The sequence below is a fragment of the Dermacentor andersoni genome, chromosome 6 (genome assembly GCF_023375885.2).
Source record: "Dermacentor andersoni chromosome 6, qqDerAnde1_hic_scaffold, whole genome shotgun sequence".
Lineage (NCBI taxonomy): Eukaryota > Metazoa > Arthropoda > Arachnida > Ixodida > Ixodidae > Dermacentor > Dermacentor andersoni.
This window is the reverse complement of record NC_092819.1, coordinates 9,030,198-9,091,145: the sequence shown is the minus strand read 5'-3', so window position 1 is coordinate 9,091,145 and position 60,948 is coordinate 9,030,198. Positions and strand designations below refer to the sequence as shown.

At 48.4% G+C, this 60,948-nt stretch overlaps 3 protein-coding genes across 3 annotated transcripts in view; 2 read left to right on the top strand and 1 right to left on the bottom strand.

Moving 5' to 3' along the window:
- The first annotated feature begins 214 nt into the window (after positions 1 to 214).
- On the top strand, positions 215 to 40,500 carry LOC126521670 (plasminogen activator inhibitor 1-like). Its single transcript, XM_050170394.2, has 5 exons — positions 215 to 258; positions 4,298 to 4,344; positions 9,881 to 9,967; positions 13,428 to 14,585; positions 39,770 to 40,500. Exons 3-5 carry the CDS (start codon positions 9,926 to 9,928, stop codon positions 40,256 to 40,258), a joined length of 1,689 nt encoding a protein of 562 aa, XP_050026351.1. The 5' UTR covers positions 215 to 258; positions 4,298 to 4,344; positions 9,881 to 9,925; the 3' UTR covers positions 40,259 to 40,500.
- On the top strand, positions 36,164 to 38,059 carry LOC129382222 (uncharacterized). The gene has a single exon (XM_055065800.2). The coding sequence runs from the start codon at positions 36,342 to 36,344 to the stop codon at positions 37,959 to 37,961; it is 1,620 nt and encodes a 539-aa protein (XP_054921775.1). The 5' UTR covers positions 36,164 to 36,341; the 3' UTR covers positions 37,962 to 38,059.
- Positions 40,501 to 59,749: 19,249 nt separating the features above from the next.
- The window catches only part of LOC126521521 (uncharacterized), a 2,984-nt gene continuing 1,785 nt past the window's right edge, over positions 59,750 to 60,948 (bottom strand). The window contains exon 2 of the mRNA XM_050170227.3: positions 59,750 to 60,706. Within this exon, the coding sequence (XP_050026184.1) occupies positions 60,180 to 60,706 (527 nt within the window). The 3' untranslated portion in view covers positions 59,750 to 60,179. The remainder of the gene's footprint in view (positions 60,707 to 60,948) is intronic.

The following is a 60,948-nucleotide window of genomic DNA, read 5'->3' as shown; positions in this document are numbered from 1 at the left end:
TTTTATTTATTATCGGCTCCTTTGTCATCTTAGATTAATAATTTATTTTCCATTGTGTATTTTTTAAATCATATTACTACCAAATTCGTGGCGTATCCCGCACAATGAGCGTGTGCCATTAAAATGGGGCATCATGATCATCATGTCACGACAACCCGCTAAGATCGTCGCGTGCAAAGTAAGTATTCGAACAAGATATGCGGCCGTTAGAAGAAAAAGAGGGCGAGGAAGGCGGTTCCCGGTGGAGGTCCCTAAACTGTAAGTGACGACGCCTGCACGGCCTTCATTAAGTTCTTTGATCGACTGGCTCCCACCCGAGATCCGATAGCTGCGCGGTGGTTTGGCCGAGTTTTGGATGGATGCGACCTCCTTCACCTTACACACTTTGTTTCTGTAGGACTTAGCTAGTGATTGAAGCAGCACTGATGCCCAAAAACTCTCCTGGGCAAGGGCACAGCCCTTGGTCAGCCTCCCTTTCGCCTTTGGAATGTTTCTTTCGCAGCTGCGTTGTCCCTGTCGCGCTGGTGCCTTCGAGCGGGGGATTCAGCCGACTGAACAACCCACAGGCTGTGCAGGCCTAGCTCCTGGCCACGACATGCCTCTTCCAGATCATAAGTGATGCCCGACAATTTGGAAGAGGTGGGATAGTTCGTAGGCCACCAGATCCGACCTCTGTTGTAGACCTCCTAAAGAACAATACTTTTGCATCTGTTCCGGTGAATGCGTTCATTCCGCCGCGTCTAGCATGCACTAAAGGCATTGTCAGAACTGTAGACTCTCGATTAAGCATGCACTAAAGGCATTGTCCGAACTGTAGACTCTCGATTAAGCCCTACTGAGACTCAGGAGAAGCTGTCTGATGCTGGAGTCCTAGCTGTATACCGATGTAACCGACTTGTAAACGGGGAACAAGTTGCCGCTGAATCGATTATTGCTACATTTACTGGTATGTCCTGTCCATGTGAACTAAAAGTGTGACCACTTATTTTTAGAGTGGAACCTCTCGTTTCCCGTCCACTTCAGTGTCGGAGCTGTTGGCGTTTTCCCAGTACTCCCAGTAATACGCATTCCAATTCCTCGAAAATTAGGCTCGATGACATTTTCACAAACCACGCGAAACTGCTGCCTTACGGCATCTTAAACGGCATATTGTCACGTGGTGGTGACGTTGAAGAACACAGTAGCAATACTGTGAAGGACAAAACTAACTTTTATTGGTTGAATCTGTGCCCACAAAAACAGGCTGCACTTATAGCACAACGATAGCGGCGAACACGGTCGGCGATCGTCGAAAATCTGATCAGCGGGTCCAGCGCGTCGGCTTTTATACAGTAGTCATCGAATGTTCCAGACTAATCGTTGGGACCCGCGTGCCTTCCACAAAATTCTACACCACTCGCGTCACGCGATGAAATCAGATAACACAAGGTTCGGCGACAACAGACAGCGGATAGAAGCATCGATAACTTTCCAGAAACTTCGGATACATGCAGGCGCGCCCCGCGCTGTGCGATAAGATTTGTTAGGCGGCGAAACGTGGTCGCCCGATAAATATAAGTACACGTGTCAATATTATTAGACTGTCTAGGCACTCTAGCAACAAACATTATCAGTGCGAGAAAAGAACTGGCATTGGAATATTTTGTCCTGTAGTCGACTAGCTTTTACTTTTAAGCCTGATTTTGTGCCTATTTTTATGGCTGAGTTTATAGCAGCCATTTAAGTTTTACGTAAGTTAGACCAAACGACTACAGCAGCTGCTATTCTAACCGACTTACTATCTGTGTGCTCTTCCCTTACCGATACTAGTGATTCGCCCATGCTAAAGCTCTTTCACTCGCTCGTTCCTGCCCATCTGCAATGTATTCATTTGATTAGGTTACCCGGTCATAAAGGTTTGTTCTCTAATGAAACTGCCGATTCACTGACAAAGACTTTTCGGCCCAGTCCTTCCTCTTCTAGCAGTGACAGCGCACGTCACAGCGGCTAGATTTCGGATGCGATCGAATATAAAAGCCTTATCACACCTAGTTCTGACTGCCTTTCCAGATTATAAGCACCTGACATATTCCTGGCGTAGCGAGTCCTGTAACACAAAGATGCTTGAGGACTCTCTTACAATTTACGTTGCCGCATTTCCTCCCTGAGTTTCTACCTACACAGGTCGGGTTTGGTTCCCAACCCTCTCTTCTCGCTTTGTATTGAGGAAGAAACAATCCATCACTACCTTCTATCTTGTCGCCGCTTTACTGCGGCAAGAAAAAGAATATTGATAACACCTTTTCGAAGACTTGGCCTGGACTTAACAGAACCTGTTAGTCTTTAGTTTCGGACCTGTAATTTGGTATTCAGCCATAGGAACGCTCGCTCCGCTGTTCAAAAATTTTGTGCAGAATCCAATCGAATGCCCTGCAAAATTCTATCTTTCACCTTTTTGTGTACTTTTAAAGTAAGGATTATTCAGTCAATCTCATTGTACCGATATAATTTTAACCTAATTCTACGTTATACAGTGCTAAGTCCATAGATATTCGGAAATTTGTACATTATAAATTGGAATGATCCATCCATTTCTTGGCCAATCCTCTATAGTGGGTAGTAGCTACATACGTGATGAGAAACAAGAAAAGATTCACCGACGATTACGATACTCCCTAATGCGAATTTCGAGCGGTTTAGGTGTTTTTATTTACCGATATAGTGTGGCTAAGAAATTGAAAAAAAAATTTAAATTGTGGGGTCTTACGTGCCAAAACCCCTTTCTGAATATGAGGCACGCCGTAGTGGGGGACTCCATAAAGAACCCCAGGTGCGCCTGGGGTTCTTTATGGCAAAGAATTTGATTCTGAACGGCAGTGTCTCCTTGGCGCTGCGTCTCTGCTCGTTTAGAAGCTGCGGTAGATGAGGCACTTCCCTCTTTTATGGCGCTCATTGTTTAGAAAGAGCTGGCTGACACTATTTTGTATTACGATTATATTTTCACGTGGTAGTGACAGTGAAGAACGACACAGTGTCGAAACTGTGAGTTACAAATTTAACTCTTTACTGAGCGAACTTTTGCCCAACAAAACAAGCAACACTCAAACACGATAGCGGCGAGCAGAGTCGAAGTTCGACTACGCGTGTATTATCCGGTATACCTACACAAAATGTAACGTAAGGAAGCTAGAGCGAATCCAAAGACAGGCGATCTGGTTTGTTTATAACAACTTTTCGACATTCGACTCTCCAACTGAACTAATGATGTCTAATAGTATTCCTACATTTGAATCGCGTCGAAAAAAATTGCGGCTCGACTTTCTTTCTTAGTTACTTAATAACAAACTGGCACTCCACCCGGCAATACTAATAACGAGACCTCTCGCCAATATCACCAAAATTCTCTAACCCCCTATTTTGCCCGAACCAACCTGTTTAAGCACTCTTTCTTTCCACGCACCATTAATGACTAGAATGACTTGACTTTACAAAAGTTGTATCAGCATTGTTTACTGTATTGCTGCAGCATTTTATTGTATTAGCATTGTTTTACTTCTGGTGACCTAATATTGTACTTTATCCACCCTGCGTAGACTTCTTATCCGCAGTATGTATGAAATAAATAAATAAAACCACGATATTATCATGAGGCACGCCATAGTGGGGGACTCCGGATTAATTTAGATCACGTGGGGTTATTTAACCTGCACCCATGTAATGCACGGTAAGCGTTATATGGGCGTTCTTGCATTTCACCTCCGTCGAAATGCGGCCGCCGCGGCCGGGATTAGATCCCGCGCCCTCGGGCTTAGCAGTGCAACGCCAAGGCCACCAAGGAACCACTTCATTTCATTCTGCAATCCTAGGCTGCAAAGCAAAAACGCCTTCCGCATGCCTTCTCCCACCGGGCTTCCACACTTTCACATGGGGAAGTTCACTCATTTTCTTCTGGTGGGTATTCCGTTTAACAATGGACCCACTTGTAGCTGTGCTGGTCGAGTGTGTCGCCAATTGCCCTCATGAGGAATGAACCTAGCGACACTGCTCTTATGCCAAATATGCTTAAAGGGAAGCTGTACTGTCGGTACAACCCTTTCTTTTGCTCTCGCAATACTAGTATCCACTCAAAAAATAGAGCTGAAAACGTGTGCTCGCATGTTTGGGTAGTCGGAATAATATGGAGAAACTAGAATTCCAGGTGCCCGAGCACCACAGGGCCGCAAAAGACACCTGATGCTTCAATCTGGCTATCCTTGTCTGGTGCTTTGCGAGTCTTCCTTTCCTTGACGCCTTTGTCTTCTCCCATCTTCGTGCTTAGCATGACAACCGGAGCAGTGGACCAGGTGCAGCCGATCTGCGATATCGGTGAGCGAATCGCTTCTTGTGCCGTTCCAGATTTAAAAGCCGTTCACTTATGATGTGCTTCCCTTCGCGTGCTGACAGCGCTCCGTTCTTTAACCAGCCATTCAGAAAGCGGGTTCGAGCAACGCCATAGGGTATCCGAAGACATCTTATGCTGCTTCGGTGTTGCATTAAAGACAGCTACGCCGACGGACACAAGATCTAGGACGTGGTTCTGAAGACTAAAGAACGAAGCTGCGGTGACACGGGTGATTAAGCAAACTTTCAAAACGACAAAGGCTTTCCGCCAAACCGCCCAGCCCTTTCCAATTAAAGTCACAGTAAGGGAGTTAAATAGGCATCCATGCCACTCACTGAAGTGTACAGAGTGAAATATATTTGCTGTTTATCGCCGTCACATCATGTCCTGCTGTAAGCAGACGGAGTACAAGCAGACAGAACAATAACAACTACGCTCGCACGTTATCTCTTGAAGTTGTCTTTGCGCAAGTAAGCACAGAAGCTATCTAGGGACGAGGTCGCCCAATTTATTCATCACTGTCCCAATTTCTGTATCTGTCCACAAACTAAATCACGCGTCTATGTGCTACTGTTTAGCACCAGCAAGCGTTAACACGTATACGAAAGCCAGTTACCATGACCGCTATCTGATGACCTCATTATATTGTGTTGTAAATACTGCAGCTTGACACACGTTAAAGGGCCCCGCACCAAGTCTGGCCATATCGACCTGACAAGTGCAGAGCATACATTGCGCGATCCCGATCGTGTCTGCAAAGTATTACGTAGCTACGCGCCGTGGAAAGATCTAAACTTTCAAACTGAGCTCCGTTTTTCCTTCTCCTCACGGCCGCCGCGCTCCAAGCCGGATGGTGACGTAGTCGTGCCGTGCGCCTACGTGGTCGTGTCCGCAGTGTGACGTCGCTCGTGGTGACACGTGACTTCGAGAATTCAAGAACGAAGCTGCAGTGAGAATTCAAGAGAAGATCTGTTATCTGTGCGATCTGTTGCTTGAATTGACGAATTGAAGTTAAGAGAAATAATAAAACACACAAACGGAATGTCTGCATGTTTTTTGTTTTACTTCGCACCGAAGAAAGAAAGATGGGTACTTCCGCTTCGTCTGCTTGTTTCCACGGTCGTGCGGACACGTGCGCAGGTACCGAAACTATGTCAGTTTCTACCGTGTTCCAGCGCGTAATCATGCTCTGCGATCCGCTTGTTCTGCCTCGGTATTCGTGTAGCACTGAATGATACCGCAGGCCATGTTGTACATAGCGCGCAAAATCGTGCGCTGCGCGAACGAGACAACAGGCTCGCGCGCGACGCCGTTAGCGGAAGTGCGCAGCAGCTCCGCCTACGCAAAAAAAGAAAAAAAAAAAGAAGAAGAAATGAACGCGGGAACTGTGACGAATGCGTCACGCGATCCTCGAGGACCGGTATCGGAGAACGCAGGGAAGGAATTTCGCTTGCGTAAGTTAGACGGGGTGAGTGGAGAGAGCGTCTTGCTTGGCAGTGGAGCCCGCCTGCTGAAATCATGGGTCCACGGCGCTGAAACATTTCTATCTCGGCTATTAATGAGCCGATTTGTAAACTTTTTGCGGCAGAACGCTCCCTACGGGACACGTAGCAACTTTCATCGTATAACCATAATTTGCTATGGGGCCTGGTGAGGGGCCTTTTAAGCGACTGTGAAGATCTCGCAATACTTCCGCTTTGAGACTCGTGTGACTCGCACTCCAGAGCTATGTCGGTATAATGTAAGGATTCTATTACAATGTTATTCCTTTCCGCGCTTCAAAAGTGGAACGAGCGGCGCTCCGCCTTCGTTAACACCGCGACCGGCCAGTCGTGAGCGGTGCATGCTAAGGAATAGATTCGAGCGAAATGAATGCTTACAATATACCGTGTTGTTATTCTGGAAACGTTTATTTAAATCGAAAAATAAAGAAACTTTCCATGCGCTGGAAGTGAACCTATTAGTGCGTGCGAAGAAAAAAAAGAGGAGGCCGATTGAAAAAAGATGCCGCCCATGTTTGTGTGGCCTCAGGAGGACGGCGCCAGTCGTCCAAGACCAGAAATCGAGGGGGGTCAGCCTTCTCTAGCACCGCCATAGATAACGAGAATAATCCAGCAGCTGGCTGAAGGCGCATCGTGCATGGTGTGAACGCTAGGTGTCCATGACGACGCGCCGCAGTCGCGTGGCTTCTGCACGGGCGAACCTCCCAGGCAGAGACGTAGGATCCTCCGGAAGAAGGTTCTGGAGCGCGGCAGCCGCCTCCGCCAGGACAGTGTCGATGGGGTTGCCCGGTACGTGCGGCCGAGTGTCTGAGGGGCCGTAAACACGGTCCTGTGCCAAAGTCAGCGACCCCTGCGGGACTTGGCATTCATGCGAGACGGACAGTATGGCCAGCTTCGTCGGCGATTCGTATCGCGTGGTGTGCGGAGTACACAGCACCGTGCCGCTAGTTCAGCCAGACGCAGGCTTTAATGGAGGCCTGCAAATTCATGCAAATAGTGTGCTCAACGAAGGCAGTAAAATGAGGCTAGTGGACGGCATCGCATGCAGGCTGATATCGCAGCTAGTTCGACCGTTAACGGACCGTTAAAGGCTGAGCGGTAGGAGGAGTGGGCCGGAGTGCTATAAAGCTTCAACTAGGACGCTGTGGCTGAAGCTTCCTCACTCTGGGCGGCGTTGGTGTCGACAGCGTGATGTGGGGACAAGCGCAGTAAGATGCTGCTTCATGCCACCTTTCGTTGGACAATTGCCACTCTGTATGGTCGGCGTTCAAGTTTCGGGGAATAGGCCAAGTCCTTCGTCAGGGACGTTCTCGTGTATCGGGGAAAGAGGCCAGAACCGTTGTAAGGAGTGGTTTATGAAGAAGCGAGAGGATCGATGCTGCGACCGGATGTCGAGGTTCGTAGTCGGAGCTGACGCGAATGTTTCATAGCCTCGGGTTTTGCATCGATCGAGTTTGTCTGGACCATTCGGGCGAGGCAGTCCAAGGGTGTGAAACGCGGAAGCCGGGTGAGAACCCTCATGGCTTCATGGTTGAGCGATTGAAGCTTTTTTTTTTCATTGCTTTTGGGTCACATCGTAGAAGTTAGAGTCGTACACAACATGCGAGTTCAGTAGAGCAGTCGCGAAATGGTGGACAGTTCGCTCTTCATTATCGCCCCATTTCTTGGACGCCATCTGCCAAGTTACGTGGAGTATGTCGGTACCAGGCCCGAGTGATGTTGCGAAGCCATGTTGTGGCATCCGCATCTGCATCGATGTAGATGCTTAGAGCTGGAACACTCTTTAGATGGACCGTCTGCTCGCCATCGAAGGTGAACAGGAATTCGAAGCAGAATGGACTGCTTTCGCGCCCAGGGCTACTTGGTTTCTTTACCGAAAGGAGCGAGTCCGACCTTCTTTAGAAATGTGGCTATGGTGTAGAGCCTAACTTGAATGACATCGGATTGGTTCATATTGTGACGTCGGCCGCATACACGGTGAAGTTTATTTATTACTGCTAGGCGTAACAGAGTGGTGCCATATTGCCAGAATGGATAATCGGGAAAGCCTCGTGGCACCACTTGTGATTTCCTAGTGGCTGTCAGTCAAGCGGCAATTAATTGGAGTCACAGAGGAGGCCGCGTATGTATGCCCAGAGTTTGCCTGCGACACCAAAGCCAGCTGCGGAAGCTAGGATCACGGGCTGAGAGACGAAGCCTTGCGTATGTGCACCATAGCCAGTAGCTTCTCTTTCAAGTGATATGTCGGGTGCGTCATGCGAGAGTACTTTCCAAACTATATTGTGTGCTGTGTCGATGTAGGAAACCAGTTCAGTAGGCATGGAGGATGTTGTTGCTTTCGACTACCAGTGAAGGCGAGTCAGAGCCATTTTAATGCGATTCTCAGCCTACTCCGCCCACTTTTCATCTAGCTGCTGAAACGTCTCTCTCGCTTGCAAAACGAAACGGGTCCGACTGATAAAAGTTAGAGCACGCGCTCTTCTAGCTGACAATAAAAAGTTATGTTTTACGCCTGAAAAAAGTCTGTGCAATCGCGCAGTAGTTCATTCCCAGTCAGATATGCTGAACCCAAATTCTACAATGCCCGGCAAGACAAAACTGGCTGCGGCTAGGAGGCCGAGTTTAGTGGATCTTTCTTTCTTGCGTCCGGAAGGGTGCGCGCTGCGTTGGCGCTGTATTAATGCGACGAGCTGTCTCAGCCTACTTCCGTCGCTATGCAGATTGTACATAAAGATGTCTTCCGCAGTACGGTGTGTCGCTACAGTGCTTGAATGCTAATCGCATTAACGTCGACAGCCATCGTGGAATGGGTTCTCTCTGTTTTTAGGGGCTTTCCGACGTGAGAGGTCAGTAATATAGGTCAAGGGTTGCTCAGAACTGAAGGTGAGGTTTTGGAATGCACCAAGCTCGGACTGCCTTACATACGACACCACGCCTCGCAACCTTGTCGACCTTCGACGAACTTGTTGCTCTCTTTAACCAGGTCTGGGGCAGTTGGAAGCTGCCTGATTCATGTAAGCTATTCGCGGTCATTATACCGCAAATGTGCAAAAGAAACTAGCAAAAAAGAAAGAAGTAAGGAAAGAAAGACAAAAGTAGAATAAGGAATAGATGTGATTGAAAGGAATCTATAGATTAATACAGCCGAGGATGTGTAGGCATTCACTAGTGACACCCCAAGAAAGCCAGACATATTGTCGTCTGTCTGAACGCTAAAAAAAAAAAAAAAAAATGCACGTAAGATTTGCAACCTTCTTTTCTGAGCATGCAATGCGCTTCATAGCATACAGTTAGCTTATAAGTTAAACATTCAATGCTTCGAGATCGACTTAACTAAAGAAAAGATACTGATGAGGAACCGTAATATAAAGATTAGATGCCGCTGCTTTGTACAAAGTGGTTGTACACTTTTGATTCCGCGGATATTAAAAAGGGTGTACAAAGTGGTTGCAGTGTGTCGATATTCTTTGCACAAATTACATGCGTGCCATGTGCACGTCGCATAAAGTGCCAAGATAGCCAAACCGCCGTCGACAAATCGCCTTATAAAAGTGGCCCGCTGTTGGAACCTCGCTGTCTCACGGGAGTCGTGAACGTCTCAATGTTGACATCATCGTATACCATGGTGAGAATTCGTACAGTCATGAGAAATATAAAGGGGAGTACTGCATTCGTTTTCGAGCAACGATTGCTCGTGATATCTGTATTTGAATGTGACGCGTTAATAAGCGGGTAACTCTCCCGTCTAACATGTACTGGCATTGAGCACATTTATGCATGGCAACTGTACTTAGCCTTTGCAACCTTTTGAAAGCAACTTCGCTGTTCTCATACAGATTATTCAAGGAGATACATATATGTTCAAACCTACTGTTTGCGCTTTGATAGCATTTCAGGATGTAACGCTAGTAGCGTACACTGAACTGCGTCGGTCCTGAACGATTAATTCTCGAGAGCTTGTAAGTAACTATAGCTAGGCGCGTTTTTAACCGGTTCGTTCGCTCTTCTTTTTTTTCAGACGGAAGAAAGAGAAAGAAGCTGATAGAAGTACGCGCATTCTATAATGAAACGTAGCAAGGGCAACAAGCAGGACAATGAAAGCGAGGTCAGTCTACCAAATAAGAACGGTTCTTCGCATTTGAAAGCTAATTTTGAAACTGCAGCGCACCAACAACGAACTAATGGAGTTTACACAGAAGCAGCAGGCGTATGCGGCTTAGCTAGTTGTGAATTAGGGTGATCTATCCGGAATCCTAGTAGGATTGCCAGACGCTCCAGATTCCAGTCGGAGGAAGCGCGTGCCACACAAACGGCGGATCGCTTTCCGGAGCAGTAAGAGCGAAGACAGAGGGGGAGCTTCCGGTGGTACTCGACTGAATGCTGTCGCGTCACATAGCATCACGGTGCGCGAGGCAGACAAAAAAGCTACTAAAGCGACCACTACAGCGGCCGTCGCTTCCAAGACAGCCCTACGCGAGCAGGGGTGCTATTCTCGACACGCATGGCGGCTGCACGGCCGCCATTATCCGCCATGTTTACTCTCTGATTGGCTGTCGAGAGGTCACGTATTTTGAAATTTGTGCCGGGAAGCGGAAGTATTGCAAAATGCAATTTTGCGTTTTCATCAAGATGACGAAACGTGACGTGGAGCTGCAAATTTCATGGACTAATACATTTTTTTGGTCCTTGGCAGATATATTGGGATGTTAGCGCTTCAAAAAGAATGTGAGCGGTAGCGCGCAGAAGCCAGTGCAATGCATCTGCAATTGCGCGAATATGTGGTGGCGATCCAAGATATGCGCCATGCCAGCTTGCTGATTGGCTGAAGGAATATCTCATGAGGAGCGTCACAGGAAGGACTGTTTCGTAAACGTCATTTTGACGATGCGTGACGTTGCGCTGGGCCGCCATTGCTGAGATTTTCCGCCATAATTTTTGCTGCGACGAGCCGCGCGAATTATGCTAATGAGCAGCCATATGCAATGGCAGCCGAGAGGAATGCGTATCGCCACATTTTCCCCGTCGTTTGGCGCCACGAAAATCTTTTGTTCATAACGCGTGCTCATAGTATTTGCATCGCTCTCGGGTGGTGTTGGCATTTGTGTTTGGGGCCATCATTTTTTAAAAGAACGCGTTTATACGAAATAATATTGGTTGAACATAGCAAACTTTCGGCAATGTTGTCCACTTTTCACTGCTGCATTTGTATTGTAATCAAGATTAATGCTTTTTCGCACAATCAAAAGTTATCACAACGGCCTCTTTCTAATTTATAAAAAGAAATGTACGCAAGGCGGCGCCTTGAAGTTTCCTCCCCCGCTGCGAGTAACCAGCGAAATGAACAAGAGATGGCAGCGCCGGCGCTTGCGTGGATATCTCTGGCGCGCGCAACGCTATCGGTGACATTCGGCCGTTTCTCAGCCAGCCGAGTCGGGCTGAGTCACTTGCGTTTCACGAGATAGCGATAACGTGGCCTAGAACGTGCGCGCATCACCACTGGTAGGTCGCGTATGTTGTCTCAAGCAAGAAAACAAGCGCGTTGGCGCCAACATGCGATGATTCATTCCATTTTCCGGGGACACGCATCCTAGCTATTGAAGCAGACGACGGAAGCGAGAAGCCTTTTCGACGGAATAATCATATGCTTTCAGATAGCTGCTTTACTTTTACTGCGGAGGAAAACTGTTTTGCTTTACTGATAACGCTACATTCAGTGCCTTCATTTCAGTTTCTTAGGCAAAACGTCAAGTTGGCGTCACGTTACGTAAGCAAAACTTGGCCACCAGCGCCATTTTGTTTGCGTCGCGCCTACGTCACGCACCGAAAAAAATGGCGGAATGTCCAGAATAGCGCCCCAGAGCAAGTTTGCAGCACCATGACAAAGCTGCTGTCACTGCTTGTATTTTGACTCGAAAGAACTCAACGGGCCGCAAACGAAATTAAGCAAACGTTGTCGCTTCGTCATCATCGTTGTGAGTCCACAAAGCACGATCGCGAAACCGAATGGCAGCTGCAAGCTGCACAGCGCTCACGTCGTCGGTAAGAGCTTTTGGGTGCGCTCCCATGTGGGGCTTCATCGATCTGAAAGAACCAACTGAATGTAGCCGTAGCGCCCTTATTCGACCACTAGCACTATATTCATGATTTGTCTATAGCGCTCCGAAACGACCACTCAAAGATGCCACATGAAACAGCGTATGCGAGACTGCGTATGCGTACAACTCGAACTTGCGTAGGCTACATTGCACTCGATCGTTTGTGTTCTTTGGAGCACAGAGCTGACACCGTCCGCCAACTTAGGGTGTCATATTTCTAAAGTTAACCCTATAGTGGCTTAGGGAACACAGAGTAAAGAAAGAAGTATGGGCGCTAACACCCGTCCTTAAGGTTTCATACGAATGCCACATTAATGTGCTAGTATTGTTCGCAGTTCTGATACTGCATTGTTTACAAATGCAATCAAGGTTCTTTACTAAAACTGTACCACGTGGATATTGTAAAGTGTTTTTCTTTCCTTTTTTCTCTTTTTCCTTTTTTTCTGTTTGTGTGCGTGCGGCAGCTGATTGAACATTTGAATACATGTCTTATAGTCTGTATATCGTATCTTGTATTGTATCCGTAGGACACTGTAGTGCATGTGCATATTTCTTTTGTATCTGGCTGTCTTGTACGAACGTATATGTAACATCCCTCCCTGTTATGACCCTTAACTGAGGGTTGACAGTATTTCTAAATAAAAAATAAAATAAAAATATTCCCGACACACAAACCAACTACAGAGACACACAAACCAACTACAGAGTTCTCTTGAAGCCCTGGTGACACTTTTCATTTGAGGGCGAAGAGAACATTAAGGGGTTGCACTTTTGGAATGACAGAGAAGGCTTGGTAATTAGGCCAGTAAAAACGCGAGAAGGAAACACTGGCGGCGACACCTTCCATATACGTGCCGTCGCTGTGACGTCGTGGATTTTGTTTATAAACAAAGAAACACAGTACACCGTATAACCTGGTACAACAAAAACAGCCTAGCAAGTTACGATAACCTTTTTTTCGTCAAAACAACTGAAATACAAAAAAGAAAGATTTAATTAAGTGCCGGCACGCTCAAGTGCCGCCGCTGAGGCTACGATGCGAAATTAGAAGAAGGGATGCTTGTAATGGCTCGGTGGCACTCTATCACGCACCGAACAATCACTCCGCGATGCACAATGCGATTCGGTGCAGTCGGGTCACATCATGCCCGCTCCCCGCGAAATGTGTCGGCGATGCGGCCCGTCGTGCAAGTCCCCCCAAGGAATCGCGAAGCTATGCCACAAACGCGCTTTGAACTACGGCTTGAAAATTACGCATTAGGCACTGGAGCAATCAAGGTTTCATACCGCGGCTACCAGGTCGACAGCTGCTTAATAAAGCAAAAACTCGAGACAAAGTATTGCGTCAGCAGTTCTTTAAGACGCGCCTGCCTCGCTGTGGAAACTTTTGTTGCTACTATGAAAGTGTCGGGGCTATCCCTTCTGAGCCTCATCAGGCTGCCGCGACAACGGATGTTGTCTATTTTGCAGGACGAGATCTTGGACGATGACGACGATGGCAGTCGACCGCCGCCCATAAAGGTCAAGAACATCCGAGTAGGTGTGGATATCCCGAGAAGGAAAGTGGTAGAGACACCACCAAAGCTGGCATCGGTGCAAGTCCGGACGCCCAACGTCGAAATCCTAGTCCAGAAGCCGCCTTCTATATGGTCAAGATTGCGGGATATTTACTCGGCAGCGGAGCCTGCCGATGTCAAGGCGCGCGACGAAACCCCGGTAGACCCGAAGGTCCCTCTTGCGGAAGTGGGGCAAGAGTCACCGCTGCTAAGAGCCGGGGCCACTAACGATGCCCGCCCTGCTGCAGAGCAACAAAGGCCGCAGGCTCTTGCGAGCCGTGCCGATAGTGAAGTCGAAACGAGCAGCTCTGAATCGGGCACAGAAGAGCTTTCCGACGAAAGGCACACGGTTTCCGCAACAGAAGATTCGTTGAATGGCTACCAACCAGCATCTTCAGCCAGCAGATCCCCGAAAATAAGCATGCACGCCGTCGAGTCCGGGAGACATCGCCGTGAAGCCACGATTAGAGCGCAAACAGATGCAGACAGCACAGCCGCTGTGCGCATTGTTGTCAATTCCGACAAGCACCTGAACTGCCGCTCTTATGGTACGTGCAGGAGACTCAAGGATGAGAGCAATTATCTCGGCCTGAGCATCTTCAACGCTCTGCCAGAAGACCAAAATGTGTGTCTCTCCATTTACGGAATCTCATTCCTCGTTTCTCTCATCGATCTTCATGCTATCGACTCAAAAGCCAGTTTCAGGGAAACGTTGAAGTTCGGTGCTCTAGTGCCCAAGGAAGGCGGCCGTTTGGCTTGCTCTTGCAAGGAGGTGGTAACGACACTGAGACGAAGGGCTGCAGCAGACACAGGTGAAGTAACTGTGAACACCGAAACGTACTTCCGCCCATTCGCCACGATTAACCAGCAGGATAGAGGGAAACCTTCAACAGAGAACGCCATAAGCCACATCATGACTGCGGAAATCTTTAGCACCTTCACCGAAGATCCGGCCTGCACAGTCTGCAATGACGTGCTCTTTAACACAGCCTGCTTTGAAAACTTGTGGAAATGCCCCTTCAGCAAGAAATCCACATACACAGGCAGCTTCTTCAATAAATGGACGGACAAGGTAAGCCCCAAGCAGTGAGCGAGCGAAGAAAGGAAAGAAAAATGGGTGATATGGCAGCTCCACTGTTACGGGGATGGCGGTTCCGGAATGCTGTCTCTCTTCTCTGTAACAGCCTTGAATATATTTAATGAATGAGGAGAGAGAGAGAACCGAAAGGCTCGATTTTTGTTAATGACAGCTATATGAAGTCAAGGAAAGCGCAGATGCTATTAGATCAGGGTTTTTAATTGAAATGTAAAAACAAAAAGGAAGCTGGACATAAACATTAACGCAAGAAAAGAAAAAAAAAAAAACGCGAGATCTCAAGCCCCCTGGGAATCGTTGTTATGCGAAGCAGTGTGCGGGGAGCCTACCAAGTTAACGAAACGACCATGAGAGTACCAAAACGTAGGCGACTGTTTCATGAACTAAATGACACGCATGTCATGGCATTCATGCCATGACCGATCATTTATGTTCCTCATACATTTTCGTCATACTATGCCAATTTTGGTACGTACCAATCTAACGAAACGATCATGAGAGCACCAAAACGTTAGCGGCTAGATCGATGGATAAATACTGTCAAAGTGGCAAATGTTCGACAAGGAATTATTTGCATTTAAAAAAAACCTACCGCCGGTGGGAGCCGAACTCGCATCTGGCCCTGGCAGTGCTAGTCAGAGCCACTCGACGCCCGAGCGGCGCTGGCTAACAGTGTCAGTGCCAGATCCATAGTACACATACACAAGTACGGAGCAAGTGAACACGAGGGCGGCCGCCCGCGTAGCTCAACTGGCAGAGCATCTCACGCGTTATGCTAATGCTCGGAAGATGTGGGTTCGTCTCCCACCAGCGGCAGGTTGACCGCTAAATGCGAAGCAATTCTTGGCGAACATTTGACACTTGACAGTATCTATATATCTGTCTAGCTATCTAGCCGCCTACGTCTTGGTGCTCTCATGGTCGTTTCGTTAACTTGGCGTGTAACAACATCGGCACAGTATGACAAGAGTGTGTGATAAACATAAATGATTTGCCATAACATGAATATCATGATATGCGTGTCATGTAGGTCATGAAACAACCACCTACGTCTTGGTGCTCTCATGGTTGTTTCGTTACGCGGTAGGTACCAAAATTGGTATAGCGCGACAAGAGTGTATGACGAACATAAATTATAGGTCATGACATGAATATCATGTGTGTCATGTAGGTCATGAAACAGCCGCCTACTTCTTGGTGCTCTCATGGCCATTTAGTTAACTTGGTATGTAGCAGAATTGTCATAGTATGACAAGAGTGCATGACGAACGTAAATGATAGGTCATGACGTGCGTATCATGTAGGTCATGAACCAGTCGCCTACGTCTTGGTGCTCTCATGGTCGTTTCGTTAACTTGGTAGGCTCCCCGCACACATAACATCGATTCGCATAACCCACAGGGCGTGGGATCTGCCGGCTTTTTTGCGATAACAATTATGTGAACACTCCAGGCGCATTTTTGCCATCGCCGCGATGTTCGGCATGAAGTACGAGGGCGATAACACCGTCGCCGCGCGTCGTATGCTGTATGTGCAAGTGAAAGCTTGCGAGGGTCAGCCGACGATCGCGGCTCAATCGCGCGCGCGCAGAAGCAGAAAGCAGGGAGGAAGCGCACCGTATTCCGTCGCGCGCGAGGCACCGGGGAGGGCAAGGAGGGATGGGGGCGTTCTACTCCGGCGGCTGCTGCGTAACGGCGCGCGGGCGCCCGTATATTGAAGGCGACTCGCGATGTGTACAAAGTGCGCCGAGTGCTGGCTTCGTATGCGCTGCGCTTTCGACGCTTCGTTCGCGTTGAAGCGAGACGCAGCACGAAGGCCAATTCGCTCGATGCTGCTGCCGCGCTTCTTCACTTCAGCGTTTTGACAGCGAGTTTCCGCGGTCATCGAGCGGGATGTGTTCATGTTTACCTGTGCGCACGTGGCGCCGTGCTTTTTACCGTGTTAGCGAATGTTTACAAGTTTACACAGCCGATAAATATACTATCATTACTTCATGTAGCTGTCTACTAATTTGCTATCGCAATCGATGCTTCGCCTTCCGAGCCAAACTGCGACGTTCTTGTTCGTTTTTCTTACTATTTCTACACTTCAATTAAAGATTTTCGTTTATTTGTTTCCAGTAGCTCAAAGGCCTCTGATTAGTGGCTGTAGGTGAGGGCCGTGGGCAACAGTTTGGTAGAGCAGAAGATGTATAATGCCTTCCTTGAAGTGGTTGGAGCTCGAGTGGTACATGGCGTTGTCAGGAAGACTATTCCAGTCTTTCGAGGTGTGCACGAAAAAAGAAAAAAGCTGGATGAGTAGCGCTCCGGGCTTGGGGCGGGTCTACGGCTTTATCGTAGTTGAGCCGGCTACAATGGCGATGAGCTGGGGTAATTGCAGACTGACGAGGAGATGTGTGATGAAAGTTATGAGAGAGAGAGTCAGTCGAGCGACTTTGCGACGAAGTGCAAGCTTGTTGAGAAGAATACAATAAGGGGCTTTAGATTTGTCATTTTGCTATTGTATGAGTAGTTGGAGAGGATAAACGTAGGAGGTTCTTGAAGAAATTCTAGTGTATTTATCAGCTCAAATTAATTAGGTCCCATGTCACTGAACAAATTCCTTTTGGTTGGTTAGAAAACTTTGGATCCAGTTTAGAACGAGTGGGTGAAAGGTAAGACGCGAAAGTTTTATGAGGAGTTTATGTCATAACAAACAACGCCTTGCACCTAGCAAGAAAGGCCTTTCGGAAATCGTGTTGGTTTTGGTGGGGATAGCTGACAAAAAGAAGTTTTGCTACGTGTGAGTAAAATATATGTTCCATTAGTTTACAACACACGCAGGTGAGTGAGATGGGTCGGTAACTATTGGAGGAAGAAGAAATTACTTTCTTTTTAGGGTGGGGGGAATAGGAATGATCTTTCCCAAATGTAAACATCATTCCCCATGACACCACTCCAGTTGACAAGGACTGCTGGAAAATGTGTTGTAGGATGACACTACATACGTGTTTCGTGCTTTTCAGTATGTTGCAGTTTACATTGCCGACTGCGGCAGATGAAGATAATTTCAGATGTACAATAGCCTTCGCAATACCATTGGCATCCATTATAAATTTTGACATGGAGGGATGATCAAAAAATGGAGTGTAGGGCAGGGTATCGCCAGGTTCATCGGTGAGAACGGAACAAAAGGGTGTGTTAGCACTTCGGATACATTTTTGCTTATGTTTTTCTTGGGCTCATTGTCTGTTGGCTTCGTATAGTTGAACAGATTTAGCGGTTATGAATAACCAGAAGGGCCCGGAAATGTCTCACACTTGTGCGCGCATCCCGAATTTTCACGATGCACACTACTTTCGGAATAACATCGGCATTCGCTCTAACTTTAATTTTCCCGTAACGACAGTGTTCTTCCTCTAACTGATTGCCTGAGACTGATTGCTTTCTGTTCATTGATTTAGCACCTTGTAAAATAGCACGAAAACCTTGGATGACCGCTCGGCGTACCCGTCTTAGAACAAAAAAAAAAAAAAAAAAAACTATTTGCAAAATTGATCAACTCTAAAAAAAACAATACTTCTTGCCAATTTCAAATATCTAAGGAACAAAATAAACACTGATATCTGGTCTGCTGGGAATGCTAACGATGATTTACTTAACGCAGCACTTTAATGTAAACTAAAAGATAAATGAAGATATACCCGAATCAACTACTAAATGTAAATACTAGCTTGAGAATATCAGTCTTAACCATAGAAGGATAAGAACTAAGCGATCCCAGTTAAGCCGCTCTGTCAATAAATTATCTTGCCAGGTCAGTGACAGCCTTTACATTCCTGTAATTGTTTTGTTTTCCGCCAATTACAAGTTTTAAGTTTTAATTATTTGCTGTAGGGCACATGTGGCAATTGTTAAAGTTAGGCTGAACAGCAGTGATATCATGTCTGCCTGGCAGGAGTCCCAGCGGCACTTTCGTGTCATGCGTTCCAAAGCGTGTTTAAAAGTACATTAGCCTTGCAGTTACAATGCTTGACGCACGCTTTCGGGAAACGACGGTGTAGTGCTTCGTAGCGCCCTTTACTCAATGCTGGATATCTCGTAAGTTGCGATCGATCTCTGCTAAGTAAACATAACTTCACTGCTGCTCGATTTCAATACAGCTGATGCGCTAAAGAGACTGATCAGAACGTTAATTAGAAAATATATTTAGTTAGCTACCTGGACGTTCAATTACACGCGCACGTCATTCCTGCCTCTTAAATGCATCTGCAAAGGCAGAACAACTTCATCTGCGCAAGTGTTGAAGCTCGGACGAGCTGGTAACGCTTAATTTCGGTGGTGTTCACAGCGAAGACATACTACTAAGGAAATTAGAAAGCTCCCTGGCTTCTAGAAACGAGGTGCACACCTTTGGCGACAACGTATTTCATGACAACGCGACAGACATACAAAGCCTTGAACCCGATTTTGTAGTCAGCACTCTTCCTCTCCGACTATCACTTATTTCCTTAAGTGTGTGCTTCTGTCACAGGCGATTTTCCAAAAATATTTTCCAACTTTTAATATATGGAGGTGTTTGTCGCAAGTCTTCCCTTATCGAAATTCCCTGTTTGAGGGCCAAGCTTAAATCTGCTTGCCGAACATGCAATACGTGGCCTTCCTACAAAAAAGACAAAGGCAATAATCACTCGCTTTCGCTAATCAGGCATTAGGCTGTGCTTCGCAGCTCGACCACTCCTGTCGCTGACTTAAGTACAAGGGCATTAATCTGCCGAGCTGGGATGGGCGGGACTGCACGAGTATGCGAACTTAAAGCACAAAATGCTTTTAGCTCCCGTTGTCAGCAACCTTCAAGAGACCTTGAGCTAAAATCCAGAGCCGTTATTAGGTCACTCAAGGCGAGAATGGGACGAGAATTTGGCGAGAACATCCGGGCATCGTTGGGAGACCAAAACGAGATCATCCGTTCATTCACTCATTATTGTATTCAAGGTCTTCAACTAGAATTATGAGAAACCCCCCCTAGGGGAGGGTATCGGAACTCGCGACCTTATGCTTTTCAGTAGAACGGTGTAGCCAGCCACTGATCCACCACGACGGATAAATAACATTGTATAGGAATAAACCAGGTGAAGCTTACTGCAAGAAGAAAGTAAAACTAGTTGACTTGTTTTTTTGAGTTGGCTACTCAGGTGCGGTAGGAAAAGAATGTTTTAAATCTTCTTTGGGTAGGAATGATGATCGGTGGCAGCTAAGCAACCTCTTGCAGGACACTGTTTGATTAACGAGCGCGCACACTGGTTCCCATCGGCATTTATTAGACAGCTATGGCGTCAATGGACGGTACCATGCCACTGGACGAGGGTGCCCTTAGAAAGGTAACCCGGCAGTCCTTCAGAAGTCATCGGCATAGCGTCTGTTTCGAGCTTATGGGACTCTTGCATTGCGCAGGGGGCGCTGCGAAAATGGTGCTAAAAAGCGCCCTCCATCCTGAACTGGGTAGTACCAAGCACAGTCGTCTGCTTCGGAAAGCACGTTTACAATATGGCCCGCCACTTACGGTTTTGTTGTACCACGGCTTGCAGCGAATATCGGGCGCCGAAGATTTTTTCAGGGGTCGCACGCTGCTCAAAGGCGATAAATTATGCAACGCCGAATACGTGTACGCCGTTCAAGAAATAAGCGGCGAAGTTTTAGCGCTGTCAATCGCAACTGAAGCGAGTCGCGTATGAAGTTGAACTTCTGGTAAGGTGTGCACGCTGCTAGATTCAGGCACACAAACGCGAGGAAATGCTTGCTATAAATGAATTGGTAACACTGAGCTTAATGTCACACATTACTCGCTCCCCTCCTCTGGCTTCTGGATTGGATTGGCGCGGCTCGCTACGTGCTTGCGCGTGCTTTTCCGAGCGCAGATTGCTGTGCGCCTGGTTTCTGCACTAGGCTCTTATACAGTTGCTTTTTCGAGCGCAGATCTGTGTGCGTCTGGTTTTTGCACTAGGCTTTTATACGATCGCTTGTCGCTGCTTTCCATTCGGCGCGGCTTGGTGCAGGCGCACAGACTTGGTGCGCGCCTGCAGGGGGGGGGGGGGGGGGGGAGTAATGTGTGACACTAAGCTCAGTGTTACCTATGAATTCACAGCAGCGATAAGCAGACATCATGTGTACGGAACTGCTCGAGCGCACGATCGTATGCGCCGCGACAGCAGCGGCCTTTCGATATGCCGCGAAACGGCGGGCCTCCTGCAATCTTTGTTGACTGCATGCCGCTAGACAAGTAGTTATGCCTGCACTGTAGTAGCTGCCATCTGTCCCTTTAGCAACTGATAAATAACTGGTGCAATGCATATGAGCTCGCAGTAACGTACGTGCGAATCGCGCTGCAGCGCGAGCTCGTGCGCTGCTCGCTTGATGTAGCTTTTAATGACAGCGCTCGAACATCGACGTGCTGCGATCAATACTACCTTGCTGCGCTGCCTCAACGTGCTGGCTTGAGGTCAAGGATGAGCACATTTACCTCTCTAACCTGTGCTGCTCGTAGTGGGGTAGTAAACTGTCACCGAATCAGCCCGACCATTTGTGCTCATTTGCACACACCTGGTCACTTCACCACTTCGCACCGGTCGAATTGTTAGTTGTCGCTGTGGTCGGGTCTCGAATCGTGAATCACCAGCCATGCCTGCTGCTATGTCGGTCTGCCGTCGGAACTGTAGGTGCAAAAGACCGAATTTTAGAACGCAGATAATCAAGCAAGCTTCAAGGTAGGTGAAGCAGTCAGCATGGCGCGAAGTTTCACTTGCCCAGCGCGACGAACTGCAGCTATCCAGCGCGCCCGACACTCCGCTTCGTGAAGCCTTGAAGGAAAACGGTAGAATCTGATGTTGGGATTCAGGCCTTCTTGTTCATGGCAGACCACGACGCAGAAGTAACGACGGTGAAGCTTTTTCGAGGCTGAGCTAGGTCTCTCCGGATCGGCGTCGCCGATTCCTTCTCCTTCCAGCATTACGTCTCACGGAGAGTCTGTTTTCGTTAAACTATAGGCTGCGGCTAGCTCGCACCGTGGTCGGCGTGGTCTGTGAGAAGTGACGAGCCTTTTCGCACTCGCAACAGCGCAGAAAAAAGTGCGAATCGACGCAAAAGTCGGGCTAGAAACGTGTTTCGCCACAGCCAGGGTTCAATACTACCCAAGCTGTTACTACCCAGATAACGTTTCGCGCGCCGCCACCAGGCGCCGCTACTATACCTCAAGCTCCAGCGCAAGACGCCCATTCGCTCACACTGCAGCGAAACATTTCCGTTTATGTGCACTCGTCTGTACGAATAACGTCTTCAGCACCAGAATGCTTTTAGAGGTCGGAGTCCTTGCAACTGGGCCAACACGTGGGGCACACAACAAATAGGATACATTTTGCTCTATACAGAAGCATCACTGTCACGTACTGCACAGGGAGATATGTACAGAGCTCAAAAATTGAAACTCCAATAGGAACAAACACGTGCAAGTCGCCTTTTACACGTATAATTACGTGTAAGTGCGAATTGTAATCGCTCTATGGCCGGTTTCTCAGCATGGAGTAGTCCTAAGTGTACGTTTTGGATTGTGAATTAGGCCGCTATTACAAATACAGGTGAATCTGAAAACTAAACGCATTGTAAAACTTTCAAAATTGTTCGCGTTTTGAGCAATGTACAGAAACGGAGCAGCAAAACGCACATTGCGCCAACAATGTTTAGACGGTGGTAATGGTAATCGACCCTTGGTTGTATGCTAGGGAATGCTGGTACATGATGACTTCGGATAGGCGATGTCCTCGGAGAACCTGGGCGGAATCTTATAACGGTTAGGAATGGGAACCGTTCACTTTATTGATCGAAATTTTGCTTGCGTCAGAGGCCGTTAGAGACAGCGGGGTGGTATCGCATATTATGATCCCGTCACGCATCTGTAAATCATTTTCAAAGCGAACCCGTCGTTGGCTAAGAGCGGAAACGGCGAAGAGGTAGTCCGCATTGGGTTCCGTTGCTGTGGCTTGGCTGCTGGCTTGCGACCCTGACTGCGCGCGGTGGTCGCGCGACCCCGGAACCCCGGAGACACGTGGGAGTCGCGCGCGCGTGCATTGGTTGCTTCGGAGGCTATCACTTGTCCTTGTCGTCTGCTTGGCATTGCTCTCTTTCGTTGTCGACCACTGCTGGAAGTGCGATACGCGTTCGAAGAGATGACGGATAATTATTTGCACTGCCCCTGCCGGCTTTCTAAGCAGACCTTTTGCAGGCTACGCTACGAACTGGACGAGACTCGGGTCCAAGCGTAGCAATGGTCATTCCACGCAGAGGAAGAAATTGCGCGCTGCGGTTCATCGCGACCGGCCTGCAGCTCCCAGAGATTGGTCGGAAGCGAAGCACTGATCGGAATGGCAGATCTCTCCTGCCGACACTGTCCACGAAGTTACTCTCGCAATTACTGTGTTGGCCGATAGAAGGGCTGGGTCAGCTTTCCCGTGACCTCCGCTTCAAAGCCAATGCTAAGGAGATATTTGCATGGTGAGATGGAATTCCTAGCGCTATCGCCAGCGTGAATAGCTCGCAGATCGCCATTCATCAATCAGAAGGGTTCAAACCAGGCTGGTCCAACGCTTCCTTCGTTCAGCCGATAAAGCTATGTAGACAGGACGGGAATATATTGTGGGGATCTCTTATTTGGCTGCCCTTTTTGCTCTATTTCAGCAGTGCCGCACTTTCGTCCTCGATTTCACGGCACAGCGCGCACGGTCAGCACCACGCTCGTCGATTTTACTTCGCGCAAGCAGTGCATGGCCCGTATATCGTAATGTTCGATTTCAATTTCCAATGCTTCTACCACGCGACGCGCCGTGAGGCAGATCGCAGCAATAGAGGCAGCGCGGCGGCGATCGAGTCATGTCCGAGCCGATGACGATGGGCGAAAAAAAATAAAAATAAAATTGACATAGTCCGTTAGTAAAGGTGGCCCTAGGAACCAGTTCACGGTTTTGTTGTGCTCGCTACTTAGGAAGTGCTGGCAGTGCATTCCTGGTGCGGGCATCGAGGAAGCTCCTGGTAACAGACGACATAGCGCTGCACTCTGCCAACTCAATTACGATTCCGATACCGCCTGTCGACTGAGAATGAAAAAGAATGACATTAATACATTACTTCAAACATTGCGTAAACACCCGACATCGAACGTTTATACTTTGGAACTTGCCGTATAGTATTTAATTTATATTTTATATTTAATTAGCACGCAGAAACATTCTGCGGTTCCTCGACGAGCTCGTCATATGAGGACGTACATTTGAGAGGCGGCACCCTCTCGTCTATTGGTCGCGTCCTCCCCTTACACCTCCGGCTTGGGAGTGGCCTATTTAGTGACGTAAGCGGCGAAGTCAACCGTTAGGATTCCGCCCCAGACAGCTTGAAGATGCGCCTGGCTAGCACCGTTCCGTCTCTCACATTACTCATTTCCTGCTAAAACAGCACGGAAAGAACCTGTTTTGTGTAATTATGAGGATTTGTGACTAGATGTACAAATACGTACAAATGGATGTACAAATATGAAACGTAAAAAGAACCAGCGGGCCAGGGGCGTAGCCAGGGGGGGGGGGGCTTATGGGGCTTGAGCCCCCCCCGAAATTTTTTCGCGTTGTCATGCGCCGCCGACCGAAACAACTCCCGGGGCCGGAAATCATGCTCGGTTTTGTCTAGAATGTCCTTTTCACGCTCGGAAAGACATTTCAGCGCGAACATTGCGAAATCGGGCTGGCTTTCGCGGGAATGCCCATGCATCAGGAGTCACATATCGTAACGCAAGAAACCCCATCCGAGCACAAAGTTTCGAGGGCGTTTTGATGTCGAGCGGGCTCGTCTCGGCATCTCACGGAGGCCGCAGAATCTACGGAGCGCTTGGATTTCAATTCTGAAACTTTATGGGTATAAAGTTCTCATAACCTTCTCATGCGAAAGGTGCATTGACGTCTCCAAAGTCGTGCTTTAGATTTTCAGTTCCGAAACTTTGTGGGTTTAATGCTGTTATAAACATTTGATGCCCAAAGTGCATTGAATTTTCTAAAGTCGTGCATTGGACCATACAACGAGACAAGCCAAATCAACACATTATTAGAGAAGTTGACAAAGCACGCAACGAGGTTCGAGGTTCGATGAGACGAAGCGTTGTGGTGGTTCATTTGTGCCGTCATGTCATAAAAGAATATCAACATTTTTTTTTCACCTGCGCCAAAGCATTCATGTCAAGACGCTAAAGCCAGCAAAGGTAACTAAGTTCTTATTTATTTTTCTACTTGGACTTTTGTTTGCGAGGACACATTGAGCCTCCTTTTCTTCTTTTTTTTTTTGTTGTTCTCAATACCCGCAGTCTGCCGATCCAGACAGAGCGCATGCGTTTTCCTCTTGCTGCATCGACCACCACGCGGCGCACTTCGATGCGCGTTCGTTTTTCTCTGGCCGACTGGATTTTCACCTGGCAGAGTTTTGGGCACTTTCTGGTTAGCAGACGAGAAAAAGAAACAATGCATAGTCGCTCGCCACCAGCACTGCGGGGACTCGACGGATTGCAATGCGTTCGCTTGAGCGCAACCTCTGGAAAATTTTGTCTCGCCGGTGTAGGATACCCAGCATTATGCGTAATGTTCTCTGTGGACCAAGCGTCTCACGTTTTCTTCGATATTCCTTCGGTAGCCACACTAGGTGCCCAAAGTAGGCAGTCAATTGTAGCCAACATGCTTTCCTTTGCGCTATTTCATTTCGGTGCCCCCTTCTCCACAAAAGGAAAAAAAAAAAAGACTGTTTCGGCGCAGCGAATTGTCGCATGGTGAAAGTTCTATTTTGTTACTTCTTTTGCGGAAAGTAATGGGCCACGGGACGCTTCAGTTGCCGAATACTCTTATTATAATGTTGCGATAGCAGCTATATGGCGACTCCAGGAACATTCCTGCCGTCGCCGTCGCCCTCATGTTTTGTATAATTAAAGTCCAAGGGCGATAACATCGTGACCGCGCGCCGCATGCTGTATTTGCGTGAGGGCAGGGGAGGGGCGACATGGGTGAGCCGATGATGGTGGCTCAGTCTTGTGTGCGCAAGGGAGAAAAGCGGGGAGGAAGCGCGCCACCTTCCGTCGCACGCGATACAATGGGAGATTGGAGGGGGGGGCTGTAATCTGTGAATCTGTGGTTGCGCAACATGTTTATTTGCATTGTTTGACGCATCATATATAGTGATTTTTCTTACTACGTAGATTTATTGAAGACTTATACGTATATTTAAATATGTTGTTGCGAGGTTTTGTGTATATGCGCAGTGAACTTTGTTTCCAGTGGCACTTTTTTGCCCTTTATCAAGCTATGTCTTCACATTTGTATATTCCATTGTAACTTCGCATTTCTAACGTACGAGGGCTAGTCAGATGAAAGAGCGCCAACTCACTCCGCGCAATAATGGTTCCTTTCATTATTTGCGAGGCATGCCCATAGCACATAGGCATCTCATTTACAAAAGGGACATGCAGGGGTGAGGATAAATGTTCTTTAATGCTCTCATACACTGGGTTGAACATGGTTGCGTGACATATGGACGCTCCAAAAGTTGAATAGCGTGGTGTCCTGAGGTTTTTGACAGATGAACATGTCTCCTAAAAAGAAATTAGGCGCCGTATGGCTGCCGTGTGTGTTGAACATTGCGTTTCATTGGCCACTGTGAAGCGTTGGAGCAAACGGTTCAAAGAAGGACGTGAAAGTTGCAAAGACGATCAATGACCGGGCCAAAGCCGCCGTGCAATCACGCCCAACACAATTGCGAAGGCTGATTAGACAAGAACGGAGGATAAGCATCGATGTCAATTGGCAGGGCGTGTGAACATCAGTCACGGTTCGGGTCACACCATAATTCATGAACATCTCGGTTATCGGCTCTTGTGTGGGCAATGAACGCCCAAGACTTTGAGCCATCGCCAGAACACGGAGAAGTTCAGCGCTGCCTTGACTCATCTAATCCCGTATCACGATGAGGGTGACGACGTTTTGTCTGCAATTGGGACCGGCGACGAATCATGGTGCCGCTACTACTAGCGTGAAGCACTACGGCAAAGCTTACAGCTGCGCGTCGCAATCAAGGACAAGCGACGTGGAAAATTGAGCAATGGGATCATCTTGCTCCACAACATTGACCGTCGCCACGTCGCTGATGTGGTTAATACAAAATTGGCAAAGTTCAAGGGGGAAACGCCGCAACATCCGCCATACAGCCCAGACCTGTCGCCTTGCGACTTCCACAGTTGGGAGCATTTGAAAAAACTGCTCAAGGGAACGAACCAGATTCGTGTCGGACGATGACGTAGAGTCAGTTACAGATTTTTGAAGCGACACAAGGAGTTTTATGAGACGGGCATTACGCGACTCGTTAGTCAGTGGAACAAATGTCTAAATGCTCATGGAGACTACTTTTAAATAATGTACCCCGTTTGTCACATATTCGCATTGGCTCCCTTTCATTTGACTCGCCTTCTTATATTTAGCAGAACTCCTGCTTTTTATATGTGCTCTCTGTTTTGACTATAGCTTCAGTGCAATTACTCACAATACATGACCGATGACAGCTGCTGCTGCGCAATGCATTGGAACAAAGGACAGCGTCATTGAGATTTTTCCCTGGCTGTTGCATATATACAAAAATGTAAACAAGGTTCTTGAATGACATGGAGAGAAAGAGAGATAGAGAGAGAGATGCAAATGCCAGAAATGCCGGGAGGCTAACAAATTTTCATTCAAATATTTGCCCTCAACTTGTACATTTCATGGCCTTTACATTTTTCATATCAGCGGCATGCCCTACTTTGCTGGTTTCAAACCGATATAGTTCTAAAGTTCGTCTGACATTTGCATTACTTATTAAATATACAGAAAACATGATATAAGATATTTCGGGCATAATTTTGAGACGTACGATTATATTCTTTTATGAAAAAATACACATTTTACATGTCTTGACAGTGCGTAGCGTTCAAGAATTCGTTTGCAGCATCTTTGGCAATGGCAACGCAGTTATTATTAATGTTTAATGCATTTGATCCATCGACTCTTTCTATGAGGAGGAGGCCGAGCTGCAAAGTGAGCCCCCCCCGAACGAAATTTCTGGCTACGCCACTGCAGCGGGCCACTAAAGTTGGGGGACAGACGAAAGGCTTGAGCTCGCTTTGGAGCTCTTCGTCGTATGTTCTTTCTTCTCTTCGCTTGATTATGCATTGTGGGTGAGTAAACTTCATTGAAAGATGTAATATAGGTAAGCGAAAACCTTTTATGAACATCTTATTTTAAAAATGCATTATCTGCTCAGCTATATCCACGTTTTAGACGAAGTCTCATACAACACCAGCCAACACAAGCCTCGCACACCCATATACCAGCTGTGTTGCAATATTCGCCGTATAGACGGCAAAATAAATGGCTAAGCGGACAGCGGCCATCTTAAGACTCGTTCCAATTCTCACGAAGACGTCAAAGTAGAACGTTTCGCGAAGACAGCATCAAAGTCAAAAACGATGCAGGCCAAACAAGATGACGACATAGCAGGACGCTTCGAAAGCCGACGGGAAGGTCGTCTGCGCACAAGAAAACGTAGACACGCTTTTCTATGCATCCATTAGACCACTCTTTGAGTGATCTAATGGATGCCGTTTGCAGAACGGCAATATTTGTTCTTCATGCAGAGCTATGAATTTTTAAACTTCGTGCGTCGATTTTTTTCAAACAACCAAATTATTTAAAATAGTTTTAAGACAATTCAAGGCCCTAAATGGAAATTCCGCTTCCAACAGTCACTATAATTTGACCTTTTCTCTCAAATGCAACAAGTTTCGTTAATATCGGTCCAGGGGTTATCTCAGAAAAACGTTTTTGCCTTTTACATGTATTTGAATAGGCCGCATCGCAGTTGGGCACGAGCTAAAGCTTCCTCTTAAGTACAGAATCCTTTCACTGCAATACCATGGGCGCCGCCGTGTTCGGTCACGTGGTGACGCGTCCGCTGCTTGCCCCAACTGCCTCCGTGTTCACGATGGATGTGCATATGATGCCGGTGCGGCTCAGTAAACCTCTGTTTCGGCGTATGCCGTACATGGTGACTGGGTGGATGACACAAAGCTTTGGTCACAGCTTCAGAGGACATGTAAGCGCTTTCGAAGCTCATTATTACGCCTCGTCGAAACGGCGCAAGCAGCGTATACGGTGCCTCTACTAAAAGCGGGGCTAGAAATGCATTCCGAGTTGTCCAAGCTTTCCGCCTGCGAACTATATTAGGGTCAGTGTCTTTAGCTCTTCGTTCTTTATTTGGCCAACACCCTGAAGCTCACCAGCTTGTCATGCTTCTGACTCAGTAAAGTTCCTCAGCCAACATGGGAGGGCTAAGAGGCGGCCTTGTCCAGGTCGGATCTCGAGGAGCAACAAGCACTTGTCGAAAGAGCACGGGCAGCGGCTTGTGCCAACGGTGTCCCGGCCTAGGGACTTGACCAGCTTTCCCGTAACCCAAGTGCTTTTTTCGTTTTCAATAAAAGCCTCTATCATCATCAGCGCGGTCATTATGGGATTGCTTATTTCCTGCATAAACGCTCGCGGGTGTGCTCCGTTGCGATATATTTGTTCTTGCTGCGCGCAAGGTACTTGGATCTTCTGTACTTTTTAACAGCTTGTAGCAAAGACGTATTATCGCTAGTGACTCAATTACCCTGTGGATCGTCACGTTCAGCTCCGAACATTTGTGTGTTGTCGGTGTAGCAGCAGTCAACCAACTCAGGCTTCGGCTCAGTGGTTCAAGTGTGCGCCCATTCACTTATTCCTAATACGTTGGCGATAGCGTGGACGTGAGTTTGATGTGTGAGTAGGGGTGTGTAGAAACTTACTATGCCAGACAGCGGCGCGTAATGATCCTTACTCACTTCATGCCGGCGATGCGGGGCTTAGAACGGATAAAAAACAAGCGGAGACCCACGAGAGAAAGAGACAGGCTAGCTGGACTTCATTTAGTCTCTCGTGTGCTTCCGTTGGCTTTTTATCCGTTTTACAATGTACCAACTAGCCAGGTTCACAGATTTGCTAAACCGGGGTTTAAGTTTTTTTTTTCTTTGAAAGTTAGCGATACAACGCTGGCGGATGAGCGCTTCTTTTATCCACTAGAAAAGCCTTGCATCGTGAAGAGCCGGGAACATACAGTCCTTATGTATAGCAGCGGTCATTGGACATGGTCACACATGCTCATTCCATTCTTTAATGTACCAGACACCTGCTTCACCTTTGCCGCGGGTGGGCCCGGCATTGCACTATCTTCGGGATCGGCCTACGTATGGGGAGTGCTTAACGCCTGCCTCACCTTTGCCGCGGGTCAGCCCAGCATTGCACTATCTTCGGAATCGGGCCACGTATGGGGAGTGCTTAACGCCTGCTTCACCTTTGCCGCGGATCGGCCCGATATTTCACTATCTTCGGGATCGGCCAACGTATGCAAAATTTCTGTTGCCGAACACCGAAAAAACTATGGAAGGTTAGTCATTAGCGACATTTAGCGTGTCCGCTATCCAGGCAAACGGGGGCAGTTTGGGCGGATTACCGGATGGTCGGGAGCCTAAACGAGAGCGGCCGGAGCGGCGCAGCCGCCTGGTGTTGTAGAACTCAACCAGAAAAACAGAGCTAAAATTGCAGTAACCTACTTCATTCTGCTTCGCTGCTGGTGCAAATTTTCGGCGGCGGCGTAATTGTGTTCACAATCACGCCGCTGTTGAAATCATCGTCATCATCATCATAATCATCAGCAGCAGCCTGGTTACGCCCACTGCAGTGCAAAGGCCTCTCCCATACTTCTCCAACTACCCCGGTCATGTACTAATTGTGGCCATGTTGTCCATGCAAACTTCCTCATCTCATCCGCCCACCTAACTTTCTGCCGCCCCCTGCTAGCTTCCCTTCCCTTGGAATCCTGTCCGAACCCTTAATGAACATCGGTTATCTTCCCTCCTCATTACATGTCCTGCCCATGCCCATTTTTTTTTCTTGATTTCAACTAAAATGTCATTAACTCGCGTTTGTTCCCTCACCCAATCTGCTCTTTTCTTATCCCTTAACGTTACACCCATCGTTCTTCTTTCCATAGCTCGTTGCGTCGTCCTCAATTTAAGTAGAGCACTTTTCGTAAGCCTCCAGGTTTCTGCCCCGTCTGTTTTCTCTTGAGGGATAATGGCAACCTGCTGTTCATGATCTGATGATGCCTGCCAAACGCACCACAGCCCACTCTTATTCTTCTGATTATTTCAGTCTCGTGATCCGGATCCGCGGTCACTACCTGACCTAAGTAGATGTATTTTCTTACCACTTCCACTGCCTCGCTACCTTACAAAAACTTACACCCCAGCTAAAAAGAATATAGTAATTGGCTCTGTGTTTGTGTGGTTGAGCTCGCACCACCAGCTGGCGCCACCATTCTCGCCGCTCACGTTTACGGCCCAGCTCATCCGGCAAACCGCCCACACATGCCGGAATATCGGACGCACAAAAATTCTCTATATACAGCTTTAGCTGTAAAAGCACGTTGCTACTGCTGAACCGTTTTTCTCATCATCGCGATGCGGCGAGCGCTTGAGTCAGGCGGCGGTAGCAGCTCGCGCAGGTGCTCGAGGGGCGGGATCTTGAACGGCGTCGTCTGCTACGGCGGCGCGCGCTGGCCGCATTGTCGGGAAATCTTCTACTGTCAGTTGCAGGGCGCCGATCTCATCGTTACTGCGTGAAATGAGCCGGTATTCTTTACTAAGCGTTGTGCGGCGCCCACTGATACGCCTCGAAGGCAAGTTCATCGCTGCAGGGCAGTCATAGACGACGTATTGATTCCATACATTCTTGACGGCCCGTTTCTGGAAGGCGACTATATATTCTAACGCGATAGGTCGCCGATCCGCACTGCTCGTGTTGTGCAAGAACTGCTGGAAGAGCGCGCAGTCACTCTCTTGGAGTGGTCGCCGCAATCCCCGGGCGCCAACATCATTTAAAATGTCTGGGGCTCGTTGAAAGTATCGCTGCCGCACCATCCCCTCTATCAGTCGCCCGAGGATAGGCTTCGATCCACCATCGTCAGCGACTGAGACGTGCTGCGGATGAACACATCCCTGATCAAGTCATTCTACACTTCACTGCATTCCAGGATGAGCGCTGTCATCGCTGCCGCTGGGGACATGACGAGATACTAACTGAAGTTCCGAGCGTGACGTGTCCAATTCCCCGCCGGCGGGCAGGGTCTGTCTGGTGTAGTGAATGATTGTCGAGAAAAATCACTTCCAGCTCATTGTCTTAACCTAAAACTTTCCTTTAATCGTATCCGTTTGTATCATCGTGTTCGACCCCCATAGTTATCATTGTTGAGTGCTTTGTTTTCCTTTCGAGTCAAACAGACTGAGCACGTTGCGCGCACATCTTGGTGCTTTTTGTCGCTGCTTATTACGGTAGCACACAGTGAAGAAATATACGTGCACGCGCTCAGTAGCCCGGCCTTTCGAAAGAACAAACGAAGCATGCTGTCAAAAGAAGTTTGTGGAACTCCATTATCGCCAATGAAGGCTCAGAGTTTGGCGACGCACAACGTTTAGTAAAGAATATCAGCTCAGTTCCCGCAGTACCGATGAAATCGGTGCACTGCCCCTGACAGTACCACGCTTCCCGACAATGCGGACGCTGCTAGCGCGCGACGGCGTAAGACGTGTGGTGTGTCGGCTCCGTCGATTTTCGGCTGGAGTCACGGCTCAATCCTCTGCACCCCAGCAAGACCGACGTCAATCGACGCAGCAAACCTTCTGGACCACGTGGATACTAATGTTCACCAGGTGGGACCACTTTTGAAGATTTTACGACCGAATTACACCCGCCTACGTGGGCGACGCCGTTAGGCCATACGGCGACGCCGACTCCCGGCGGCGTGGAACCGGCCTCCCGAGGTAAAATGGCGGCTCCCACGTCATTCCTGAGGGGTTACGATCCCGACGCCATGGCCTGGACGACGGTTTCAACATCAGAAGATCAAAACTCCGCTCCTATTCCGACATTTCGGCACCAATCTCTCAATGAAGCGGTCGCGCGTCGCTCGCTCGTTCAAGCCAAGACGGCGGCGTCCATCGCCGCCCCAGTCTCCGGCACACCGGCCGGCAAGACGCAGCCTCCCGCTTCGCGCGCTGCGGGAAGCAAACGCAAGGTCCTTACCAAATGGAAGCCTCGGCCATTTCCAAAACCGGGCCCTGATGACTTCGTGGTCGTGCTCAAGCCACGCGAGCATGTGTCGCTGCACCAAGCCTTTTCGGAGAACCGCTACGGTGCCGCCATTACGGCCTACCTCGGGCCTGAGGTGGCAAGGTCTGTTACGGTTCTGCCGTCCCGTGAACAAAACCTGATATTGATCCACACCCCGAACCCGGCAGCGGCAGATCGGCTCCTCGGGGACTTCTCAATCAACACCGACCGTGGGCCGATTCCGCTCCACGGATACCTTAGGCAAGACGGAGGCGATATCTGCCACGGCGTCATCGTCGTCAGCAACTCTGACACCACTGAATCGCTTCGAGAGCAGGTGCAATGGAGAGCAGGCACCATTGTCGAGGTGAGGAAATTCGGCTCCTCTAACAAAGCTCGGGTAACCTTCGCCGGGAGGGAGAAACCGCGTTTTGTGCACTATGAGAACATGCTCATCCCAGTGCAAACCTACTACCGGACAATCCCGGCCTGCGGCCTGTGTGGGGCTGTCGGCCACCGAGCGGATGCTTGTCCCAACACGCAACAGAACACGTGCGGACTCTGCGGGCAACAAGCCCCGCTTGTGGAGGGGGTGCGGGCCCCTCACGAGTGTGTTCCACGGTGCTCTGTTTGTGGCGGTGGACACGCCACAAACTCACGTGAATGTGCGGCAAAATTCCGCACACACAAGATGGCCGCCCCGAAGGGCGGGACAAAGAGGAAAATGGCGGCCAAGAACAAGAGCCGCCATCTTGGCCTCCCCGGTGAGTCACCGAGCCGGGAGGACAGCAACACCGAGAAGCCGGCACCGAGAAGCTCTACCGGAGGAGCCGGCAAGCGACCGCCGACGCAGCCGCCACCACACGGCGAGACTGGAAAACTGTCGACGTCGCCACCACGAGGCGAGGCCAGGGCCTGGGCCAACGCCGTGAAACACGGAACGCAGGTGAGCGGTACGGGCAGGGCTGCCTCCTCTTCCCCTACCTCCTCCCCCCCTGCGGCACGCAGTGCCGAGCAAGCCAAGATTGCAGCTCTCGAGGGCCAAATTGAGATGCTGCTCAAAAAAATTACGCTCCTGGAATCGCAGTCAAAACAGCCTACCACTCCCCCCTCTACCCCCGCAACTGAGGCTATGGAGAGTGAGCCCGCGGCACCGAATGCAGCACTGAGCGTGGAAGCTGCACTTGAGGCCCGTCTAGAGGCCCGCATAGATGCGCGTTTCAACACCCTAGAAAGTCAAATTTCCGCGGCAATCACCTCCGCCATCGCCAAAATAACTGAAAGCATTCCGACAATCGTCGCACAGCACATCGCTCAATCCTCGCGTGGCGTCCGACGAACCGGCAGTCTTATAAAAGACGTGTCTGGCCGCTGTCCGAAAACGTCGCGACGCACCATTGAAATTGAAGTAGAAGACAATGACAGCTGCTCGCTCTCCGGACTGGAGGATGCTCCCCTCCCCGCGAGTGCTGGCTCCGGAGCAGCGTCCCTGCAATCGGTCTTTCCCTTCAATGACCATGGCGGACAGCCCTCAAATTAAGCGTTCTCTCCGTACCAATTCGGCCACCCCCATCCAAATTACCCAATGGAACTGCCGGGGATTCCGCTCCCGCGCCAAGCGGGCGGACCTCCGGCTTTTCCTGTCAACATTCGCTTCACTCCCCGCGGTGGTTGCCCTCCAGGAGCCAGGGAGCGGCGCCACCCTTACAAATTATACCACGTTCCAGCAGGACCCCTCTTCCTGTATCTGCGTGCACAAAAATTATACAGCCAACCAGGTTGATTTGGAACTCAATACTGATTATTCCTATGTGATGGTCACCCTTCTTCCGCTTAAGAAACAAAACGCACCATTACATATACTCAACATCTATTGTTCTCCCAAGCTCAAAAATGTAACTTTCGCAGCTCTCTTCAGTCGCGCCCTGAAGGCTGCGGGCAGGGACCCCCTGGTGATCGTGGGCGATTTCAACGCTCACAGCACACTCTGGGGGTACATGCGTGAAGAAAAGCGCGGGCGCAAGCTAGCGGAACTTGCGTCCACGCTGGGCCTGACTCTTCACACCGACCCTGCACATCCAACGCGGGTGGGTAACTCCGTGACTCGGGACACGTGTCCGGACCTTACCTTCACCAAAAACATTAGACACGCAGAATGGGCCAACACCGAGGAAACCCTCGGCAGTGACCACTGCATACTCAACACAACCGTCAGAAGCAAACCATTGGCAAGATCCCACGCCCAAGCCCGCCTACCCGACTGGACCAAGTTCCGGCAAAACTACACTAATTCGGCCCCTATCCACGAACAAGGTTACCACGCGTGGTCACAAGAATTGGTTGCACACCTTCGTTCGGCGGAAACACAAGTTCAACTATCGGAGGCCACGCCGGAGGTCGACAACCACCTCCTGCACCTATGGGAGGCGCGGCACAGCCTCGTCCGTAGGTGGCGCCGCCAAAAACACAATCGGAGGCTCAAAATTCGCATCGCCGAGCTCACCCAACGAGCAGCAGAGTACGCGGCCCAGCTCGCCGACTCGAATTGGGTGGACCGATGCAACACGGCCGCTAGACAAATGTCTAGCCGGAGCACCTGGCGTCTCTTTCGCGCCTTGATCGATCCGACTCAAACCAGAGCCGAGACACAAAAACATCTCCAACGGGCTATCCATAGCTTCGACGGAGACATCTCAAAATTAGCATGCAAACTACGCGATCAGTACCTTTGTATACAACAGGACCCCCGAGGGCCAGCGTACTCGTATGCAGGTTCCGAGAACGCGGAGCTGGACCAACCGTTCCAGCTCCACGACCTGAAGGCGGCGCTCACTAAAATGAAGCGAGGAACGGCGCCGGGAAGAGACAAAATAACAGTGAAACTACTTGCCAACCTTCCCGACCCCGCCTACGAGGCGCTCCTCGCATACATAAACTCAATCTGGCTCGGTGAGGCAATCCTCCCAATCGAATGGAAGACCGCCCTGGTCACTTTCATTCCGAAAGCCGGCAAAGCCATAACCACGGACAACCTCCGCCCAATCTCCCTCACGTCTTGTGCGGGAAAGCTGATGGAGACTATGGTGCGAGATAGGCTGTCCGAGTTTCTGGAAAACCAAAACGTTTTCGCAGACACCATGTTCGGGTTCCGCCCGCACCGGTCCGCGCAAGATGTTCTGCTTCAACTAGACCGCGAAATTCTAAATCCCGTCGAATACCCCCTCAATGACAAGGCAGTACTCGCCCTCGACTTGAAGGGGGCTTTCGACAATGTCACACACGACATAATTCTGACACACCTCTCCCAAACCAACTGTGGACACAACACGTTTCAATACGTTAAACAATTTCTCTCCGACCGGCAATCGTACATCCGTATACAAGATGAAGAACACGGCCCCTACCAATTAGGCACCAGAGGTACCCCGCAGGGCGCGGTCCTCTCACCCCTACTATTCAATTTGGCAATGCTGAAACTCCCGGCTCAGCTGGAGAATGTAGAAGGCATACAGCACGCGCTGTATGCCGACGACATCACCATCTGGGCTAAACATGGATCGGTAGGAGACATTGAAGCCAACCTGCAGCAAGCGGCGGAGATCGTGGATGCCTACGCCCGCCGCTGCGGCCTTCAATGCTCCCCGGCCAAATCGCAATTTGTGCACATTCGCCCCTCGCCGAAGTGCACTACCAAAATCGAACTGTCCCTACCAAATGGACCCATCACAGAATACGATCAGATCAGAGTACTGGGTCTCTTTATTCATAAACACCGCCGAGTCGACACAACACTGGCCAAACTGCGCAAGGTGGGGGACCAGGTGGGCCGCATGGTTCGCCGGGTTTCCAATAAACGCGGGGGGTTACGGTGCAAAGACGCTTTGCGGCTGGCGCATGCATTCGTAACCAGTCGAGTGTTGTACTCGACTCCTTACCTCCACCTTCGCAGGTTTGACGAGAACGCCCTCGAGGTGATTCTCCGTAAAATTTACAAGCGTGCTCTCGACCTCCCGATCAACACATCCAACCAGCGCCTCCTCGGCCTGGGAATGGTCAACACCTTCGCGGAACTCCGAGAAGCACACTTGACAAACCACTACACAAGACTCTCAAAGACGTCGTCGGGTCGCCGCCTTCTTGCCCGACTACACATCCACCATCCAACACTGACGGAAGAGCGCGTGCGCATCCCGGAAATCTGGAGATACGCCCTGCACGTGCGCCCTCTTCCGGCCAACATGACACGAGACGACCATAGTGGCCGGCGCCTCGCGCGCGCGGAAGCGTTGGCACGTCACTATGGGAACAAGCACGGAGTATTCTACGTAGACGCCTCCGGCCCACACCATGGGGGTTGGTTTACGGCCGCAGTCGTCCACCAAAACACCGCGGTGAACGGGCTTACGTTCAAAGCACAAGACATAACACATGCGGAAGAGGTGGCCATCGCGCTCGCCGCCGCAGATCAGGACTCGCGGGTCATTATTAGCGACTCACGAGGGGCCTGCAGGAACATTGAAAGGGGCTTTATTCCCTATTTGGCGTACCGCTTACTTCAAGGCAGCAATTATCTCGGGGTCCCCGCGCCCCGCACGATAGTATGGACTCCCGCGCACGAGGGTCTCGAGGGCAACGAAGCGGCCGACGCCGCTGCCCGCGCGCTCACTCTCCGGGCATCGCCTTCGCCTCCCGTCGCTGCGGACTCCGACCCCGATCCGGTATTTACCTTCAAGGAAATCAACCAACACTACCAATACGGCCATGCAATCTTTCCTAAGCCCTGTAAGGGCCTCACGAAGGCGGAGGAGCGTTTACTCCTTCGCCTCTATACTAAAACACTGTTGTGCCCGGCAATCCAAAAACATTTCGACCCTGCGTGCTCAGGGAAGTGCCCGCACTGTGAGGAAAAATCTTCGGACATTTTCCACATGGTGTGGGCGTGCCAATCAACCCCTCACCTTCCCCCTATACCCAACCCTACCCGGGAGGACTGGGAGGCGGCCCTGCTCGGCTGCTCCGACCTGGCGAGCCAGAAGGCCCTGGTCGGCCGTGCCCAAGCCGCGGCTACAGCCAATGGGTTCCTGTAATGAGGTGCCCACCTAGTCTGTATAAGGAACGGCCCCTTAAGGACTGCTCCACACGCTCCCTGTAAATACTTCAAACAATAAAGTTTTTCAGTCAGTCAGTCAGACAATGCGGCCAGCGCGCGCAGCCGTAGTAGACGACGCAGATCACGACTCCGCCCCTCGAGCGCCTGCGCCTGCTCGAGCTGCTGCTGCCTTGCACGCGTGGATGCTCGCGCGCGACAGGAGAGGGCGCCGCTTCCGGCCCTAGCGATAAACCTAGCGAGGGTGAGCCGCCTTCGCCGGGTAGCCCTCGCAAGCTTTCACTTGCACATACAGCATACGGCGCGCGGCGATGTTTTATCGCCCTCGGATTTTATACGGAACCTCACGGCGACGGCATAAATGCGCCTCGCGTGCCCATATAATTGTTATCGCAATAATAAACAGTGGATCATATTATACGCCGACGCGGAGAGCAGACCAGACGCTGCCGAGGAAAACAGGCGCGCTCGTGGTGTTTCTGCCGTACAGTCATGTATACCTATTACAATAAACAGTTGAACAGTTCAATGTGCTCATACAATTATCCTCTACATGCTTACTATTATTTATTAATTATATATTTTGTTCCATTATGAACAAGAAGAAACATACTTTTCTGTCACGTGTAATTTCTTTCTACTGTGATTTACGTAGACGCAATAAGGCGTATCTTCAACGAGATTTTAATTCTCGTCTGGATTTAAAGAGTTTTTATCGGCTAATGTGTTCTCGTAGGGCGGGGTTTAGAGTTTTTTGGAGCCTCGACTTGCGGGTATTCTTACTAGTAGTTGGCAACACTGGTTCCGATGTCCGATGATGATGATTTGTTGGCTCCACCTTTGCAACGGGGCGGTGACAAATAGTTACCTAGTGTTCTTGAGTTACTCAGCTATGCTATATGTGCTTTTCATTTTAGCATCTTTGTATAGATCTCTTTAATCTTTTTACTCTTCCTCAAAACTTAAAGATACCTTGTAGCGTTATCTAGCCCGTAATGGATCCCGTCGTATTAATGTCTCCACTGCATTTTTTCCCTCTCATATTTTAAACGTCTCTTGCTTATCTCGACTGCTGATCGGTTGATGCTTCCGTCCACTTTAAATCCAAGCGCTTCTAGAAGATGTGCGTCACTATACGGGTCTGGCTGGGCGCATTCCTTCGCATTCCATTAGGATATGCTGAGTGGTCTCCAGATTTTTGCTGGAGCATACACATGCCTCAACTTGTTGCGAATATTTGCTCCGGTATGTTTCTGTCCTTAGGCAACTAGCTCGAGCTTCAAATAGCAAGGCACTTCCCTTCGTGTTATCGTAGATTTTCCCTTACGTCTGCCCTTCTATGTGCGCCAGCGCCGACCGCGCGTTCAGTACGGGCTCTATATGATGAAGCGCTGTTATTGCGTTACGCGGGAGTTTCACAGCTAAGGCACGGTGACAGTCACAGCGCTGAGCATATTGGTGCAAGCTTGGAGCAGCAGTGACAGTAAATATGCTAGCAGGTCGGTTTTTCTTCCACACAGCGCGAAGTGACGATAAGCGTGAACGTGAAAACCGTAAGCATTGCTGCTTGCTTATTAACTTTTCAGCCTACTAGCGTGACGCCATGGCTCCGAGTTTCCAGGCCTTGTACGGGGCATTGGTAACAGACTCCATCTCGTCGTCCTTATCAATCAGTTGGTCTGCAGTTCTGCTGTGCGTTTAGTTCTCCAATGCGAAGATGAAAAGTTCGAACAAAAGTCAGTCGCTAAATGTTCTGCTGCTTTCTGACCATAATTTATTTTGTTTCAGGTCACAGTGCAAATGATGCGCAGGACTTGCGTACTGCCCTACTCTTCCTACCCTGACCTCGAAGCGCACGTCGTATGCCTGCCATACGCTGACGGTGCGCTCTCCATGGTGCTAATCGTGCAGCGGTCGTCATCTTCTGGCACCGTGAGGCTCACTCCAGACGCAGTGAGAGGCTTCGTTCACGGCACCGTAAGAACACTGGTCACGCTCCACATGCCCAAGTTCCACTTGTCCACTTCAATAGACATGGCCGAAATCACGAATGAGCTGGCGAGTGCCAACCACGAGAGTGAGCAGCTTCTGTTTCGTCAGCTGCGGCAGGACGCGCACATCTCCGTGGACGAGGGACACTGGCCTGTCGTGAACGTCGAACGCACTTCGTTCGCGGGAGACCACGTGACCATCGTCGTTAACAAGCCTTTCCACTTCGTCATCACCGACGGAACGTCTGACTTGATCCTGTACGCGGGCAGGGTAATGTCGCTGTAAATGTGCGCCTATCATCATCTTACGTACATATAGCAGCTGATACAGCTATTATATATAGCGCTTGAGACTGGCACCGTTACCCTCTGGCAAGGCATCGACTGGACAGACAGCGATGCTGCGCCCGTCCCAGTGAAGCATATACCGTATACTTCCGGTATTTCTAGTACTGGCGATCAGAGAACCAATCGCTGCTGTTCCAAGATAAAAAATTTTAGAAATTAAATACGATCTCGTCCCGCCGTCGTCTTGCTTGTGTGCGTTGTTTTTCGCTGGTTCTCACCTTTCAGTCGTATATCAACTGACCCAACTCTCGACTCTAGCGAAGCGAAACACCGATTATAAAATACCAACGTAAATGCGGCCACGCATTTTGAATTTTGAAACCTTCTGCCGATGTCGCTCAGAAGGAGCTGCAGCTTAGGCCACGGTAGATGGGTTTCAATGGATCCCAGGAATGCGCCACACATCCTTCGTCGGTGTTTCTGCTTCTGTTTAAAGACGGCGCCAAAGATCAGGTGCACCTAAGTACCTTATCTGGGGACCTTAGGCGCACCAGTTTTCAGCGTGAGAACTATAGGGTGCGATCTTAAAGGGTTCGGAAAGCGAACCGTTCGCTCGCGCTGGAATGATTTTTCAGAATGGCGCTTTCGTCAGCGAAAGCGCCCTTCTGACCAATCACGCGAGGGCAAGCGGTCGCAGACCGAAAAATCTGTATGACGCAATTCACCCGTTGTTTTTCTTTTCTTCTCTCTTAGTCTTCTTTTTCTCTTTATCTTTTTTTAAGCAATTGCGGGAAAACTGCACTTATCATGATGTCCTATTAGTCAAGGAAATAAGAACTTTTTATTATGGACGCTAAAATATTCCATATATTTATCAGAAACTGTGCAGAGCCGTTGTATCTCAAATATTAAACACTTGGGTTAGTATGCCCAACTTAATAAGCTGCCGTATATCCTACGCTCAAGATATGTGTAAGCTCACACTAACGTAACATCGAGTCAACGCTTGACGCTGTTGACACACACACAACAACGAAACTGAAAAGCCCAACTGTGACCCATTCATGAGTGACTGCTTGCGCTTCACCGTTGGCCGAGCATCACGCGACCGTCGTTATCAACCTGCGATCGCGCTAGCTTCATGCTCGCCCGACAGTGAGTATCATGGATGAGTATCAGTGGAGCTGTTCGGCTGCTCAGTTTCGCTGTTCTGTGTAACATTGGCCAGAATTAATTTCGGTGAAAAATTAGCAGATCAACTTCTTTTTTTCATTTCTAGAAACGGTTGTACGATCCTCGGATATCGCGCTTCATGTCTTCCATTGGGACGAATCGCATGGCTCTTTTGTTTGGAAAGTTAATTATTCGAATTTCCATAATTACTTGCCTAATTACATCAAATAATTTTCAAATGTCTGCCTCCATGATAAAAGTAATCCTGAGAAAATCACTTAATGATCCTATCCTCCCTAATTAAAAAAAAAACGAATGCATTTCGTGAGAAAACCCGGTACGTTGTATATTGTACTAGAGTGTACTAGTATATTGCGCTAAAAAGGTTGTTTGTTAACAGAAATCACTGTACGAAAGATGTAGACCCCTTCGGCATTAACCTTGTCCACAAATAATCATCGCCTATTTTAACGCTGCATTCCCAGTACTTTCAGGTCACTGTAAACGCACGAACGTATCACGTATCATCGTGATAGCGATCCTGACAGAGAAGTAGCTGGCGTGCAGCGCTTATGAAAGGGATAGCCCTCACCCCAGCTAGTGGAAGGTCTTCATCAATTAGAGCGCCACCTCTCCCAACAGCACGACTTTGGCACAACACACTGACGTGTAACACCTTTTGTAGGCTTTCCCGGGCACAAGACATACTTTTGCGCAGACGGTCTGTCCTCGGCAGTGACCGGCATGCTGGCTTCAGCACGTGGATTAAAGGTGACGGTCAATACAGAAGAGAGAGAGACAGCAAAGAGAGGAAAGGCAGGGAGGTCAACCAGACGAGCGTCCGGTTTGCAACCCTACACTGGGGGAAGGGAAAGGGGGAACAGAAAGAGGAAAGCGGGATAGAAGGAACACTGTCTGTGCATGCAGCAAAGTGCTTGGAAATCAGTCAAGTCAAAACAAGTGCTCCGTCGATACGTTAGGCTGCCGTCAATCTTGGTGGTTCATAGCTGGTGATGCACGTTGAAGTTACCAGTGAAGACCAATGATCCGGTGGGTATCAGCAATACGTTGCAGTGCGTGGCAGTATATTTTTAAGCTAAACTCCAGCCGTTCTGACTTCAGTGCGAATATAATGATGCGGGTGAGCCATTATGCTTACTCAAGAGTTGCAAGTACTAAATGTCAATACAGAACCTTACTGGATTTCCTGCGCGGTGCGTAGTTACATTAATTCCGGATTTATTTTTTATTATTATTAGTACAATTAGCATTCTTAGGGTACTTCACACAATTTCCGGAGGCTGTGTACCTATGTATGCATGTATGTATGTATGTATGTATGTATGTATGTATGTATGTATGTATGTATGTATGTATGTATGTATGTATGTATGTATGTGTGTATGTAACTTTCCCGCCTACCTGGGTCACTGGGTAGTCCGTGGTCGCATGGGTAGCGCATCGGGGCTGCTGTGCTGAAGTAATAGGCTTCAAAACCAACCGTCGGACCAACTTGGGTCACTGAGTATGTGACAATGTGTACATACGTGCCGTTGTTAAACGAACCTCTTTCACGTCCACATGGGTCATTGTAGATGCGCGAGTGGGTAGGTACCGCTGCTGGAAGAAACTCTTTGACGCCGACTCGGGTCACCGGGTATGTGCCAGTAGGTGTATGCGCCGCTCTTAAATGAGCTTTTTTGATGCCAACGTCAGCAACTAGGTATGTTCAGTGTGAATGTGCCGCTCTACAAGGATGAGAAAGACCGCTTAAAATTCACCGATACCGAGTCGAAGCGCGCCCACGTCACAAGGGTTCCTCCAGCACAGTAGCCTGACGCATGATCAGCCTGCGCCACAAATGCGCACTGCGCAAGTGCCGCTTCTCAACGAACGCCTTCATCGGCAACGCTTTAACGAGCCGTCATGAATGCACTGGTACGTGCCTGCTCTCCCATGAGCCTCTCGCCAATTTGGGTCACTGAGTGCGTGCCACTGAAAGAGAGAGAGAGTAAACGTTTATTGTAATAGAGGTTGTTTGGTTATGGTGGGTGGAGCCCCTCCTCCAGGGCCCCACTGGTTACAGCGGCTCGCCGGGCCTGGTCAAGGGTCGCCAGTTGGTTTCCCAATTCCACTTCCGCGAGTCGCGCCTCCCACGACCAGTTATGTAGAGTGTTGTCTAGCAGCGGCGAGGTGGCAGCCGCCGGACGTAACGCGCACTGGAATGTTATGTGTTCCAATGTCTGTGTTCCTTCGCACCACGGGCATGTGTTGCTGTATTTGTCTGGGTACATTTTGTGTAGCCTGTATAAATGTGGGAAAGTGTTTGTTTGCGGTCGGCGCCAGTCCCGTGCTTGCCTCCTGTCTAGGTCTGGGTGAAGAAGGGCTTTGGTTCGCCTACTTAGCCGTTGTAATTCGAGGATTTGTCTTGGCGCACCGGGTGTCGAGGTGTTCTCTCGGGCGGTGTGGCCCACGGCTCGGCCTGTCAGGCCTCGAGCCAAGCGGTCCGCCCTTTCGTTCCCCGCTATCCCTGTGTGCGCCGGGCACCCGGTCACGCAATGATCCAGGGTGAGTTCCGTTCCTAGGATGCGGAAGACGCAGCCCGGTAAAGCCTCCCCCCCCCCCCCCCCCCCTCCGAGGAAGAGGCGGCAGGCGTCTTGCGAGTCTGTCAGCACGTAGGCCGATTGGCCCTTAGCTTCCGCGGCGCGTATGGCCAGGGCTATGGCCACAGCTTCTGCCGTTGCAACCGATTTCGTGTGTATGGATGCTGCTACGGTTGTTCGTCCTTGGCTAGTCACGACTGCTGCAAATGTATTGAGGGTGGCTGTAGTCTTGTGATACGAATTCACTCGCGTCTGTAAAGTAAGTATCCGGATCGCTTCGCCGCCTTAGTAAGGTGGCTGCCCGCGCGCGTCTCCGTGCCGCATGATGGACTGGGTGCATGTGACGGGGGATTGGCGCCACGTGGATCCGCTCTCGGATTTCAGATGGCAGTAGTATTGTTTCGTCGCCGCAATATTGTGGTGTCAGTGGAGAGTGAAGTCTTCGTAAAACCGAACGTCCCTGACGTGTCGTGTTTAGCCGTTCACGCTGCGCCATTAGGGTGCCACTGAGAGCGCGGCAAGCGAAAGAACAGTTCTCGGCGTTCGCAGCCACCGGCGCGCCGTGCCTCTCGTCTCGGAGGCCACGCGCGGACGTCCCGTCACTTGATGGCGCAGCGGGTCCAGGAAGAAGTGCGAGCCCGATATCCGCATGACGCGTTTCTCAGCGCCATGTATTTTTGAGGTCACGCGCACGCTTCGCGGCCCTAGATGGCTCCGTGTTCTTAGGGAAGCGTGAAAGAGGAGTCCCGCTGCAGTACACGCCTCGTACATAACTCGTTTCGACGGTGAAAATACGCCACGCCTCTATATTCACGCGTGCATTTGTATCTTTCTCGGTTGACGGCCTTCCACCGGCGGAGACGACGACCAAGTTTTGTGCTCGGTTGCTGTTTTTCTTCTGGTGCTGGCAGTTTTTCTCTATCTATATGCTTTTCATGCATCAGTAACAGCCAACGACGTTTGTACATAACCCTGAAGACTCCCACTCTGCTGGGAGATCCTCCCTGCGGAGATTGCCATGGAAGATACTGTTTTGGACTCGTCTGTCGGTCAGCATAGACCGCCCTAGGCTCGGACGCGTTTCAGTTCAGCCGTAGGATCCGACGCTGCTGATTCTGAGCTTTCTGACTCAAGATAGGAAGATTCGGATGCTTTCATAACTGTCAAGCACCGCCGTCCAAGACGGCCCGGTGTCTCCGGCATCGTATTCAAGGGAAGCGACTATGACATACAGCAGCATCAAGACGACAGCAAAACTCTTTTTTTTTGGAGTGCGAAGAGCCGGTCCGAATGAGTCTTGTTGCTAATACCCAAACTAAATGGCAGTACACTAGATGTGAATGAATTCGGGAAAAATATAATTGTTTCTTCAAAAGTATCGGTATAAGCTGTTACAGACGGTCCATCAAGCCTGTGGACCTAGATACCTTCAAACGTACATAGTTTACATGGCCGGACCAGTTTAAATCAGATTTGAAGCAAACCCCAAGGAAGCAACAGGCATTTTTTAACATGATTTCAGAATAGTTGATGTGTAATTTGACATTATGGTGTATGGGCTTATTTTTTGGAGCGAAAATAATATATTTTGTTTTGTTTACATTAAGTGCTATTTCATTAATGTTCAGCCATACATATAACTCGCTAAGCCAGGCATTAGCCTGTGATTCCAGCAAGGCGAGATCAGGTCCGGAAAACAAAACATTTGTATCCTCTGCATAAATAACGATATCTGGGGTTCAGTGTATATTTACAATATAATTTATGTAGATAATAAAGAGCAAAGTACCAAGAATTGATCCCTGAGGGACACCACATTTTATATTGCCAGTCTCAGACCGAGTTTCGTGAAGTTGTGTATACTGTTTTCTTCCGCTCAAAGAATTTTCTATAAATTTGCCAGACAGTCCGCGAATTCTGTATATTTATAGTTTTTTAAGTGGCATGTCATGTTTAATAGAATAAAACGATTTCCGTACATCAATAAAAATACCTATAGTATACAGTTTCTTTTCAAAGTTTGATACTATGTTATCCCTAATACCTAATAGAGCTGTTTCAGTTGATTTGCCACTTTGGTATCCGTACTGCTGTTTACAAATAACATTTTTATCCTTTAAAAAGCAGTTGATTCTTTTGTAAATTACTCGCTCAGCAATTTTAGAAAAAAGTGGCAATACAGAAATTGGTCTATAATCGTTAAAATCGTTTTTGTTACCACCTTTAAAAATTACTAGAACACGTACAAGTGGCAATCTCTCGGGGAATATGCCAATAAGAAGCATTCTGTTGCATATATAAGTAAGTGGGCTGACAATAAAAACAATAGCGGCTTTGATCGGAATGGGACTAATACCGTCGTCTCCAGGCGAACAGGCGTTTTTTAACGCTTTTATTAGGTCTGTAATTTCTTCTTCAGATGTAGGCGTTAGAAACAAGGAATCACTAAGTTGGAAAAATATGCGAGTCGATAGACTTCGACGACTCTACACATTCCGAGTTATTAAGAGCGCCGGCGTCGAAGATGTGTTTATTAAACCCGTTGTTAAGCAATTGGCCAGAGCAAACAGTTCGATTTATCACTAACTCAGAAGGCAAAGATGCTTTTCTTCCGGCTACAAGTTTATTAAATTCACGCCAAAGAAATTTGGGGTTGTGCATTACTAATGAAAATTTGTTTTCGAAAGCAAGTCTTCCGCCTCTCGATCAATGGTCCAATCGAAATAAATGATAATGTCGTGTTTGAAAATCTTGGTCACTTGAGAGCCAAGTCTCCTGCAAAAGAATAATGTTAGGACAAAACTGTGAACAAGAACATAGTCACATTACTATATATATATATATATATATATATATATATATATATATATATATATATATATATATATATATATATATATATATATGTGACAAAAACTATTAAGTTTAATCTAATGGAAGCAGACAGGTCCCGTCCGACGCCTTCACTGAGAGTGCGTCTTCGTCGTTGTCAGCCTCAGCTTCTGCAGAAGCGGCAAACCCGCTACACAGCCAACTGTGTTGCTCGTAGCATTACCCCCTTCCAGAAAGCATCGTCTCGATGCTTCAAAGGCGAAACAGTGGAAAAAAAAAACAAAGCACATACACGGCAACACCGAGAAAGTTTGTGAAGAGGAAAGCGTCACACAAGCGGGATGAAGGCGAGTAGAAGTGAGAATGGCCTCGCCAGCGTGAGTAGTACAGTTTCAACCTGAAAACATGGTGCACATCCGTAGGCTGCACGCGATGGGATCGCCGACTCGTGTCTTCAGGGAGAACTTCGTAGTTTACCTCGCTGAGGCGACGGAGGGCTCTGTAGGGGCCGAAGTAGCGGCGCAGTAAGTTTCCTGACCGGCTGCGTTGGCGAATCGGGGTCTGTACTCAAGCTTCATCACCGGGTTGGTAGACAACCTCGCGATGGTGAACGTTATACCTCTGGCAGTCTATGGATTGCTGATTCTGGATTCGCTCGCGTGCAAGCTTGCGAACTTCGTCTTCGAGCCGGCTAATTTCCTCAACGTCAGTGATTACCATTGATGTTGAGGAAATTAGTCGTATTGTTCGGGGAGGAGCATGGCGTCCAGCATAGTGGTTGCCTCACGGCCGTGGAGCAAACGGAAACGAGTGAACCCAGTAGTTTCTTGAACAGCAGTGTTGTATGCGAATGTAACGTAAGGCAAAACATCGTCCCAGTTCTTGTGTTCGCTGTCGACATACATGGAAATTATGTCAGCGATTGCCTTATTTAAAATATACCTAAGACCGTTGGTCTGAGGATGGTATACAGTGGCTCGGTGATGAGCTGGATCACTAAGCATCATGACGTCTTGCATCATCTCAGCTGTAAAGGCTGTACCACGATCTGTAATTACTGCTGCTGGTGCACCATGCCGGAGGACTATGTTGTGAAGGAAAAAGTGCGCAACGTCACTGGAAGTGGCTCGCTGGAAGGCACCAGTTTCGCAGTATCGCGTCAGGTAATCAGTCGCAAGCACGATCTAGCAGTCGCGAGCAAAATACTTAGAGAAGTGCCCGAGCAAGTCCATGCCGATTTGTTGAAATGGTTGTGTGTGTGTGGTGTAACAGGCTTCAAGAAACCGGCTGGGCGCTGAGGTGGAGTCTTTCGGCGGTGGCAGTCGCGGCAAGTTTGACTTCCTGAGCAAGCTTAGGCCCGTAGTGGCGTTGTCGAATTCGGGTCAAGGTGCGCGTGAATCCCAAATGGCCTAAAGTGGACTCATCGTGGCAGGTGGACAGAATATCGGCATGCAACGCGGATGGAACGACAAGAAGATGTCCAGTCGCTGACGGGCAGAAATTCTTTTTATACAAGGCATTGTTGCGGAGACAGAACGAAGATGGCGAACGCGTGAATGTCCGTGGAGGATGCGAACTTCGGCCTTCAAGATAGTCGATAAGTTTCCCGAGTTCTAAATCGTCCCGCGGTTGCCGAGCCAAGTGAGATATACTGACAACGCAAAGGAAACGACCGTCATCGTCAGCATCACTTGACACCGTTGCAATAGGAGCGCGCGAAAGACAGTCAGCGTTAGTGTGCCTCCGTCCAGACTTGTAGACGATTGTTACATCAAATTCTTGAAGACGAAAGGTCCACCTGGCAAGACGTCCCGAAGTGTCTTTGAGATTGGCAAGCCAACAAAGGGCATGATGGTCGGTAACCAGTCTGAACGGACGACCGTAAAGATATGGCCGAAACTTAGCTATCGCCCAGACGCCAACTAAGCATTCCTTTTCAGTGGTAGAGTAGTTCGTTTCTGCTCACGTTAAGGTGCGGCTAGAGTAAGCAATAGGACGCTCAACACTACCTTGCCACTGCACGAGGACTGCACCGAGGCCGATGTTGCTAGCATCAGTGTGCAAGTCAGTGTCGGCATCTTCATCAAAATGTCCAAGTAAGGGCGATGTCTGGAGGCGCCGCTGAAGCTCGGCGAAGGCGGCTCTCTGCTCCGGACCCGAAACAAACGGGATATCCTCCTTTGTTAAACGAGTTAGGGGTTCTGAGATCTTGGAAAAATTCTCCGCAAAGCGCCTGTAGTATGAGCAGAAGCCTGCAGAAGCGGCACACGTCACGTTTGTTGGCTGGTGGTGGAAATTCGGCAACAGCCATACTCTTTTCTGGCTCTGGCCGAACACGTTGATTACTTACAACGCCCGCAGGGGCGTCTGCGTGAGCAGGCGTTTGGTGCGTTGCGACACCACGTACCCGAGCACACGAGGTTTGGCCCCTCCCTCGCCTAGCCGTGCGTGGCTTTGCCGTGTCCGGGGAAAAGGGGATCCTGGGGATTGAGCGGACGCTGAGTGTTTGGACCGTTATGGCCCCTCGGCGGAGGCAATGCACCTCTTTGGCCTCTGCTGCACGTAGACGGCACCTCCGGCCTGACCAGGGGGAATCGGCAGTCGCCTTTTCCTCTCCTCCTTTCCATCTTTCACTTTCTTATCTTTTTTCTCACAACTCTTCTGTCTCCTCCTCCCTTCTTGGTTTTTTTCTTGACTAGCCAAGTGCTAGCCCTTTCCTTTCGATTAAATACTCCCCGTAACAATATTTAAAGGTGGAAATGCATCGAAGACAGAGCTATCGCCCCATCTCTGTTCTTCCTTTCTTAGCGCAACTCTTGGAAAGACACGTGTTTGAAGCGATTGAGGGTGTTCGTTTTAAAATACAACATCTTATCACCTTCCCAGTATGGCTTTGTGTCTGGGGGAAGAAACGCATGCGCATTTCTAAAAACTGTTGGATCTTCTACATGAAATATTTGAACTTAACCAGGTAGCCTGTGGGCTTCTTGAGATACGTCTATAGGCTTTCGATTCGGTAAGCCACAGTAAAATATGTGCTAAACTTCGAAATTATGGGTTTCGGGCATATTTCCAAGCATTTACAAAACTACTCGATAAATCAGTCTCATATTGTATGTATTGGTGATCTAAAGAGTTCTTTGCGGCATCTTATCGCAGGGGTTCCACAGTGTCCAATTTTGTCACCGCTCCTTTTTAATTTGTACGTTTGTGACTTGGAACAGGCAACTTGTTTCTAAGTACATGAAGCAGTTGTCGCTTTACTTCAAAGCCACATAAAAAGTGTGATGAACTAGTTCTGAAAAAAAAATGTATAACAGTCAATCCTCTGAAAAGGCGCTTAGTCTGTTTCAGAAATTAGTTCATGGCTCTTGTATCAAGCCAACCTGTCTTCCTTCACGGTTCTGATTGCTTGGACTGTGTCTGTGCCCCACTACAATGTGCGAACAGTGTCCAGTACCTTGGTGTCTATTTTGAGACAGACCTATCTTGGAATATTCACATGACTTGAATTTGTGCGCGGCTACGTAATGCTACTCGTCTACTTTACCGTGTAGGCAGTTCTGCACCTAAAAGTGCACGCTTTACGTTACTCATATACAAGGTTCGGCATTCGCTGCTTTTTTTTTTTTAGATTGCAGCAGACCTTGTAAATATCAAATTTACAGTCTATGAAAAAGCACACAAAAAAAAGTTGCGTACAACTAAACCACGGATACCTTATTTCGAGATTTACAAATTCCCGATCTTGAGTCTTTATTTCGCTCGACAATATTTATGCGCCATTTCTGGAGCAATGATTTCCGCGAAACTGTACATAAGAGTGTTGCTTTACGTTAACATCTCAGATATGTAGTTCCTCGAACAAGAACTCGTTATGAAAAAGGACAAAGAAGGTTTTATATTTTCTACCTGTTTAATTAATAACCTTCCGAGTTCAGTAGTGGATCAGCGGGGTTAAGGAAGGCCCTCAGGACAATGATAGAATTGGCGCTTTCACATGTATACTTCTTTTTTTGTAGTGATATTTGTTAAAGTAAGACTATGTTATCCGCACTGTTTCCACGTTTTTCTTTATTTTCCTTGTTCTTGATATGTTGTAACTTTGTTTACATCTTGTTCCATTTTTACTCAATTTTAATTAATGTTGTGTGCTACGTGTTTTCATCTGAACACCAAGTGTTGTTTACTTGGCATGTTTACCTGAGGAACCTGTGACAGGCTTTTTCTCTTTCTTCGAGTACATTTAATCAGTCTCCAATAACGTTACAGAAGGCAGTGCCCCGACTGCGAGGTTTCTGCCATACAAACCCACGGAAGGCTCCGGCAAACCTAGCAAATATATCTGTACAAATTGTTTTTTGCTTTCAAGTGGGGTATGTTGGTTTATATGATTTCTTGTCCACCATCGATTGGTGATTGCTTTCAGACAAAACGAATATTTACGACTGAGTAGTTCAATTTACGGAACTTGTCTTGAGCAGTATGCGCAAATGCATTCCCGAGTACAGACCTAAACATTCTGAATATTCCCACTGGTTCTTGTGTGAAACATAATTGTCATAATGCATAAAGATCGTGTTTACCCAAAATTTACAAGTCCTATCCCTAATTACTGGAGGGTAAAATTCCGCATTTTTTTTTTTTTTTGGTTCTCTGCAACGCCTCTATAACCGAGATCAGGGCTCACATTCTGCATTCTTGAAAAAAGTGCCTCTGACCCGCTGGCGGCATTTTGGAAGTATATCCGCAAGCGCTCTAGTAAATGTGGAGAGGGTTTTCGCCCGTTATACTATAGCGGTGTAGAAGTTTTGTTGTATGTACACTCCTTTCCTTATAATTATTTTTATTCATATTTTTGCTTATATTCTCGTGCAGTTCTTTTAGCACATGCGCTTGCCAGCACTCATATCTTAGTGTTGTTCCTGGACACGCTAAATAAATAAACGATTGACTGAGTGATTGATTGCTTACTATTATTATTTACACAATTGTTCTCACATTCTTGCCGCCTCCTATCGCCCGATTTTGACCGATGTTCGGAAGTGGGTTGCATTGGGTTAGGTTTCTGTAACGTTGTGCGTGACAATCCTGCAAAACACTTTGGAAATGGCACTCTTGCGACATGACCAAAACGAGTACAAGGTAAAAGCGGGATCCAATGTTTAGACAAGTGCACTTGTCTCTTTCAAGGCCTTTTTAGAAGTCCACTTGTCGAAACGTTGGCCCCCGCTTTTACCTTGCTCTCGTTTTGCTCATCGCCTTGAATTTACATATGCGTGTTTTCCCTCTATTGGGACATATTACGTTTCGCTAGACTCCCGAACACGTTTTGCCTCGACATATGTGCAGAACGTGCACTAAAAAAGTATATATGACTGGTTAGGTGAAATGGGCTGAAGGCGGTGGCAGTTTCATTTTATGAAAATATTGTTTTGCTCCACATCATTCGTCGACTACTATAAAACAATTGGCTTATATTTTTCTCTTAGAGGACGATGAACGTGACGCTGTAACTGGAGAAAACCGCACACTCGAGAATGTGCAGTGCCATTACTGTTGTAGAACGCCAATGATCAGCTGTATGTGATGACGGCTAGCGGATCAAGTTCATTTCGGGAGTAAACCAAATTTGCGTGGTAACGATAGGACGTGTCTCGTTCGGTTTTTCTGCGCAAATAGACGGAATATTTTGTACAGCGCGGGGTATACACCTTTTCTTCAATGTACACAGAAACACTGCAGTAAGTTGAGGTTTTTGTCCCGTGTGTGTGTGTGTGTGTGTGTGTGTGTGTGTGTGTGTGTGTGTGGGAAAACTTTTATTGTAATGAGGTCCGGAGGCTCGACTCACGGCGGGCCGCTCCCACGTTGGCACTGTCAGGCCAAGCATTTCAGCGACATCATGGGCCCTCTGGACGGCCCTTAGTTGGTCCTGAAACAATGGGCTTTGAATCCTTTTCTCCCATTGTGTCCATTCTTCAACGAGGTTGGGGAGACTCGCGGGACACCCCGCCAGCATATGTCTGATTCCAATGATGCCATTATAATCGTTGCAGTCCATCTTAATCTTCCTCTCTGGATATATTTTATTAATGGTGTACGGTGTGTGATATGTACCTGTTTGCAATAAGCGCAGTGAGAGTGCCTGAGCCCTGTTCAGTTTTGAATGTGGCAATGGGAATTGCCTGCGTCCTAAATAGTAGCGTTTGGTAATGTCATTGTATGTTATTAAATTATCTCTAGATTCCCTGGCTTGATGGTGAACGGCTCGGTTGTGACTGTCACGGTTAGCTTACGGGCTATTATTGTCGCTATCACCCGCCGCGGTCGCTCAGCGGCGAAGGAGTAGTGCTACAAGGTCGCCGGTTCGGTTCCCGCTGGGTGGAGTCCGGAGCGTTGCAATATAAGCCGTTCCCCGCAATGCAATTTCGATACCTATACCGCGGCTTCCACCCCGATGTGAACGCCAACTCTACGAGTGACACTGCTTGGTGGCTCAGAATACGGTTCTGTATAGGCCGGCTACTGGGACTTAAAATGGCTGCAGCGCGAGCGAGGCGGGGTGAATGTTCTCTGCAACGGTGGCGCATCTCGCGAGGAGACCGTCTGGCGACGACGGCCGTCATTGTTGGCGGGGTGAACGGATCGAGTAAGCCGAGTCTCGAGCTGGTAATAGCGGCCGTCGCCGTCGTGCACATGTCGCAGCGATGAAATATATAAAGAGAGGGGAGACGAACTGAGGGAGCAGATTGTGCGCCAGAGTAAGATGTAGTTTTTCTTTAAGGCCGACTTCTCTCTGTTCTCTCGGAGAACAGAGTCCTGAAATTACTCTGTTCTACGAGACAGGTTAGAAATATTAGATGGCGGTTAGCCGCAGTACTAAGTTCTCTAATATAAGTTCTGGGGTTTTAGGTGCCAAAACCACGATATGATAATGAGGCAAGCCGTAGTGGGCCACTGTGGCTTAACTTTTGGCCACCTTAGGGAAACAGATAATTTATTGGAAATGCAGAAAGGAGACAAAAAAGTGTGCTGAAAGATGGTGATAAGGACGGGAAGAAGGGATGCGTATATACACTAACACTATGGTTTCCTTAATGTTTTGTGTTTAGTCCGGTGATCTTCAAGTAGCCCAGAGCAGCCCTTATGGATGTTGACTAACGCCCACACAATCCACGGTACACAGGCGTCCTTCCATTTCGCCCCCATTGAATGCGGCCGCCATGGCCGGGATTCGATCCCGCGCCCTCGGGCTTGGTAGCTTAACGCCAAAGCCACTGCACCACCACGGCGGGTAGCAGCAAGTACGAAGGGTTCGAGGTTTCGGCCACGCATTTGAACGAAGTGCTGTTGTAGTTTCACTCTACTCACTGATGCCGGATGGGCCTAGAAGCGGGTGGCCGACAAAATCACAATTTTAAAGCGAAACCTTCTACGTCTCAATTATTCGTCTGCGAGCGCCGAAAACGCACTGTAGAAAAGCCAACATACACATCTGCGTAGAACACTACAGTTTACATTCGCACTACGGCGCCAGCATCGACTCGTCGGCCGGTCAGTGCCTTATAACGGCGCGAACGACGAGCTCACCAAGAGTAGCGCATGCGCACTCTTGCTGGAAGCGCAAGTTGCTTCTGCTAGGCATGACGCCACCCTTTCGCAATTAACTGAGCCCACCCATCTCACGAATCTATCATTCAGTAATACGCCTCGCTGCCCAGACGAAGTAATATATATATATATATATATATATATATATATATATATATATATATATATATATATATATATATATATATATATATATATATATATAGGATTGTGTGGGCGTTAGTCAACATCCACAAGGGCTGCTCTGGGCTACTTGAAGATCACCGGACTAGACACAAGACATTAAGGAAACGATAGTGTACGAAGCTCTGGACAGGAGCTATGGCGCTTCAATGTTACCTGGGGCCTCACAGACCAACCGACTGAGCTATCTCTCCAGGCAACATCCAAGGATCACGATTTCAAATCCCCTGTTCTCTTCCTTTTTTGTTTTCCTTCCTTATTTTTCTTCCCCGCTTTTTAATATTTCTTTTCTTTTAGTTTATCACTGTACGGGGACCCTAAAAAAAAATCTCCTCTATTATGTATGGCCACACATGTGCAGGTCATAAATACCAAGTTTCTCCAGTTGAGTGCCATCTGTGCAGTTTAACCGAGCTCAGATTGGTCCACCTTGACTGATCAAAGAAGGCGCCACTGTAGGTTAAATGAGGCGTACAACTCCTGCGGTGGCGGTAGAGTATCCGCCTCGCGTGCAAGAGGACCGTGGTTCGAATCCCGGTGCCGCGCAATTTTCCACCGAAAAAAAATAAGCCGTGTGTTGAGAAAATTGCATAAACAGGCCTGGAGTGCGGCCTGATCCCGGTGACCAGAACCGGTAACGCACTCTCTTACCAGAGCAGGATTGGCCACCCTGGTGCACTACTTGGCCACAACCTCCTATATGAATACAACAATCAAACCCCGGCCCTCAGTCCCCAGCAGCCGCGAAGCAACTGACCACGGCGGCGGTCAGATCTGTGACGCAGCAGAGGGTGCTAAGAATCCCTGGCTCTGGACAGGCCGCCATTGGAATATGAACCTGGCAACGTTTAACGCTAGAACGTTATCTAGTGAGGCGAGTCTAGCAGTGCTATTGGAGGAATTAGAGGGCAGTAAATGGGATATAATAGGACTCAGTGAAGTTAGGAGGCCAAAAGAAGCATATACAGTGCTGAAAAGCGGGCACGTCCTGTGCTACCGGGGCTTAGCGGAGAGACGAGAACAAGGAGTCGGATTCCTGATTCATAAGAATATAGCTGGTAACATACAGGAATTCTATAGCATTAACGAGAGGGTCGCAGGTCTTGTTGTGAAACTTAATAAGAGGTACAAATTGAAGGTTGTACAGGTCTACGCTCCTACATCCAGTCATGATGACCAGGAAGTCGAAAGCTTCTATGAAGACGTGGAATCGGTGATGGGTAAAGTCAAAACAAAATATACCATACTGATGTGCGACTTCAATGCCAAGGTAGGCAAGAAGCAGGCTGGAGACAAGGCAGTGGGGGAATATGGCATAGGTACTAGGAATAGTAGGGGAGAGTTTGCGGAACAGAATAATATGCGGATAATGAATACCTTCTTCCGCAAGCGGGATAGCCGAAAGTGGACGTGGAGGAGCCCGAACGGCGAGACTAGAAATGAAATAGACTTCATACTCTGCGCTAACCCTGGCATCATACAAGATGTGGACGAGTTCGGCAAGGTGCGCTGCAGTGACCATAGGATGGTAAGAACTCGAATTAGCCTAGACTTGAGGAAGGAACGGAAGAAACTGGTACATAAGAAGCCGATCAATGAGTTAGCGGTAAGAGGGAAAATAGAGGAATTCCAGATCAAGCTACAGAACAGGTATTCGGCTTTAACTCAGGAAGAGGACCTTAGTGTTGAAATAATGAACGACAATCTTGTGGGCATCATTAAGGAGTGTGCAATAGAAGTCGGTGGTAACTCCGTTAGACAGGATACCAGTAAGCTATCGCAGGAGACGAAAGATCTGATCAAGAAACGCCAATGTATGAAAGCCTCTAACCCTACAGCTAGAATAGAACTGGCAGAACTTTCTTAATTAATCAACAAGCGGAAGACAGCTGCCATAAGGAACTACAATATGGATAGAATTGAACATGCTCTCAGGAACAGAGGAAGCCTAAAAGCAGTGAAGAAACTAGGAATAGCCAAGAATCAGATGTATGCGTTAAGAGACAAAGCCGGCAATATCGTTACTGATATGGATGAGATAGTTCAAGTGGCTGAGGAGTTCTATAGAGATTTATACAGTACCAGTAGCACCCACGACGATAATGTGAGAGAGAATAGTCTAGAGGAATTTGAAATCCCACAAGTAACGCCGGAAGAAGTAAGGAACGCCTTGGGAGCTATGCAAAGGGGGAAGGCAGCTGGGGAGGATCAGGTAACAGCAGATTTGTTGAAGGATGGTGGGAACATTGTTCTAGAAAGACTGACCACCATATATACACAATGCCTCATGACCTCGAGCGTGCCGGAATCTTGGAAGAACGCTAACATAATCCTAATCCATAAGAAAGGGGACGCCAAAGACTTGAAAAATTATAGACCGATCAGTTTACTGTCCGTTGCCTACGAAGCATTTACTAAGGTAATCGCAAATAGAATCAGAAACACCTTAGACTTCTGTCAACCAAACGACCAGGCAGGATTCCGTAAAGGCTACTCAACATTAGACCAATTTCACACTATCAATCAGGTGATAGAGAAATGTGCGGAATATAACCAACCCTTACATCTGGCTTTCATTGATTACGAAAAAGTGTTTGATTCAGTCGAAACCTCAGCAGTCATGGATGGATTACGGAATCAGGGTGTAGACGAGCCATATGTAAAAATACTAAAAGATATCTATAGCGGCTCCGCAGCCACCGTAGTCCTCCATAAAGAAAGCAACAAAATCCCAATAAAGAAAGGCGTCAAACAGGGAGATACGATCTCTCCATTGCTATTCACAGCGTGTTTACAGGAGGTATTCAGAGACTTGGAGTGGGAAGAATTCGGGATAAAAGTTGATGGAGAATACCTTATCAACTTGCGATTCGCTTATGATATTGCCTTGCTTAGTAACTCAGGAGACCAATTGCAATGCATGCTCACTGACCTGGAGAGGCAAAGCAGAAGGGTGGGTCTGAAAATTAATCTGCAGAAAACTAAAGTAAAGTTTAACAGTCTTGGAAGAGAACAGCAGTTTACGATAGGTAGCGAGGCACTGGAAGTGGTAAGGGAATACATCTACTTAGGGCAGGTAGTGACCACGGATCCGGATCATGAGACTTAAATAACGAGAAGAATAAGAAAGGGCTGGGGTGCGTTTGGCAGGCATCCTCAAATCATGAACAGAAGGTTGCCACTATCCCTCAATAGAAAAGTGTACAACAGCTGTGTCTTACCAGTACTCACGTATGGGGCAGAAACCTGGAGGCTGACGAAAAGGGTTCTGCTTAAATTGAGGACGACGCAACGAGCCACGGAAAGAAGAATGATGGGTGTAACGTTAAGGGATAAGAAAAGAGCAGATTGGGTGAGGTAACAAACGCGGGTTAATGACATCTTAGTTGAAATCAAGAAAAAGAAATGGGCATGGGCAGGACATGTAATGAGGAGGGAAGATAACCGATGGTCATTAAGGTTTACGGACTAAATTCCAAGTGAAGGGAAGCGTAGCAGGGGGCGGCAGAAAGTTAGGTGGGCGGATGACATTAAGAAGTTTGCAGGGACAACATGGCCACAATTAGTACATGACCGGGGTAGTTGGAGAAGTATGGGAGAGGCCTTTGCCCTGCAGTGGGCGTAACCAGGCTGATGATGATGATGATATATATGTTAGCAGAAATGAAGGGGCCCACTTACGAAAATTGCATCTTTAATGTTTTAACGTTTTAACGCCGAAACGGTAAAACATGCAAGTTTCGTAAGTGTGCCCCTTCGTTTCATCAACTACGTATGCACTGGATCTACCAGAACGTTTTCTCCTTGAATTATATATATATATATATATATATATATATATATATATATATACTGTGCAGTTGTCGAGTCGTCCGTGAAAGTGTGAGTGTGTGCGTGTAATCAACGGCTACATGATCTAAAACAGGCTATGCAGCTTAACGAAATGCGTCTTGATTCATCTTCCACGTTCAAAAAGTACAATCCTAAACAAGCAATCAAATCACGTATGGATACCATCGGGTCGCTCAGCATTTCTTGGGTTCGTTGCGTGTTCGTTGGCTTAGGACTTTGATTCAGTTTGCATTGGGGGAAAACTTCACGTTCAAACAGCTTTGTATAAGAAAGGGGCTTTGGTTTTTTTAGCCATCGGGAAGTGTCAGTTCGCTATCGTGAGAGTTGAAAAAAGAAAGATGGGAAGATCAGAGGTTTCTAAACAGGAATGCAAATAAATTAAAAAAGAAACGAACTTAGCAAAGTCAGTGATATAGGGCTATAGCATCAATCAACATTATCATGGCTGTAATCGCAGACGCGGCGAAGGAACGAGTGCAGGAACAGCCTTGAGGTAAAGTCGGCGCGAAGTAATTTTGAGAGTTCTGTTAAAGACGACAGCGCACGGCAGGACCATAGAAAACGGTGTATACGGATTCGTGCTCATTGTGGAAAGGGCACGGAGGTGAGATCGCTGGGCCAGATCTGTACGTGTAACAGAATACGACAGGGCAATCTCGTCAAGGTTACTTCAAGTTTTCTTCTTTGACATAGCTTGCTGCTCCATTGAAATATCAGGGATTTCGGAAATGGCGCACCAACTGGCTTTGCTTACTCAAAAAACCCAAATTCCTCTGTGCCTTTGGCCGAAAGCTTCCACTAACTTTGTTTTCTCTATTTTGAAATCTTTCCAGTAAGGCTCACGATCAGGGGTGGACTCGGCTCATATTCATTAGACACACACAGAGAGAACTTATTTGCAGGAAGGGCCGAGAGGTGGACCTGAATTCTGTAGCCTGCACGCTACAAAAATTGTTTAAAGAAAGGCATCTTGCAGCAACGCTGCAACCTAAGTTGAGATGGTAGAAATAAAGAAAGCAATCCTCGTGTATTGATCCAATGAGCTTCGTACTGTTTTTCATCTACTCGTATCCACGCTTAGTTTTATGATATTTCTATGAAAATTGCAATTTATTTTTATCACCGATACTATTTGGTGTCAAGAATAAAACAAATCGATCTTGTTAACTTCCTGTGTGTTCCAAATACTGCGTAGCAAAGGGAAGTACACGACAACCGAAAAAAGGTATCCGTCGTTAGAGCTTGTGACGTCGTTTATTTTTTGTAAAATCAATGATTAAAAAAAAAAAACAAGGTGCAACATGGTCCGTTGACATTTGTCCATCAGCCCTATCACCTTTAACACAGAATGCATAAAATCCGCAGCAAGAGCACCCACAAAAGAAGAAAAGAGCAAAAGCGACTGAAGACTTGCAGCATCCCTTCACGAAAGCGGCGTTCAGACAGGAGCAATAAATTAAGCGAACCGCGTATGAAAATGCCGGAAGAAAGCTGTGTTGTGTCCCAGCTCACTGCTGGCGAAGTAGCAGTCCTCGGCGAGAGGTGCACGTAATGACATTAACACGAAGCGCCAAGAAGCGGTCTTTCTGACCTGACGTAGAAGACGTTTTTTTTTCAGCTTTCAGAGTGCGTGTGGTGCTTGGTTACCTCCAGCGCGGAAGCACGTCAGATCAGGGGTGCCACTTCGCCGTGCTTCTTTTCTGCGACCACAGCGGGATCCTCCGGAGTCGTCGTATCGGGGCTTTCCACTTTGTCCGTTCGCTGGACATCTTTGACCACCTCCGTAACCTGGGGCACTTCCGTCTTTTCCTTCTTGGTCGCGACGGGCTTGACAGTGTTAACGACATCCTTGGGAGGAACGGCCGTAGTTGGAACGTCGCTGACCTTCACGGCGGCCGCGTCTACGTTCGCACTAGGCACGGCCGGCTTCTCGGGAACGACGACGACGTCCGCGGGCTCCGCCGGGATCACCGGCACGCTCTGCGCACTGCTCTCGGCGTCGTCCACGATGTACCGGAACTCGGTGGAAGGCATTATTGCAGCGCCCATGGCGTGATTGTGCTCGCCCCCTGCTGTGGCGGCCTGCTCGGCGATGGCCAGCATCAGCGCGTCTCGGGCAATGTCGGCCGACTGGTCGCCATCGTGATACCAGCTGGCGCCTTGGAACTCAGTATGCTCAAGCTGCTTGTCACCTAAAAGGGAAGGCAAGACCAGTCAAGCTGTTGGCTAAGAAACTGTTGAAGATCGTTGCACATGAGGCTTAGCGGGTACTTTTGGCGCTAGCGTGGTAGCGGACTGGGAATCCGGTCTTACTATGACACGCACCACTGCACGCGTAGTCGCACCGTGTACGCTTCGCATACTGTGTCATGACCGAACTCCCAAGTAGCACTGAGTGAGCAAAAGAGGAAAGACATAACGGGATACTGTGCCA

Excerpts from the sequence above, each read along its gene's own strand:
- LOC126521670 (XM_050170394.2), top strand. The coding sequence starts at position 9,926 with ATGAAACGTAGCAAGGGCAACAAGCAGGACAATGAAAGCGAG. Across the intron at positions 9,968-13,427 it reads AGCAGGACAATGAAAGCGAG|GACGAGATCTTGGACGATGA; the intron begins GTCAGTCTACCA and ends TCTATTTTGCAG. Across the intron at positions 14,586-39,769 it reads TCAATAAATGGACGGACAAG|GTCACAGTGCAAATGATGCG; the intron begins GTAAGCCCCAAG and ends ATTTTGTTTCAG.
- LOC129382222 (XM_055065800.2), top strand. The coding sequence starts at position 36,342 with ATGCTGAAACTCCCGGCTCAGCTGGAGAATGTAGAAGGCATACAGCAC.